This window comes from Chlamydotis macqueenii, chromosome 11 (genome assembly GCF_036417535.1).
Source record: "Chlamydotis macqueenii isolate bChlMac1 chromosome 11, bChlMac1.mat, whole genome shotgun sequence".
Taxonomy (NCBI): domain Eukaryota; kingdom Metazoa; phylum Chordata; class Aves; order Otidiformes; family Otididae; genus Chlamydotis; species Chlamydotis macqueenii.
The window spans coordinates 1,760,404-1,831,148 of record NC_141566.1 but is presented as its reverse complement, the minus strand read 5'-3'; the positions used below and the strand labels follow the sequence as shown (position 1 = coordinate 1,831,148).

General features: G+C 42.6%; 2 protein-coding genes and 1 long non-coding RNA gene across 3 annotated transcripts; 2 read left to right on the top strand and 1 right to left on the bottom strand.

Annotated features, from left to right (window-relative positions):
• Positions 1–12,075: 12,075 nt before the first annotated feature.
• LOC104475723 (protein shisa-1-like) lies at positions 12,076–13,337 on the top strand. The gene is made up of 2 exons (XM_010115283.2): positions 12,076–12,346; positions 12,853–13,337. Exons 1-2 carry the CDS (start codon positions 12,076–12,078, stop codon positions 13,335–13,337), a joined length of 756 nt encoding a protein of 251 aa, XP_010113585.2.
• A 23,390-nt stretch (positions 13,338–36,727) lies between these two features.
• Positions 36,728–67,612, top strand: C11H8orf48 (chromosome 11 C8orf48 homolog). Its single transcript, XM_086756674.1, has 8 exons — positions 36,728–36,814; positions 37,548–37,592; positions 39,056–39,395; positions 39,837–39,845; positions 45,307–45,530; positions 47,222–47,374; positions 47,976–48,060; positions 65,528–67,612. The coding sequence occupies exons 3-8, from the start codon at positions 39,068–39,070 to the stop codon at positions 65,629–65,631; spliced, it is 903 nt and encodes a 300-aa protein (XP_086612800.1). The 5' UTR covers positions 36,728–36,814; positions 37,548–37,592; positions 39,056–39,067; the 3' UTR covers positions 65,632–67,612.
• On the bottom strand, positions 52,227–60,567 carry LOC147599352 (uncharacterized). Its single transcript, XR_015259701.1, has 3 exons — positions 60,352–60,567; positions 55,561–55,605; positions 52,227–54,470 (listed from the first exon to the last, which is right to left on the bottom strand). It is a non-coding gene; the product is annotated as an uncharacterized LOC147599352 (long non-coding RNA).
• Positions 67,613–70,745: the final 3,133 nt, after the last annotated feature.

Genomic DNA, 70,745 nt, shown 5'->3' with positions numbered 1-70,745 from the left:
GAGAACTTAAATGTTTCTCATTGCAGCAAGAAATTCAGTCCAGTGAGACACGCTTTGGGAACGTTCGTAATCTGCTACCAACCACTCTGTATTTTGTAACATTAAGCAGAATACTTTGCTGAACAACAGTTTTAGTCTGTCCAGGCTATTTGTGTACAAGATTGCAAAAGAGATTCCAAATGATCTTCCTTCCTACCATTTCTCCAGCAGTGCTTGAGCAATCTGGTGGTAACAGCCTGGAGTGGGAATAAATAAATAAATAAATCTGTGTAAGAATTTACACTGAGCTCTCATTACACTGCAGATATTTGCCCAGCTGAGATCTTATTCGATCGTATTATTTGTTTTCCAAATGGAAGCCTAAAGTTTTTCTTTTGCCTACATTAATGCTGACCTAGTACAATCTTTAAAAAAATAATTATCTATATATTTCAGATGTCACTCCTTTCACCGAGAGTCTGCAAATGAAACTGTGTCTATGTAATTTAGATTTCTGTTACCATTTCTCCCGTTGAGACTATCGAGCTGGGAAATTTTGAAGCCCTTTCTCCCTTCTTAATTTTTTTTTTTAATACTCAGAAGAGTTTCTGTAATGGGCTGTATTGCTTTTCTTCTAGGCAGCTGAGTTATTTATAACCTCTTAAGGAAATAAAAGAGTTTAGTAACCAAAGTAACCAGGGTTACCTTAGGTTATCCTATTTAATCCGTTAGTCATGCCTCTATCTCCAGTTCTGCTTTAGTTCAATTATTGCTTAACAGTATGCAGGCAGACTTCTGTCTCCACTCACATCCACGCGCTGCAGGCTCTGCCCTGCCTTGAAGACACACACGCAGCGCCCGTGTTCCTCCTCATGTGTGTTTTCGGAGACACGGATACCCTGACAGAAAGCTTGGGACCGAGCTGGGCCGCCCAGCGTGTCTGCAGCCGCTCGCCGCAGGTGCCGCTCTCAGAAGCAGAGGTGCCACTGGGAGCACAGAAATGAGCACATTGCGCACACTGGGCCTGGATGAATCTTAATTAACCTCATGCACACAGCTAGTGGCACAGGCTCTGGCTGATGGCAATTAACCTGTCTGCGGCATCTCCCAGAGGTGAAAACTCCAAGCGTCTCAACTTCCAGGCCCCCGCAGGCTCAGGCAGACTGTCCTACGTTACTTCCACCCTGGTCACATTCTCAGGACTTTCAGCTTTTCTTTTAAGGTAGCAAACAAAAATGAAATCTGAGGTGTTAATGTTAATCACGTGCCTCCAGGATCTGCAGCAGTAGGTGTGTAGTCTCTGTAAGTTCAGGTGACCCTGGTGGCACCTCCCATGCAGAGGGACATAGCGTTAGCATCTGAGCTCCCAAATTCTGGTCTGTGTTTCCTGTTAATCTACTATGTGTGTAAGACATTCAGTCTCTGCACCAGTTATTCTTCTTGTAAAATAGAATAATAGGAAAAAAAAAAAAAAAAGGTTGGAAGGCACCTCTGGAGGTCATCTAGTCCAACCTCCTGCTCAAGGAAAGACTAACTTCAATTAAGGTAAGTATAATAATTACCGACATTAGAAAGTCTGGAGACATGCAAGAGGAAGGAAAGTTTATGTAAGATTATTGCTGTTGAACCTCAGAATCCTAAAGCTGATATTCCCTTTAGTAATTCTACTTCATCCATTAGTGTGAATAATTTCTTACTCTCCTCTACTCTCCTATTAAATCTTTATTTTCTAATTTGCACATTTTATCCGTTGATTGCTTTTGGCTATAAGACCTCAAACCAGAGCAATTTAAAGCCAGAGAGGAAGCACATCAGCTCTTGACAAAAGGGTACAGCAATACATCAGCGTGTTACAGTGACACTGTAATATGCATGATCAGTATGAAGCTGAGCTGCCGTCCTTTCATAAGGCCATCGGCTACGCTTCCACAGAGAGTATCAGCTTGGACAGCACCGGGTTTACCAATAACTAAGATTATATTGCAATTTGGAAGTCAATAAACATAGCTGTTGTCTTCGCTGCGGACATTCTGACAACCAGCAATCTTTCTCAGTCACTGTGCGTATCAAACGTCATCTGTCATACTTAGGATTACGAGCAGAGGACAAGGCAGCACGCCACAGGAAACAACCACGTGCTGGAAGGATGTTCTACCAGATCTCTTTTCTTTGAAGTTATTTGGGATTTTATTATGAATTCCTTTTGTTGACCCCTCTTCTCCTCTGCTATGGCCAAGGAGGGATGTGCACAGAGGATCAGCCCCTGATCCTGGGCTAGCCGTGTCTCCAGAGGCTCATGGACATATTTCAGTTACCTAAGGGGAGCCAGCCCCCAGATAAGTGCCAGCCCCACACCAACAGCTGGAGGGGGAACAGGAGCCACTCTACTGGCTCTGAAATGGATGGGATGTCTTCCTGCTTCTTGCTCCTCTGACTCCAGGGTCATATGGAGAGAATAAAGCAAACGGTTGCGGTCCACCCCGAGTTCCTGTTGTGAGACAGATTATCTATTTTATGTTTCAGTTAGTAAAACTAAAAGCCTCAAGTTCAGTTTAACCACCTGAATTGAAAGAGAAACTGTCAGAATGGAGGTTCTATACACGTGCTGTTTGTGTCAGAAATGCCATCAGTGTTTTTAGTAACGTGTTCAGAACACGCTCTGTGTCAGAGGCAGAGCGCAGGCTGCCCCCACGCAGTTCTGCAAACTCGACCCTGACTTGCAGCAGCCCTTCGTTCAGTCTGCAGGCTGCCAGGGCACTGCGGTCCTGACCCAACATGTCACCAGCCCTCGCTGGCAACATCCTCTTCTGGGGAGCGTGCCAATCACAACGTGTCGTTCCCTTCGCTGGCGCTTCTGCATTTGGGAAAATGTCACCCAGCTGAGATTAAAAAATTAATTCATCTGTAACATATGCCTCACTCGAGCAGCTGAGGCATGGCTCTTTAGTCTTACAATTCCACTTGTCTCTGCCGTGTCTTCCCGTTCCTGTCCCACCACATTGTCCATGCAGCGGGTTATTTCTGCCTAATATTACAGCAGATCTCATGAATCTGTTACAATACCAAAGTGGGACTCGACTGTGAAAAGTGACTCTGTAAAACAAACGGACAACTAAAATCTCATCCCGGAGTTCTGTCTGCATTAGGTGTCAGTAAGTCTGTACCACACTTGCCTAGGCAACAAGTCAAGGATGCACTCGCCCCACGGTTATTTCTGCACACTCAGCCCGGACACTAATAATTAACGAAGATGTGCAGACCAAACAGTGCCCTTTATTTCACACGTGCAACCTTGTTACTTTCAGCGGGACTGAATAGTCAGGGCATAATGAATGAACATATCCTGGTATTAATTAGTTCACTTGGGGCAAAAGGACCAGCAAGGAGGTATCTTACTGAAAGTGCAGTTTTGTAACCCACAACCAACTCCTGGTGCATCCTAAGGGTATTCCCTGACATAATATATGAGCCATTGCAGATCTGGCCTGGCAGCCTGAGCCCGCGCTTCAGGACAGACACCTCTCAGATGGCTGGAAAGTGAAGGGCAACAGCCCAGAACACAGGCTAAACGTCAAAGCCACACTTTAAATTGCTACCCTTTTTTTGCTCACTGATGATTTTGCATTAAAGCTGAGATCAGTCGGGAAGAAGAGAAAGACTTTGAGCGGGAGACTAAAGTAACATACGACAGAACTGTTCGATGGTTCAATGTCTGGGGGATTTAGTCCCTTATCTCTGGTGCCAGCTGGGGAGAATGAAAGACTTTTCTTGGCATTACAGGAAAATTAAAACATCACTTGTAAGAAGTAACGGTCAAGCTGAAAGAGGTTCAGAGGTTCACCGTGAGGTTTGGCTTTGATTAAGTGTCCAGAAATACCTCTTTAAATGATCTGAACCTCGTGGTAACGAATGGGGCAGGGAGGAAGGACATCTTGCTTCTCCAGCATTTTCTGTTATTCCCTGGGCATAGCAAGATAGAGAAATGTGGCCACTTTTTGCTTCCTTTTCTACTCAGAAATTATTCACAGAGGCTCTTACTTTAATGGCCATGGAGCAGAAATGTAAAATAGTAAAAATAGTAAGTGTACTGAACTTTTCTAAATTTCTAGAAAGGCTTGGGTTCTGTGAGGGCAACAGTTTGGTTTAGTGATTATCTTCTTCAAATATTTCCCCTTGCCTAAATTACAAAAAATTAGTTTACTGTACATGCCGTCACTTGTGGTTCAGTGCAATTCCCTCCCTGATCTGTCCATTACATGCAGAACTCACTGGTTTGCGTTCACATGGGTGTTGTCGGGACATTTTGGATCACCAGGGCCAAATTCGTCCTGTATGAGGGAAATGGAGAGAATGGCATCAGAAAAAGATGTGATCCCTGTTGTATCCCATGGTTTTGTATCCCGTTGAGTTCTGCTTCTATTACAGTCTGTGTGGCAGAGCTGTAATTTGAAACTGAAGCTACAAACAACACGCAGCTTCACAGGGTTTGCTCGCAGACTGTTCTGGGAGAAATCCGGACAAATACCCTGGAGGAAGGGGGGGGTCTGCAGCCTGCGCTCACAGGCATCATCACGCGGTCTTCCCTTGCTCCTCAAGGCACAGTTTCAGGGTTTACTATCTGAGACATCAGCTATCGCAGACTACCCCTGTGCTACGGCATGATGAATCTTGCCGGTGCAATCACACACACAAAAAAGAAAAGGATTAAAATGAGGGATTGTGACATGTGGTCCCCAAACCACAAGCCAGCGAAGATAAAGCCAATTCCACAGCGAACGTATGAGTGGCACACGGTCTGGCAGCAAATTCAAAGCAGCGATAAGTGACTGACGGCATATAAGGTTCCTCTCAAGTGTCAGAGCAATTGCAGAACTGCCAAGCAGATCACAACTTGTGTCTGCAGAATGTAAGAAAGTGTCAAGAGAGATGATCACAAGAGACATCAAAGTAATTTCAAGAAAGACACAAGCAGTAACCAGAAAGCACTATGAAGACTTGTACCAAGAAATAGAAGAATGAGTCTTGCAATGAACTTCTAAATCACTGCTTAATTTAATCCCCAATACAGCGCCTACAGTCTGTACGGCACTGGGACTGGCCTGTTCTAGGTCAGTCATCGTGTGCCTTAAGCGTCTTCTGAAAACCTTTAGGTGACATGGTGTTTTTCAAAGCATTGCCTCTTTGCTGGTTTGCATATTTTTGGTGTGTCTGTCTTCCTTTCTCTGGGACTGACTGAAATCTGGAACTTACAGCTATTGGGTCCCAAAACTCCATTTACTACATCATCTTGCTCCTATAGAAATGTAAAAAGGAAAGCGATTTAGAAAGGTGTCTACTTTATCCCATCTTCTTTTCTTAATATAACTGTGAAGGATGTGTTCCTGCACAAAATGATCTAGTAATTTTCTTCTCTTTATTTTCAGTGTTTCGAATGTTCTTAGGAGAAGCACTGCCAGACTTTCAACATATTGTTACGGTTATCACCTTGATAAATATAACCTTATTCTGTCTGCTCACCCCTCTCGTGGAGTCTTCCCTGCTAACTCCTTATTCTCTTTCCTATCAAGCATAAGTTTCTTTTCTTTATTTTCAGCATCTTCACAGCCTTTTCCTCAACCACTTTCCAAATGAAATTGGTATTCCACAGCCTAACAGACGCTCTGTCAGGACTTATTCCTGACCATGCTCTGATGAACCCAAATGCCTGCGAAGACCTTCAGTTAGGCTTATGAAGCACGATTCAAGCTGTCGTGATACTGCTCAGTGACTTGACTTCAGTTCAGACAGAAACGCCAAGCCTCTGATAGCAGGCTTTTGTACTTAGCTAGAAAATGCCTACTGCAGAAAAATTCAACAGAAAATAATAAGAGCCCAAGGGGTCAGATATTCATCCAGTTCAGAGCTGGAGATTTTAAGAGCAGGTTTTCCTGTGAGATTTCCAGCATTTCAGGCTTCTAATCCTTTAAACACTGAAGCAGCTGCATCTCAAAAAAAAAAAGAAAGAAAAACTTACAACTAACTAACTAAAAAAAAAAAAAAATCCAGACTTGTTTGAACTGCAAACACATTCTGATTTGAGTTGGCAATGAAAGTTTGGCTTAACTCTTACTGCGTTTGATCCTCGGGCTCCATCTGCCACAGCAGCGTTGCTCAGCACCGCCCAGGCCTCATCTTTACACAGACCGAGCTCCGGCAGCTCCTGCTGATTCCCGCGAAGGTACCAGGACTCATCCCCTCTTGAAAATCAGGCCTATTGTGTATGAACAATCAAGAGCATTCAGGCTGAGCAAGCATTCAAAAAGCATCCCTCAGTAAATCACCATCTCAGTAAGTTCTGCCATTCTCTTTTCCGGTATCCGCTTTTAATAGGTGGTTTGTCTTTTTAGGTGAGGAGGGCCACCGGACAGTCCAGCTTTCTGCTGACATCAAGAGGGGGCTCCTTGGAGAGGGAAGAGCCCAGCAGGGAACACACAAACACCTAATTTCCTCCCTCAAAAGGCTTCTCTCGTGGTAGGAAAGTGCAGAAATGAGCCTGGCTCTTCAAAAAGGAGAAAACAGACATGTAGCTGGGAGAAGGAAAGAAGGAAAATCACCAGGAGTGAAGGGGCTGTCAAAGTCTAACTCAAAGAAAATTTAAGACCTGGATTCTTCCTGAGGTCTGTTGGAAATTGCTGGTTCAGTCAAAAAATAATGTCCCAAAAAAGGACTAACAGTGTTAAATCCACTGATGTGAGCCACCTCTGCCCCATTCTCTCTGCTGAGGAGGATGAACAGTACAGACTGGTTTTCATATTTCTTGGTTTGTTTTTAAAGAGGTGGCAACCTAGAAAATGAGAATGTAAACTATAGGCTCCGTTTGGGATTTTGTGACGAGGCACGTCATTACGTGTGGGTCACTGGGACTGTGAGCATTAGGGATATGCAACGGTTGTTGTAACTGTACATACAGATCAAAGATAGAGGTGTCTTCTTGTCCCCGCACCTCTCAAAACAGAACGCTGACATGTTTGTTGTCTTTTTTTCTTTCTTTTTTTTTTTTTGCTTGTGGAAGCTTTGTGAGCATTTCTGAAATCGAAACTCAGTTAAATTTGCAGCACACTTTAAAAAGAAAAAAGCTAACCTGCCTAAAAAAAAAAGAAGAAAAAAACAAGAAGGGAATTGGAGAGCTCTTGAGTCCTGAGAGCTGGCTACTCCAGCCAGCACCCTCTGTTCCTGATGCTCCACAGCGCTGCTCTGGCATCCTTCTCACGGCACTTGTGTTGATAAAGCGAAGGCAGGCGTCAGCAGGGCACTGCGCACACAGCACTAGGCCACCCAACAGGCCTCTAATAGGCAGTAATTGTTTCTACATAAAACATGCGGAGATCGTGTCCCTTGTTAACTAATAAGCTTACAGGTCTGCTAGTCGTCTTCTGCAGAGGCAGGGTACATTTTCCCAGATACTGATGTTGATTCTCTAGTCTGTTTTTACCTAAAACCTGGCCACAGCATTTAAAGACCAGGTGAAGTCATGCAAGCCTACACTACAGAGAGGGATTTTCTGAATAACCTAAGGACAGCTGGGTACCACATCACAGAAGAAAACCTGACACCAGGCTTAAATCTGTGTCTTCAGAAAACGGTCGATACTGCAGCTTTCTCTTCTTAAATCAAAGCCTGCATTAAACACCCAAGTAATTATGAGTCTCTCCTGTAGTTTCCTCCTACAACGGCGGGGCATGGATTTTGCTCACTGTCCACAGCACGCCCCCAGGCTCAGGGGTGACACCCCTCACTAATCAACCTCCAGAAACCATGGCTGAGGAAGATGTGTGCTTGCCCATCACCTTGGCACATGGGCCTCCTGGCTCTATCCTGAATTAGTCTTATTTTCCTGCATTCTTCACTTCCTTAATTGTAACAGAATAAAGCAATGCTACCATAATTGCTAATACGGGACTCTGTTAAAGGACAGATCTTCAGGAAGCAAGCAGCTGCTGTAGGGAGCTACCTGTCTGCATCAGACAGAGTCAGAATCAGGAGACCGCTCCATGGGACCCTCGCTAGCCCCGGCCTGTGTGCCAGGAGGAGCTCCTTGCAGCTGCCTGACACTACTCCGAGTAGAGAATCAGGCCTCAGCAGCTCGGTGAGAACAGAACTGCTCGGTGATATGAGACAGCATTGTTTTTCAGTCCCATGAGGCTCACGGTTTGGGCTCAGAAATCCACCAGCAAAACTCACCTAGCAAGTCTTTGCCTCCAGCCAGTGGGCTCCCCGAGTCCGCCCCAGCTGCCCTGGGCAGCCAGTCCCCGTCTCTTCCCTTTAAATCAATCTTCCCTGAGTCTTGGCTCCTACCATGACTCTTCTGCCCTGTCAGTCCCAGTCTCCCTCTTCCCCCGAACTCCTCATCACTTGAGGGACTGCATCTGTATGGACGGCACAGGGAGAGGCAGCCAGAAGTGCAGGAGTCCCTAAATACCTTTAAAGCAGCCATGTCAGGTAGCAGTTGCTTTCTGGCTTACACTCAATTCCACGATGCTCCAGCTAGTTTTCTCTCTCTGACTCCCAGGTCTCCAGAGCAGTACTGCCCCTCCTACGTGTCTTGACTCAGCCTTCCTTACCAAGCTCCTTATTCCCACCACGATTCAGTCTCCCAACTCTGCTTCCCTGCCTACCCTTCCCCCCAAGCTTGTTCCTTGTTTCCTTGCTTAGACAAGTCTGCTTCTCTCTTTCTTCACCTTTGAGCCTCTCTCAGTTTGACATTCACACTCAACTCACTCCTTCCCTCTTGTGCTCATCTCTCCATGGGCATAAAGGCAGCAGGAGACGGAGGATGCTGTATGTTCAGTGGTTAAGCAGAACCCTTCATTCTCTGAGGCTCTCTGGCCAGCACCATCCGTCCGCACTCCACCCTCCGCGTGTGGGAACATTCCGAGGAAAACTGAGTTGCAGAGGCCCCCCCCAGCTGTGCAGCTAACAGCTGGAGGCAGGTGGCATCGATGATGCACATCAAGCATGGTAAAAATAAAGCACATGGCTATCCATCATGGAATATCTGCATGATTTCCCACAGGCAGCATTTACTCAAGAGCCACGCTCATGAAATGCAAAGAACTAAGTTACTGCGGGGCATTCTCACTGTGCCTCCCTTATTTCCTTTATTTCATTTAGGGCCAGTTCCGGCCGGTGCCAGCACCCGGCACACTGCGGGCTGACCTGATGTCAGAGGGAAGCAGCACACAGAGCACCAGGAGAGAACTGATCAGCACCTTACAGGATCTGACCATCGGACTGCAGGCTCCTGTTCGCAGAGAAGGATTAGCTCTTCCCTTGCTTCTTGTTCTGTAGTGAATGTTCACTTGGCATTAAGAAATGACAAGAATACACCTGAAATCTGGTGGCAGAGTTCAATCTTCAACATTACAGAAGACTGCAAAATACTGGTACTGAACCGTGGTACTGCAGGGAAGGCAAGGCAGCTGCAAAGCGGGAAGTTTCCAGTTTGTGTTTTCTGCTTAGAATAACAGGAATTTTTAATCATCTTGCTGCCTACATAAAATTCACAAAGGGGAATGTACGTTTCCCTAAATCAGAGAAACAACCCTCATGTGGCAAAAAAAGACTTCTCTCTAAGGGCTATTTCCATGGTAACTTGTAAATTCAAAGCTCACGCTGTTTTGGCTGCAGGGATGCTCAGAAAAGGTGACAAGGTTGTTTGTTGTTGATAATAATGGGAAACCATCATCACTGTCCTCTCATGCAAAACAGGCTGGATCGCTTTTGTTTAGAAGGTCCCCAAAGCTGGCAAAGAACAAGTATGAAAATTTCACCCTGGGAGGTGAAAGACTAAGAAAGCTGAGTGACGGAACATAAAGAATTAGAATAGAAACTTCTTCATTATTTACCCTTGTCGTTCACAACCACCGTCCCCAAATCCAAAGTGGGTCACGAGTTATGTAAGCATATCCAATTTTTATACACAATAACATTCATCCGCTGCTGCGGCGGTGAAGTGGACATCCCAGCACAGAACAGCCTATGACAAGATGAAGGCGAGTTTTTGGATCGGGAAACAAATGCCTCCTGGAACACACACAAACACACGTGCGGACCCTGAACAGGAACTCTACAGCTAGTTTCCAAGTTTATCCCTGCTAAGGGAGGTAGCGTAATCCTCTGCAGGAAAAAATAATACACGGCCGTGTTGTTAAAGATAGGGTACATGCAGAGAGAGGAAATCAAGGGCAGGCATCACCCAGCGTTAATGCAAGGAGCAACTTAAGGCATTTCTTAGCATTTGAATACCTGACTTGGCGATGCCTTTATACTCCTTTAACGAGGAAGATGATTAACTCTGCAAAGTGCTTAAAGCCTGCCTGAGGCTGCTTTTTTTCCCATAACAACAAATAATAAAGTCAGTATTTAGTCTGGCCTAATGGTGCTGAGGTTGAATGTGTGAATAAAGCCTTAAGGCCCTGGGCTTGAAGTATCCCTTCAGTGCTCTGAGAGCCCAGTCCAGGATAGCCCATCACTCGCTTCTGGCTGTCTGTAAAGGCTGCTGGGGCTGCTCGGTATTTTCTACATTGCCCAAATCATCCTCTAAAAATCTCGGTCACGCTGCCAGTCAGCCAACCTTACCCTCGCAGCAGGGCAAAGCGCACATCTCAAAGTGCTGAGCAATGTTTGGAAAGTTCTCTAGTCCTAAACGGGGATTTCATTTAACATTCCTGAATCCACAGATCTCTTTAACCACGTCTGCCAAAAAGCCAATTAAAAAATGACGCACGCAAAGTGACTGATTGGCAAAGGTGATGAGCGCTGATGTCTTTGGCAGATCGAAATATGACTTAACTGAACCGATGAAATAGTTAATAAAGCATCACTGTGCACGCTGTTATCTAATATTAAAACAAAAAAAAAAAATCAGAAAGGAGGCAATTTTGTGTAAATGTTTCTAAAAGTTTGTATCCTTGGCCAGCCTCCCTCTACAATCAATGGCAACACTCCTAAAAAACTGTGGGAAAAACCTTTTGCGTACATTCAAGAGTGCAGCTTGGAGTCTTCAAGCTGCAAATAACGCTGCACATTACCAAGATATTGACCCAAAAGACGCTGCCCTAACTCCCTGCTTTTCATACTCCTCAATTAGCAACAACTTTCCTCCTCACTGCAGTTAAGCACAGGCTGGCCACGCTTTGGACACGGATCCTGGCCATACAGCGAGTAGTTGGACTTGTAAGGGGACTAAGAAAGACCACAGAGGGTTTTATTTCTAGTTCAAAGCTGGACTAAATCATGAGCACTCCTGTGCTGCCGTGGGGTCTTTGTAACACTGGAGGATTTTCCTGGGTAGATTAAACTTCTAGAGATCTTAAAATAGGCATTTTGTCCCCTGAAACATGCTTTTTAATGCACAGATTGTACTGTGTGTAGGGAGAGCCGAAGTGCAAAAGACCCTTTACAATTTTCAGCTTCTACGTTTTCAGACACGGAGACAGAAACTGGACCAACTTAGGGCTTTCACAATTAATTTTGTACCAATTATGCGTTACAGCCACTAGAAGCTGGTCATCCATGTATTTTCTTCCTGCTCCAGAAATGTTATTTCTCACCCGTGTTGTCCCCAGCTCAGGTCCCCTCTGACACTTCAGCTGCTGACAAGTGAAATTTTGGTACCAGGGTAAGCCCTGGGTTTCTGCGTCCTGCACTCCCTGGCCTCGCTGGCGAAATGCGTACCCGGGCGCGTGAGGTGTGCCATCCCCAGCAGGAACCAGTGGCTGCTCCCAGCAGGGATGAAGGCAAGAAATGAGGGAGGTGGAGCTGGAGTAGCCGCAAATGGTTTTCAATTAGTGGGTCCTCCTTTGTTGCTGTAGAGAGGGGATTAGAGGCAGGTCACAGGCCAGGAGATAAAACCTCCTGAAACGGGAGCTCAGGCAGTGCCTTGGTGGGCAACTGGCGGACCCGGAGCACCGCGCTCTGCGGCTGCCTGCGGTGGGGTGTGCCTTGCCTTGCCTTGCCTTGCCTTGCCTTGCCTTGCCTTCAGAAAAAGAAGGGGAGGATAAAAAAAGGGCAGTGTGGGCCAAGTGGGTAGAGGTGAGGCACCCTGCCTGACTCGCCATGGCAAGGGGCTTCCTCTGCGCCCTGGCCCTGCTGCTGGCCCTGGGCTGCAGCCCTGCGCGCGCAGGGGAGTACTGCCACGGCTGGGCCGGCGGCCTGCAGCGCGGCCACCGCGGCTTCCAGTGCCCCGAGCGCTACGATGGCCCCGAGGCCACTCTGTGCTGCGGGACCTGCAGCCTGCGCTACTGCTGCTCGTCCCGAGAGGCCCGCCTGGACCAGGGCCGGTGCCCTGGCGACCACCAGCAGCCCAGCCCCAGGCCTCCAGTGCCAGGTAAGCTCCCCGTGCCCCCGGCAGACGGGAGAGGGGCGTATCAGATGTGCTTTCCTCTCTGCATCCTTCTCCAACTAATGTTACTTAACTTAAGTTGTGTAAAATGTAAAAATGCTTGTAGCCCTCGAACCCGGATTCCATCGCAACCCGACAGCAGTTTAGGTACTAGCTGTAAAACTTGGTTACAAGTGTGAATTTCTCCTTAATCACGCCCAAGTGAAGAGTGGCTGTGACGTGTGAGTACTGGACAGCTCTTGCACGGATGTTAGTGGCAGATGCTGTAGGACTGACGGGTCTGACCCTCCGTACTTTAGGCTTTTTCAAAGGAGCCTGCCATAGCAATTGCCAATTTCTAATCTTGCTGCAGTAAGAGAAGAGTCGAGAGTAAAACTACTCTGGGCTGCTCCCTGGTGTATGTGTGTCTGTGTGTCCTAAGGAATGAACAGAATGACACCTAGAACACCTCATGAATGAATGCTCGGCTAATGTCACTCTTGCATTTTCAGTGCCCGTGTACCTGCCGTTCCTTCTCGTTGGGTCCGTATTTGTGGCGTTTGTTGTTGGCGGTGCCTGTGTTGGAATTTGCTGCTGCAAATGCTTAAAATCCCAGGATGAAGAGCAGCAAAGTGGACTTGCACCTGGCCAGACTTGGCTACTAGAACATGATCTTCCTTCTCGCCTCTCCAGCTCCAGTTCAGCCACCAGAAGCTCACTGAGTAGCGGTCCTCAGACCAGCAACATCTGCATGACTCTAGCTCCATCCCTTCCTATTATTGAGTTGGCTGAAGATCCTCGGTTCTTAAGCCCTCCGCCTACCAGTGGACAACTCTTGCACCCTTCACGTGCTAACCACAGAATACCAACTGATCACACCGCAGTAATGACTCCAGCATCTTTCCTTAAAAGAACAATTTATGGACACAGGGCTAACGCATCCCCTCTTGGAGTTACACAGGGTGACCAAACGATGTACTCGGGAGTTCATGTCTGAGAAGATGACACATAAGCGTACAGCCTGAACTGGATGCTACTCCACTATTATAAAAAGTTCTTTGGGACTGAAACAGGGACTTTCAAATGTTTGGTGCTATTAGGAAGTCCTTTACAGCTCTGAAGATGATGTTTCAGAACATATTTTAGGCTACTGGCTTTTTAAACTTGTATTATTTTAATGCTATTGAAAAAGGGGAGATTCTGAGGCCTGTATACCTGTTCAAGAAATGACTGAAACTGCAGAAATGAGTTTCACCCTTCCCTGGTCCTTTCAAGCTGCTGTACCACGCTCTGGGGACGTGTTAGAGGGCTTGGTTTCAATTTCTGTGGCCGTGTCACTTCTCAGCAACTTAGGACAGGGAGGTGCCTTAGTGGAGTTATTAATTGTGGACACTTGACAGGCTGTAAAGCACAGCAAGGCTGTACTTACGCTACACACTTCTACCAGTAAACCGATGCAAAACACTGCCTGTGACCCCCCTGCCCCGATGAACTACCAGTTAAAGTGATGCTGCTACAGGAGCGACTTCTAGCCCCAATGTCAGTAAAATGTATGGCTAGTACCTAGGGGAAGGTAATAAAACAACATACATGTTGCTTCCCTCTTCTGGTGGCTTAGTGGTGTTTTTTTCTTTCTTTACGTAACTGTACAATTCAAATGGGTGAAGAATGACAGGGTAAAGTAAGAACAAAATCAGACTCCACTCAGTTTTTTGAGAAGACGCTAGAAAAGCTTGCCTGCTTTGACTCCTTGTTAAGATGCGCGCAGCCTGACTGCAGCCATCCCCTTCACAGCAGGACACTGATAGGAAGGAGTTGTCAAAATATACCGCTCGCTGCTGGAGCGTTTTAACACCTCCTCACAGCGCAGGACCTGCGTGATTATACTGTGAAGGCATGTTAAAAGGACTCCACAGGTGTTATCAGCGGGAGCAGGGGCCAAGGCTTAAAAATCTGATAAGAAGTAAATGCTAAAGCCTTTCCCAGGTTAGTACTGCCTACCAAACAGAAAATTGGTAAGAACAAGATGCTTGGAGACGTCTCTGCTAAGACAATGGACTAGTAGACTTTGTAAACAGATGTACAACCTTACACTACTTTATGTATATTTTAATTCAGAAGGCTACACCTTGATTCTGGTGAGCAGTATGTCCCACAGTAATGCTTGTATTAACCACACGTGTATCCGAGTGCCCCAGTTTGTAGGGGCAAGATGATATATTTGGATAACTTCCTCACTCGTTCATGGCTGTGAATCAGAAATTTCACAGAACTTAGCTGACCCAGGGCTGTCACTTACGTTTGCTTGGCCAGTTCCTCTTAAAACTGGAGTAAGAATATAAGCGTGAAAACAGAATACCCTAAAAATAAAAGCTTCCCCAAAATACTGAGACTCCTGTTGTACACTCATTTTAGTTCTGAAAACTAATAAGTTACGGCTTCCAGAAATGTACTAGCTTGAACTTAAAAGCGTTGTCCTTGTTAGAATCCGTGAAAGGTCACTGGGATTTATGGATAACTATGCCAATACACAGTACCGCTGCTGGAATGATGGGGTTTGAAGTTAGGTTTTAAACTTGTATTGCTGAAAGTACTTAGAAAATGGCTGCTTTTTTATAAAGTAACTTGTTTGCAGTTGGCTTAGGAAAAATCTGTAGCTAAATGGAGCAGTTTATCTGGTTACATGTCCAATTTTGAGAGTACATCATGACAAAAACTCCTGTCAGTTCGGAGACAAATGAACGAAATCCTTCCTGATGCTCTTTGTTCTGGGAAATACAGAGCAACTCGTGTCACAGGCTGTTGGGGAGACAGATTTCATACTTAGCAGATTCGGGCATTAGAAATGGAGAACAGGTGGTTCTATCAGCTACTCTGCCTTTACTAAAACATGACTGTGCTCTACTATGGATTTTCGGAACTAGAAGGGTAAAGGAATGCGTGGCCTGACAGTCAGTAAATTTAAGCCTCAATCCGTAGTGTGTATAGACCTCTTGTCAGCTTCACCAGAAATGGAGAGCTCTCCAGGAGGCAGTTTCAGGATCAGGTTTTAAATTAAATAAGAAACCAGAGAAATAGCCTTCCTGATGCCATAAAACAGAAAAAGGTCAAGAGGTTCACGTGTAACCCTGAAGAAGTCAAAGGAAAAAAGTTGATCAGAAGTGAGGAACAGAAAAGCTAAACGGTTTTGTGAATGCTGCCTTAATTGCTCTCTGGAGAGGATTAGCAGCCTCTTTGGAGTCAGCATGCCTTCTTCTGTGTGTTCCACAACTGAAAAACTCACACACACACAAAAAAAAAAGTAAAGGGGCTTAACTGAGCAGACACTCACTGGCAAAGCTAGTCAGATATCAAAAAGCCAGGTCAAATATTCCAGGGGTTCGATATTTCTTTTCAAAACTGCAAGAGAAAAGAAGTCACCAAGTTGTTGCACTCCAAGGGCTGGAGAGACGCTTTGCAAAGAACCGTTTGCTTAACATCTTCCATCAAGCACCATTGTAAACTGGGATTACCTTGGTCTCAATTAGCATCTGCATTGAAATTAGATCAACTCACGTGAGGACTAAGGAAAAGCACAGACTATTTTTTATGTAAATTCTGTCCCTTTACTAATTTGAGGGGCTTTGCTACCCAGTTTAGCACATCTTTAGAGAGATGGGATGTGTTCATGCTAAATCCCTTTTTTTTCCCCTAAACTGCTTTTCCTGGTTCCAGCTAAAGAAGTACTTAGCAGAGGCTAATGGTCTACTTACCACCTATTGTACTGGGCGCTTGGCTTTGTTTGCCTAATGATGCCCCCAACCCATTCCCCTCAACTTCCAATTAAGAAATGTTTTACAGTCTTTGCTCCTTAATCCTCAGTAATGACGCAAGTGATCGGAATTGTTCTTGGTGTATTCTTTCTGGATTTAGGAAGAAAGAACTTCATAAAAGCTAAGAATTGAAAAGGTGATGACAGCTTTAGCCCTCCAGAGCTTGTTACGAGGCTGGCAGAATGGGGTCCATGTGGTTCCTTACAGGCTTGTCTGCACATGGCATTGCCTTGGTTTGAACAGTGCTTTTAATTTACTGTAGCTTCAATCTGTTCCTAACTGATCTGAGATAAACCAAAATGTATTTTTGTCCAGATTTTTCGGACAGATTTAACCAAACCAGTTTAAAGCAGGGCATGTTTCTATGTTGCATATAACCGTGTCTCCACAATATTCCTGGTTTACTCCTTTGTTTTTTTACACTGAATCAATAGACAGGGCTGATCAATCCACTCTAGAAAATAAAACCGAAGCAACTTAAAGAGCTTTTACTTCTCATGCTATAAAGCCATGGTTTTTAAAGTACTGAATAAAAAGCAACCCCCCCTTGTGAACAGGTAAGTATCTCCAGTTTTCCCTGGGGAAAACCAAGGTACAGAGACGTTGTTCAAGGTCTTTCACCTCTTTCACTCTTTTCCTCTTCCAAGGCCACACAGTGTATGGCAGAACTGTAGAGATTCCAGCAGCCCTGGCTCCACAGCCTAGATGATTCCACTCTTGGTATTAACAGTATAACGAATTTCTTTGGCTAAGAATAATGATCTATATTTGTCTTGCATTAAGCGACAGATTTGCTTTTATTCAGCATAGCTATGGTTTTTTAATGTAAAATCAGAGTTGACTGTTACGGATGCTGTACTTTTTTTCGTGTTTACATTATGGGTTTCACAAAGATCTGCAATAATTCATTCCAATCAAGGCAATTCAACTCTGAACCGAAACAGGAACCCCTCTCTCGTTCAAACAGAACTGCTCTGATTTGCTATTCTGCTATTTCTGATTTGCTATTTGCTGAAGCACCAGGTACTCTGGCAGATGGATCAAATATTGTCAGAATGCAAAAGCCCATCAAACCGACAGTTTTCTGCGGGATCTCAAAGCAAGGAGAAGCATTGCTCATATGGGAGTTATACTATTTCATTAGGTCCTGCCTACAAGAAAGAGAAGGTAGTTACAATAAAAGCTCAAAGCCGTAGTGGGAATTGCTTGCTAGGACACTCGGAGAGCATCGCGATTTTGAATAACACAGAAATGCTAGAAAAAGTCTGGCATAAAGTAGACAGGAAAAGAGATGTATGTCCCTTTATTACTTTCAAGGGTTGGAGCTGAATTTCTTAATTTCTCTGGGCTCTTTAGTCTAAAGGATAGCTGATCCAAATGCATGCTGAGGTTCGGAGAAACTGGGATTCAATTCTGCACTGAGCAGAATATATGAGGCAGCCAACTTGCAGTGTAACGCGCACACTTGGGATTTTCCTGCATCACGTTTCATTTCAGAGGACCCCCTCTGTAAAAGCCTGTCTGGGTTCTGCTCAGTCAAACTGGTCACAAGGGCCACCTGTGTTATCCCCCTTCTAATGGAGGTCTTATTTAATTTTTTTTTTTTTTTTGCTTCTTCATGCAAGCCATTAAGGATGCAAGTTTATGATCATGTGTATGTATGAAAAATATAACAGTTCTTCTCTCCGTATAACAAAACCACTGATGAGTGGTTCTGTCAGCAGCAGAACTAACGAAGCTTGGCTTCCTCCGGAGTTGCCTCGTGTTTACATGCTCTGACGCCTAATAAGGTGAGAAATGAGTGAAGCTTTCCTAAGGCTTGGCTGTTCATCACGGCTCGCTGTCCCATGGTGGGTCATACTGGGTCAGTCCTATAAATCACCTCTCTGTGGGAGTATGGACAGGGTTTGTCTCTTCCACCTGGCTGTTTTCATGACACTTGTAGGAACTTTGAATCTTTGATATTTCAGCTCCTGTATCCCGTATGCATGATTTGATCAATGGATTCAAAATGTGCTGGGGAAGATTAGGAATGGGGATGTGACTAGTAAACAACACCTAAGTCTTGTTTCCTTGGGACGCCAGACTGTGCTGTGCGGGGTGGCGGAGCCCTCCTTTACCTGATCAGGTCTTTCCAGCAATCAGGCTCATCATTTGAAGGGTTTTTTTTTCCTTTTTTTTTTTTTTTTTCCTGCTCTCTCATCTCCTGGGTTTGAATATCACATTTCATTTAGGATCTTAAGCTGGCTATTATGTAAAAACTACATACATATTTCACTGGAAGAATGTGAGGCTCTTTGCATAAGCTCTTGGCTTAATCATTAAGAAAACTATTCCAAAATCTTTCCATCTCCCGCTACTGTGATTCTGTCACCTCAGAGGCTTGGAGACAAATGAAGATAAAAAGAAAGACTGATTTAGAAACCAACTCAGGATATTTCCAGTAAAATCTCCTTGCCTCACAGATATAAAAAGGAACCTGCCACATTTATTTCTGTATCTTTTAAAAATAATGTGTAGATAAAAGAAAAAACATTTTCTGTTTTGGGGACGGTTTTAGGAACAATTTTCAATTAACTGTGTTAAGGTTTTCTTAATTTATCTGTGCATTTCATTCACATTCTCACTGTCAAATTCATCTTTTACCTGAAGATACATCTTTCACTTCTGCCATGCAATTGCAATGATGAAAGAAGGTACAGAAGCAGCGGCCGCCTTACCAACTTGCTGTGTTTGGAGCTGGGATCTCTAATGAAATGCTAGTTGACTCTCTGCCAGCTGACAAAGATGGCAAATTTCTTACCTAGGACTTTTCAGAAGCTATGCTTTTTAACGAGCTGTAACTCCGTGATCCAGGTGCTATACTTTTTAAATGAACTTTGTATTGATAAAATCCACAAATTTAATGAACTTGTGCCACCTTGCAGACTATAATTTACACAGGAGAAGTGGAAATAGGGTACTATTACTGGAAAAAAATGTACCCATATATATTCAGGAACAGAGGAGGCACTCTGGAGGCAGCTGTCAAGGGGCAAGGGAGGAGCAGGCTGTGCAGCATCTCTCCTGTCAGACAACAGGCAGTATTTGCTATGCCAAGCAGTAGTTTTCACAGATTACAGATTCTCGTCTTAAATCTCCCCGTTCTCTATCATACAAATGGAGATATGGTTTTCAAGGTAGCCAAAATAATTTTGACATGACAGGATGTATATACACTGCTTAGTATAGCTCCTGGAACTCCAGGGGTCTTCAGATCTCGTTCTCTGAACCACTTCGCTTACAGAAACAGGCCCTGACTCTCAATATAGAAGAGAATCTGTATACACAGACTGGAAGCTATTACAATAAACAGATGGATGCTTTTGATTCCCTCCAGAAGAGAACAGATGTGGTTGCAAGCACAAACATATGCATTCACCCAAATTAATCATTACATTCGTTTGAGGTTTACCTCACAGTTTATCTCAGATAGATGAATTACGCATTCTGTTCATGTTTTCCATGCTGTAGGTCAGTGGGCTTTGGCTTTCAGACTGCCTTCTGCAATAATGAAGTTGACATAAAATAGACAGCACCTTCAAGTAGATACAATTCATTTGTCGTGCTTTTTACAAAGGCAAGTCAAACCAAAATGACCTAACAAAATTAGGACCTGGCAACAAACAGTTGCAATACAAACCATCATCAGCTATGTAACTTAGAGCAGCACTCCAGAAGGGTCACCAACAAAATCCCTGGGACTTCTTTAACACTTACATCAACCAGGATGGTACTTCATGGGCGGGTAATTTTTTTTTCCCTATATAAATAGGAAACCATAGCAAACAATCCCTTGTTAAAGAGATGTTATGCATAAAACCGGACTAATTAGTGATAATATTAATTCAGGGAAAAGTTATAATTTTCTATGCCTGTATGAAGACAGTGTAATTCAGCCAGGGATTACAAAATTCATTACCAATTAGTTTCCTGTGTGCCACTCTGTGATGAATTTTTTGTTGTTCCTGATAACTGTACGTTTTTCACTGAGGATAACAGACTCATTTCTCAGTTCGCAGACTAGCTCTTCAGCCACCCACGAACGACATACACACCTCTTTTTAAGACAATTCAGACATTGTTGCAAGAAGTTCTTGTAATTCTAAATCTCTGCCATGCTAGGTAATACGAGAAATATTAAATAACTGTATTACTACACTGTGATATTTGTCTTATGTCCTTTGGATTTCTTTATCCACCCCAGGAGATTACTGGTCTCAGCTGGGTGACATCTCTGGAGTTTTGCCTGCATTCCTCTTGCTTCTCCAACCCGACTCCCCTTGCACTCGACCTGCATGGCCTCCCTGAAGGAGCAGTGAAGAGGCGCAGCCCTGCTCCCTCACTGTTTTTTCTAGATACTGGAATGGACACACGTCGCTTTACCCTTCTGGATATCCCACCAATTTCAAAAGAGTCAGTGATGCTGCAATTCCAACTTCATGCTCAAGTGAAAAGCCATATAACACTTTAAAATGTGTGCATGCACTTGTTTTGTAGATAAACTTTAAAATAAAAGTGTCTGAAAATCATCTTCTGTTATTGAACCACAATGCACCGCAGCCAGGTTCCAACCTGTAGCTGCTGGAGGCCAACAAGAGATATTCAATAGCTTAACAACCCAACACGAGACGAATTGCAAAACCAGATCCTACAAAACTCCCTTTAAAGAAGTCACAGAACTTTCCAGATGCATTTCTGTCTCAGTGTCATAGGCAAATACCAACTAGAGACAGCCTGCCTCTATACCCACTTGTTCACTGTTCTGCATGCCTCCTTCCTGCCAAAACACTATGTGGCACATTTTTGTTTAAAATTATTTTTTAATGTCACCCTAATACAACCCTGGAAGGGCCATGATGACAATGGAGAATGACATGATTCATTTCTGCTCAGATACGATGCTGAAGGAAGTCATGGTAAAACTGAAGACAGATTATATAGAACCATCGCATCACTTGCAAAATGACGCGGATGCAGATGTAGGTAGCAGTAAGATCACATCGGTGTCTGCCTAATAATATGGGCTGCTGGTTTTATGTGGCTGTATTTGCAGCAGCTATCACAGAAGATTGTAGAGCACCTTCTGTAGACCTCACCTGGGGCTGATCACAGCTCGCATGGAAATTCCCTACGAGCTCAGTGATCATTTCCACAGGTGCTGCTGGAAATGATTTCATTTAGCCATATATTACACTTTCCCTCGAAGCTTGTTCTGGAGAAAAACGTCAATGCACTGCTAAGCTAACCAGTCAAAACAGCTAGTTGTGATGAGGAGTGCTGAAAAGATTTCAAAGGAAAGGGAAAATTCCAGCAGTACCTGTCGCAGGTACCCCACAGCTGGTGAAAGGCAGCGTCATTGCTACAGGACGCACTGATCAATTAGATGTTGGCATCTGTTATTCAGAGATAATCATACATAATTACTCTGTTTCAATCACAGAAGAGTTCAGGAGTGAACGTACCCACCCTGCAACCCTGATGTACGCAGAAGTTTCCCTAGGTGATAACAACAGAGTCGGCTGTTATAAAGGAAAACACATTTATTTCAGTATCACAACCACAAAAAATATAAGCAGAGGTCCTGTATGTACGAAAAGGATTTTGCCAAGCAGGGAGCGACATGTCTCCTGGGTTACAAGTAATTTTTTGTCATCAGTTCCCCTGCTTCTTCTGCTGAATAAACAATCCCAACTGATTTTCCTGCTGCAGATGATCTGTCCAAGCAAATAATATTTTCATTTATTTTCCCCTTGCCTAGAAGGAAATCTTTCTTTTCTATTAAAAGATGGTTGCATGGGAATATTGGCCAATGGTCTATGAAATGAGAGAACGAGTGAGAGAGAAACTCTTTGCTGATAATTTATATAAAGATTTATCTAGAGCCGTTCTTCTGGGTTTATCCTCTCAGTAACTGTCATTTCACAAAACACAGAGGGAACAATGCCATTCTCACTGGAGTGTGTATGTGCATTGCTTTTTTCTGCTGGAAAGAATCAAAATCGTTCATCTGTGTCACAAATCTTATAACGACATAATCTAATGGAAGTGTATCCCCTGCTTACCTCCCCCTTTTAGGAAGACGACGACTGTTTTTGCATTATAAGGATCTGACTAGCCTCAGCTGACACACTGCTGTCATCTGTGAAGCATCCAGGAAGCTACAAATTTGTTTCAGTATAAACCTCCACTTTGAAGAGGAAAACAGAACCGTGTGGCACCAGGCATATTTCGGTAACATCCTAAAAAGACACCGAGACATTCCAGCACGGGCCCAAAAAGAACCGGGCTGGCACAACTGAGAGGGAGAGCAGAGCAGGGCAGGAGCAGGTAGGCAGGAGAGAACGCGAACCGTTTAAGGCAGAGCCAGCAAAGCCTGTGCAGCGATGAACCACAGCTTCAGTTAGATACTCAGTCTGCTTTGCTTCTCTCTAGAGTCAGAGCAAAGACAGAGAAACCTCTAGAAGGTGATCTTAGATTTTCTAGCACATAGAATACTTGTACGGTGCTAAGACTGAGAGGGTCTGAGTTCTCTTTCCCTATGGTGCTAGGGAATGATTACTATATATATTAGGCAGAATTTGAAATGTGAGAGTGAGACCAATCTATTCTGGGCTGACATCAGTCCCAGATGATTAGCAATACACTTCTTGTCCCAAAGGAAACAGGTATTCAAAAGCATTTAGCTATTTCAGGCATCATCTCTTCACATAATAAAGGAATCTGGGTGTCAGAAAGAGCAAAACCACCACCTCCTGAAAAACAAGGGCTCTGTAAGATGTCTCTACTTAGCAACCTAGAAATACACCCAAAGTCACTGCTGCATGAGATAGCGCTGCTCATGCAGAGATCTTCTCCCTGATGGCAATGCTTAGAGATTTTTACCTTCCTTGTGTACTGGTGATGAATTTATAAGCAGATGCAGGCAACTTGATAGCCCTTCAATTTTTATCCTCCCTATTCCTATCCACATAATTGTCTAATCCTTATTTATAACTCCCTAAGCTATTTACCTCAATAATTTAAGTTTTATTCCTACTGTGGGGTTTGAAGAAACAGAGCATAGTGTCTCCTGCAAGTAAAACCCAAACGATGTTTCTTTGCGGCTGGAATTTAATCTATTCTAAGTGGTGCCTCTGTTCCCTGGTGCTTTGCTTACTGGAGGTTAGCTCTGTGGGGCGGAAAATAGAAGATATTTTAGCATTTATGTGCAAGTGTGTGCATGCAGGAATGCAAATCCGTAAAAGCTCCAGAGTTCATCTAAAATGCTAATAGAATTATAGAGCTCCCAACCTATAGAGCTTCCAGCCTGAAGAGTACCTGGTGCTCATGGCTCCTCCCCACACAAGACGTAGCTATAGGGCTACCTCTTTTTCCACTGCTCAGCAGGGAGTAGTTTAACTTTCACTGTTGTTAGGCAAAGAAAATGGCCTTGAATTTTAGTAAGGGTCTTGCTAATTCACCAGTCAGAGCACCCTTCCATATATCAAAATGAAAGAGAGAAAACCAATTAGCTCTCAGCCACACTGCAGTGAACAGAAATGAAAATGGGAGAAATCTACCACAGCTTCCAGAGAAAAGAGTATGGCCCAGCAGCAGCAAGCTCTGCTGTGAGCAGATACGCACCTAGGAGCAGGTATCTGCTAGGATACCTACGAGCCTGAGTATCACGTCCAACACATGGCACTCGTACATTAACTCTTTACCATCAAGTAATGAACTGCTTCTGTTCAAATGAAATGACTCTTCAGGCAATCTAATTTGACAGATGCCCCTCCTCCTCATACCTAAATGACATGTTCTTTATTTGCGCAGTGCCAAAATGAAGTCTGACAATCTAGTTTCTACTTCTGGCTACTACTATCTAAGTGACTCTGGGCAAGCTATTTTTTTTTCTGCATCTGCATAATTTTAAATCTCTCAGTAAGAGTTCCTGAAAGTCTTCCATAGTCAAAATTTTGAGCAGCTCTGCATTTCTTGGCTCTCTCTACAGCATGATACAAACTTCTTCAGATCCCACAAGAACAACTGCTAGCGTGTCACTGGCAGCACAACGACAAGGCCAAGATACACACAACCTGATCTTGCCACCTCTACACAGCAGACGTCCTGTTCCAACTATTACGTCATGTGGGTGAGGAAAGGAGGGAAAAACGAGGAAGCTTGTCTGGAAAAAAAATTCATCCCAAAGATCAGATTTTTCCTGAAACCTACACTGGTGAGCAGGGCCTGGGAAGGTGACACAGATCCCCGCTCACGTCTGCATAAATCATCAGCTCTCCCGGGGCCAGCAAAGCGCTGTTAAAGCACCTGAGTTCCTTTGGAGAAGGATCCTGCAAGGCAAGCTAAGAACTGGAAAGCATGTTTACCGAGGAACGGTCCGAGGTGAATTTTAGATCTCTCAAGAGGCTCCAGCCACATAATTGCAAATACTTGTTATTTTATCTGAACCTCATAACTCTGACTTGCAGTGATTAAAATTCCCATCCCAGGTCTGCAAGAACACGAGTCCTAATAGCAACTGCTAAATCTCAATATCACATTCAGCTGCCTTAGTGATCTGTTCAAAAAAGCAAACATCTGCAATCACATTATCAACCAGCCAAAGGGCTGAAACCTCCCAAGGGTCTAGGTCAGGTTAGAGAGAAATTCTGCTTAAAAAGGAAGCTTATATTATCAGGATGAAAAATCCCAACCAAAGAAAGGAACTATGTGCTGTAAAACCTAACCACCGTAACAAATAGCAAACTTTTTTTTTGTCTCTCTTCAAAGCCTGAACAATTAAAAAGCTTACAATGGATTCTCCCCCTCCTAAATGCAGGGCCAGACCATTATTTAAGAAGATTGCTTCAGGTTTGTCACAATGAGCGCAGAATTCTTTCTTTGTGGCAAGCACAACTAAGACAATAAATACACTCACATTCTTCTGTGGCACTGGTAAATAAATAAAAATAATCCCTAACACTAACACAACCCCCCCCGTATGTCCTCATGATAACAATGCTCTGGAGCATCTTATGCCTGCACACTGCCATCACTCTAACACAGCCAGCCATCTGAGTCAGCCAGGGTAGATTTTCTTCTCTAATGAATCAGAGATAGAAACCAAATGTTGAAGCTGATCTTGTTGAACGTTTTCAGGTGGCTGAACAGAACCTTCACGGTATAAAAAACCGGAGGCAGTTTCACATGGCTGACAACATTGCTTGTGCTTCAATTTCTTCTGTCAAGACAAAGTTTCTTTGGAAGGACTACAGCAAATTTCATTCATCACAATCAGTCTGTAGAGGCTACTGTTGCCAGGGGCAACTTTGGTCAGAAGAGTGGAACTTGGTGGTTTAGGGAGAAGTTTGATTCGGAGTAGATGATGCAAAGGCCTCTGACAGATGGAAAGGTGTGTGGGAAGGGAAAGGGGCTGTTAGGGCAGAAGACACAGGAGTACTGCTTTCCCCACTTCATGTCACCTAACAGTGTCACTGCTCAGCGCTGCTGCTCCAGGCAGGATGCAGTTAGGCATCCAAGACGTGATGCTCCACGGGACGCGCATCTGCCGCACGGTTTGCCCGTGGGGCCTCAACACTCCCCAGCACAGCCTGGCTGTGTAATCAGTGGCGGGGTCTCAACACTCCGATTATTTCAAGCGAGGTCTCAACATCTCATCATGCGACGAGAGGCTTGGTCCCAATTGCAGCAGGCTCAGCAAAAGCACCAAGTGACAGTAGTTTAGCAAGCTGCCACCCTTCAGCTGGGCTGGAGGCACTGTCTGTGTGTGCCTACCCAAATGTGAGGTACTGTGGCTTGGACCAAACCTAACCGGTTTAATGTACATTGGATTACTTCACCGAAGGCACCTGGTATTTAACCTTTATCCCAACCACTTTTCTGGTTTTGGTGGCTGCTGAAGTTGCAGTACACAATGGTCAATGGCCAGCTCCTGCCTAATGCTCTGTTATCTTTTTGATAAATTACACGCATTAACTCCACGGCTTCTTCTGCAATTTGAAAGGATTGAAAAGCCTTAGACAGTAAGACAGTTAACTAGGACGCAAAGCACATTTTCAAGGACTGAATTTTACATCTTCAGTTCTCTATTGTTTTTCAGTGACTGTGAAGTACAGAATGAGGGGGCTCTATGTAAAAGAAGCAATTGAAATCTTAAATGCATCCTTGATGGAGTACAATTACCCACCAACTCTTTTGAACACCCATCTACAGACAGGCAGAGATGAAGCACGGAGAGAAGGGACAACAACAGCTTTTTATGTAACAGACTTCAATGCTCTTGGTTGGGAAGCAGCACACTTAGGAACCGCTCTCTGATATGCCCCTGTTTTCCTTCACATCAGGAATGCATCAACAGTAGAAGGGATGCTTGCAATTAAACAATTGTTAGTATGTTGTAGTTAATAAATACATTCAAGTCTCAGCATTAAAATTTGGATATGACAAAATACGGGGTGGTTTAGATCAGGGTTTTACTTTAGCGTGCTGAAAAAGATCAGAACGATTCTGGCTTTCAAACACCCTCAAACGTGGAATTTCTCATGTACGCAGAGAGAAACTGTAAAAGACGGAGAGATGTCGTGTGAGCAGAGGATGGGATGAGGAGCAAAGCGGGCATCTTTGTAAATCATATTCTGTTACTGACTTTTCTTGAAGTGGGAAAATTCACTCCATCTCCCTAGCACAACCCATAGCTCTGTAAATCAGGTCACTTTGGATGTGCTGCTACTCAAGACCTTGCACTACTACATTCATCTACTCATGCTCCCGCTGGCCCCAAGCCCTAAGTCAGTTGCCTTTTTTAGCCCTAAGACTGGCCCATGTAGTCTGGTAGAGCCTGACCCGACTTCTTTCTCCTGCACCTACTTTGCAATCAGTATGCCAAGTAGGGAGTTTAAAGCTCTACTGGGTGTTTTCAGATGAGATCACACCTCTGACTGTAGCTCAGGCAAACTCAAAGTTCCTGACCCTGTGCCTCATTACTTCAGCCAAGTTACTGAGAAGTTCTAAGAGAACTTCATGGACAGCACAGTACAGAAGGATGCTCTCAAATCCCCAAATACTTGGGATAGTAACCCTTAAGTTCTGTTCATAAATAGTAATATTCCAGTTTAATGGGAGCTCATGTTTTACAATCTCTGGAGGAAATAGAGACTTTCTAAACTATGGAGGTAATCCCTTCCCTTGCTTTTGCAAAATTTGCCAAAGGCTCTCTCGTAGGAGATGTTACTTGAATGTCAAGCTTGAAATTTAACACTCTTCTCTATTCTAAATTAATAATTCCAAGGATCTACTCTGTGCTCAACCTGTGTTGACAGACTATAGCCAACATCACAAGCACCGCAAAACTGTGCAGGTGGAAAACAGCTTCGGCCTGTCCTTCAGTGGGCGATGCCGACTACATCAGTACCTCAGACAACAGATCCGCAGGCGCGCTTGGACTGTGCCAGGAAGGCAGCCAGGGATACGGATACACTTCAGCTGGCACGTCACACCAGCCAGCTAAGGAGATTTTGTCAATATTTCATTTATTTGAGGAGGGAAGAGCATAAAGTTTAAATAACAGCCTAGCTTTTAAGTTTTTAATAAAACCCCTGTAACTCCTGGGATTATATCAGCCTAGACCAAGGTCACCTTATCTAGATGATTTTGTTTTTAGACACAAGCCTGCTCTGTTTAATGTTCCCTCATGCTGCAAAAGACCAAAATGATAATAAGACCCTGCTGAAAGGACAAGCAATTTTATTCAGGCAGAGTACATTTAAACACACATAACAGCTTCTGTTACATGCTAATGGTGCCACAGTTTCACTGCCTCATCTTACTCTGTCAGCTTTGCGGCTGAATTATGGTTTTAATATCGCAGTCTCTGCTCTGACTATGATTTGTTCTCTGTTGTTTTTCTGATCTGCACTTCAGAGTGATACATCGCTAGAGACACTTCAGCTGGCTGTAAGAGCGCATTGCCAAAAGAAAATCTCTTCGCTCTTAGAAATTATGTATATCTATGGCCATACATGATCTAAACATGGAAGTTGTGAATCTTTCAGAATATTTGAGTAGAAATTCCTGATAGAACAAAAATACATCTCTACACTTCATTTTTTGATGAAAACCAGCAGCACATTCCAGTATAACACTTTTCCCAATTTACATATTTTCATCACAACCTCCATTCAAAATGCATCTTCCATCCATTCTTTACAATTATTTTGCTTTAAATATTTAATGATAAACACACAAAATACAATATTGGATGAATGTGGCCCTTATTTCATAAACAATTCCCAAGGGACTACATACATGCATACAGCTCAGCACATAAATGAGTATGCAGTGGATCAGAGTTTATGTTGTTACTCATAACTGAGGGCTATAAATGTAAATTACTTTTCAAAATTCAGGAACAATCTAGCAAAGTCTTTTAAGCTGAGCTATCACAGGAGTCAGCAGGTGTTCTACGAATGAAGAATTTGAAAGCTCAAGGCCTCATAGCTGTAAGCATTCCTTAGTTTGAAGAACTTATAAAGGTAAATAGGTGCAAGAAATAATAATGGAAAATTCCATTTAATACAGGACAAAGGAAGGCCAGATGTAGATATATTTGTAATGAATGGAATAAAGCTTGACAAAGAGCTGATAGACTAACTAAACCTTCAGTTCTTCTGGGTGGATCACTTTCCCAAGCTGAATCCATCTACAGATTGTGCAGATCACAGGGGGATACAAAACTGCCCTCAACCAAATCAAGGTAAACACTTTTTCCACCATACATCTTCAATGTCTTCCACCAGACATTGAAGCCCTGGAACGTGTCCAGAGAAGGGCAACAAAGCTGGTGAGGGGTCTGGAGCACAAGTCTTATGAGGAGCGGCTGAGAGAGTTGGGATTGTTTAGTCTGAAGAAGAGGAGGCTCAGGGGAGACCTCATTGCACTCTATAGCTTCCTGAAGGCAGGTTGTGATGAACAGGGGTTTGGCCTCTTCTTCCAGGCAACAAGCAGGACCCGAGGAAATGGCCACAAGTTGTACCAGAGGAGGTTTAGATTGGACTTGAGGAAAAACTTTTTCTCTCAAAGAGTGGTAAGGCACTGGAACGGCCTGCCCAGGGAGGTGGTGGAGTCTCCGTCCCTGGCAGTGTTCAAGAGGCGGCTTGATGAGAAGCTACAGGATATGGTTTAGTAGCTGTGGCAGCAATGGTAGTGGGAAGACGGTTGGACTAGATGATCTTATAGGTCCCATCCAACCATGTGATTCTATGATTCTATGATTCTATGATCTTCAGACTCGATACACCCTGACTTCCTTTCCATACCTCTAATCTGTGTCACAGTCCTGCCAGGTAGCCCCACTCTCTTCCTTCATGAACATATTGGTAATGAATAGGGGTTACAATAATTCAGGAGATTCATTTGCTAGCAGGATGGAATTTTCAAGCAAAGATCGCCAGGCTCTCAAGTCCTCAAAGATACCCATCTATGGTAACGTGAAGATACCTGATCCAATTCTAATCTAGCTGTGGAGAGCTAAATTCTTAGAAGTTTAAAGGGAAAATAACTACGGCTACAAGTTTTTGTAGCTCTCCAGCTTAAGTATAATTTTTGAGAGCATGTGGAGTTGAAGTAACTGAAATAGAATGATACTTTAATGACACTTCACCCATTAGGTTATTAAGGAGATCCGTCCATTTGTTTCAGTGGCTTTTAATTATCTTCTGTCGAGTCATTCTGGTTTTATACTGGTATAAACACATCATGTCCCATGCTGTTTAATTTCCTTAAAGATTTTGTTTGCCTGTTTTTCATTTTATGAGGGCTTTAACTTCCAGGTGTTTAAATCAGCAAGGAAAGAAAAATATCATCTTAGAATGAAATGGAATAAATTCAAACTATATTTTAACTTTATGAGTGTTCATTTTCTTATACTGGCAATTCCCAGTCACCAATCTCAGGCAAGATAGCCTGACACTTTTAACCATGTAAATACCATAATTTTGAAAGAACTACAGGCTTCTGCTTGTTATTGCTTAAGATTCAACAGAGGATGCATCGTAAATGGACCTTTAAGGAAACGAATTCTATTATTCCTGCTAGCTGGGGCAATGACTACCATCGTGAAAGTAAAAATACTGCCATTAAATCAAGAAACTAATTAGAATCAGATCATCAAGTTCATTTTCTGCTGGAGACTTAATCTACTAGCATGGGGTAGAATGATGTACTCAAGAGTACGTATCGGGGCTGAGCCATGTCCGTCAGCTTTTCTGATGTTCAAGCTGCCTGAAAGAAGCTCAGCAGCTCAGGAAGGTTCAGGGCACTCGTGGTAGCTAGATGTGGGCCAGCAACGCTCGCTGTGTGGAAGGCTGGGAACACACAGATCTGGAAACCTGGCTCATGCCTGCGTATGGAGGCAAAAGGAACCAGACTCTAATCTCCACAACCCCAAGCAGACATGGCGCCCTCAGATGACTGCATCAAAACCAAAGACACTATTTTTGCTTTTCCCTTCCTTTTGCATTATCAAGAGCCCTCCATCCCCAAACTCTGACAGCAAAGATTGATATGATATCAAATGGAACGGATGATGGTCTGCCTATGCTCAAGCTTCAAAAACAGAGAGAGAATAAATCTCTCTAATTCACATAACGAGACATTAACTGCATTTGACAGTATTTCTGAGATACTCCTTATACTGAAAATCCTCTTTCAGACACTGGAAATCCCCTGTGCACATCATCGTTGAACCTGTCTGCCAAACTCAGTGTCAGCTCCCTACTGTCTATCTTCTCCCTCTGTAGGTGGTTCAGCAACTCAAAAGGTGCATAATTATTACATAAATATCCATCAGTGAGCAGATGAAACTTGGGAAAAAAAACCAGAACTTTTAAAGTTCTCATCTTGTACATACTTGAGAATGCTATGATACAGCGATTCAAGCCAAATGATAACGTAAGCAATTAGACACCTTTTCATTATCAAGGGATAATAATGAAAGGGATAATGAATAAGAGGATGCATCTATTCACAGCAACAGGTGCCGCAATTAGAATCCAAGAATCTCGGCTGTTATTTGTCTGACCTTAAAGGAGTCATTTACTCTTTATGCCTCTGAGTTCCTACCTACAGTGTGGCAGCACCAATACTTATTTTACATGTCTTCTGAGAGTAATTAATGTTTTGAATGTTCTTCAAAATTATATGATGAGTCAGTGCAAAAAAGTGTTCCCATATGTATACTTTATTGGGTTTTGAGGACATTTTAGGCACCTGCATGCTTATATGCCTCATATGAACTCTTACCAGCCTGTAATAATTGGAGACCAAAAAAAGCCCACCAGAATTTACATATGAGGTCCACTCTGTTAATGACACTTCGGAGTTAACAATTTTACAACTGTGTTTTCTTTATAACCAATGCGCACTGCAGGGAATGATAAATTTACTTAATAGCTGCAGCATTACTCAAGACACAGCCTAGCAGAACATTCCGCAAAGCACTGGGTGGTTCGTCCGATCGCCTCCAGCTACTTATCCCACAGGAGCTGGAAACATCAGCTAAGTTTCAAGTAAGCTACCGTTCAGAATATGATAGCATAACCAATACAATGAAAATCACTGTTTAAGATTATAGAGGCTGTATTTATTGGCCAGACTGTCTTAGACTAGGATACTAGTTCTCAAATATCGCTGCACGCATACATACACGGGTAAGAGACACAAACTGGTTGCCGAGCTTCAGATTAGTGCCCATTTTCTAAGTTCCCAAGCAGTCCCAGAAAATTAAGAGAAAAGTCCTTTCTCCAAAAATACCCAAAACAACTCACCTCCTTACCAGTAATGAAATGCTCAGAGCAACACTGATGATTCTTCTTCCAGGACCATCAGATTTCTCAGAAATTAGCCCACCTTCAAAAGAGACTATAAAGAGATCTATAAAGATCACAAACCAGTGTCCTCTGAACAAACCAGAAAATCAGTCTACTTTCTCTACTAGAAATAATATTCCACCAATAAAGAATTAGAAGAAGAACAACATAAAGAGCCTTGCTAATATGACATACAGCAGGCATAGGACACTTCCATACAGCAACGACTAGTGTCACAAAAGGCTGCTGAAGAACAAATAAATACTGTGGTTTACAACAGATGGATGTATAATGAGTTAAACAGAGTGTCAATATGAAAAGCTGCGATCTCTAAATTAAGGCATTTTATGAAGTATCAAAACAACTCATCAGTTTGAAGTAAATTCTGAAAGATTCCCAAAAGAGTCAACCCATTACTGAAGAAAACTGCTTAGTAAGTCTAGTATCGATCTGTCGAAAGGGTATGATGACTTTGCCTTTCCCTTTGAAAGCTCTGCTCACAGCAACACACTGGGAATTCATCAAGATGGTCTGCAGGGAAATCATTAAGCAAAAGTAATAAAAGGAGAGAAGAAAATGAAGAAAATCTCAAACATTTACTCTGAGTTTCTGCATTCTCTTCTTTCTCATGAATTAATGTCATGCTCAGGAAAAAAACCCAACCGTCCATCGAAGGGAATGCATTATTCCTCAGAGGCATAACAATAAACCACTGGTCTCGAATACCCAGCCATTTAAAGTGTCTCCTTGAACGCACCTACAATGACTCTGCATGGGGAAAAAATCAAATGAACTGATGCAAACATGTGTACAAAGATGCAGACCAAGCTGACAAACAACACCTTTGTGTGTCTCTGAAAGCAAGAGGATCATGCATTGGAACATTCTTACACTCAAGTTGCTGTTGTAAGCGGCACTGAATCTATTCAGGCACAAAAAATCTAGACTATTGTGAAAGACGTGACTTAGAGATTCAGTTCCACCCCATATGATCTTGGGTTTGGCGAGTAAGAATATTTATCCAGCCGAAAGCACAAAGCAAAATTGGGAAGGTAGAGCGCAGTTATGCTAACTGGAATCCAGCCTACGCACTGAGGCTAGTACCAACCCTTGGAAATGCAACCGTGGCTCCTCCGCAATCACAAGTGGTCATTTCTGTTTTGCGTCTCATCCTAAGGACAACCTTTCCTCAGGTTACACTGGGAAAAGTGTACGAAGCTCTGCAGCAACTCACTGAAGCAAGGCTGTACAAAAGCTTGGCATAAAAAGACACTTGTCTTGCTCTTCACAATCAGGATCTTCACTGGATATTTTTCCCAAGGTGGTTACCAAGTCTGACAAAGAAGAAAGTACAGCTGCCTGTCGAGATGCTGCTGTGACCAAGGACAAGAGAGTAAGGCAGTTTATCTTTTTTTTTCACAAAAGATTTTTAGCCCTCTTTTCTCCACCATGAAGCCCAGTGAAAATGCAGCTATTCTGGTTTCCTGCTGCCAGCCGAAGCATACCAACAGCTACCTACAAGTACAGGTCTACGCTTCTTTTCTGTCTGAATCTCAGTGGACACTTCTAGCGTTTGATTTGTATGCACACTTCTGATCTGCCATGGACACCGGCCAGTCTCTAGCAACTTTAAGCAAAGATCAATCCATTTCCTAATTAGAGATGCGAATTAATGGAAACTAAAATGACCATTTTAAATACAGCAGGCCCTAATCAATGACTTCCTGAGATGCTGCACGCCCTAGAGCATTTCCTTCGTAATATTTTCAAACTGTCCACTCTCATCAGTGATTTATGGCGTCTAGGTGCTACGTGGCAGTACTTTCAATGTCTGTGCTGATAAAGAAGAAAACCTGTATTGTATCTCAAACTGTCAACAAAAGCTTTGAAATTTCATAAAAGTTCTTGCATTTGTCCTTCGTATTTCCAGAGTTTAAAAAAACCCAACCGCAAACTACCTGCCTTTTCATGTGGAATAATGCTTGTGAGCATCTCATTCATGAGTCACATTAACTTTCTCCACCATCAGAATAGCTTAATTCCATTGGCCTCACACCATAATTCTCCAGCTGGGCACTGAACCTCGTTGTGACAGCCCAGTTGGTTCTGCTGGCGAAATTAATGAGATTATGATTATCTGAGAAACATACCTAGCAAGTATGAATTCTTATGCAGCCCCCTGGTTAAAAGGGATATTACAACTTTAATGGAAGGAGACATCAAAAGCATTTACCCACACAAAAGAATTCAACAATTGTATTTAAATTCAATATAACGTATGATAAAGAGACGAGCTGGAGTAAAAGCCTGTCACTCTTCTCACACAATATTATTTATGGCTCTATATAGGACCCACTCCATGGCATTAGCAGACGGAAATCTTAATATCTTCTGACACAACTGGGTTGAGCCATCTATTGTCACCCACAAATCCTTTAAAAACAAATACTGGTTCAAATAATTAAGCTGTTCAACATATTAACTTCCTAGACACCAACAAGGGGAACCAGAGTGATAAAAATGACCTGGTTTAGGGAAGACCAGTGAAAAGAGTTATCTGTATCCTGGGCTTCAAATCAAAAGCCTTTAATATTAGGATCACACTCTCCACTGAATAAATGTCAGATAAATAAACTTGAAAGAACAATATATTTTTCATGCTCTAAAATTATGAATTTTAAGAAGGACCGAGAACACGAAACTACAAAGTCTTTAACCTCTAGGGAGTAAATTCAAATACCAACCAGGTCAGTAATAATCTAATGTCAACTGTTACCATAAAAAAATGGATGATATATTTAGTGGGAACGCTGAGGATCTGTGTTGGAATATTCTCAGTTATTCTGTGTTACTCTTCACCATCATTTGTAATCCAGAGCATGAAAACTGTCAGCCTACCTCTTAGATTCTTCCAGATAGTGATCTTATTCAGCTTGGATGCTTGCTAGCTTGTGTGCAACATTACTTTTCTGAGAAGGAAAATACAACATAGAGCAATCAATGAAAGGTGAATCTTCGGGTTGGAGACATTTAGTACATAATGCAGACTTTGCTGATCTAAATGGCATAGACTTCCTTAATTACATTATTTTTTCTCCCTCCATAGTGTTGACAGCCTAAGTCTCATTGGTATTCAGCTGACTCCCACTTCCTGCAGCATGGATAATTGCCCCTTCCATTCGCAGTCGCACACCTCTCTGATCACTACAATAATTTGTATGGATGGAAAATGTAAAAGAAATGTTTATCACGTGTAAATTATTTTAATTTCTTGTAGCAAGCTAGATGAAAATGAAAAGGGCCAGCACCAAGCAGTCCACTCCCTGCAGAAAGCAGTGGACAACTGAATCTTAAAACCTTTGAGCAGTATGTGGGCAAACCTGTTTAGTCCACTTTGCTCTACACTCCTCTGCATCAATGCATTTATTTACTCTTCTGCCACACTGTGCATCTAACTCATTGCGATGGCCAAACTTTATATTATAGGTACAGTTGCAGCACACAGAGTTCTCCCTTTCAAGAGAAACAAGATCACTTGAGCTAACCTCATATGCTGCACTTAATCAAACATGAGAGAACACAAAATCTCTCTGTCCTAGAGATCTCAGCCAAGCCGAGACCTTGGCAGGTCAGTCCAAACACGGCACGAGGTGCGCATGGCGAAACAATACCTCCGTGACTTACATGTGCCAGACAATACCCTGTGCACCCCAGAACTGAAGAATTAGCTTTTCTTGATAAAAAAAATGACTTCCCTGAAAGAAAAAAAAAAAAAAGTGGTATTAGCTAACCTGAAATAGCTATATTAACCCAAAATCCCAGTACACAGAGTAACTGCTTCTGTCCCGATGTGCCTATTGAAATTGGACCACGAGCGACAGGTAAATGTCATCCTCTGAAATATGAACTTCTTGCACCTTATTTCCGTGACAATGTCGCTGTAGCTACCCCACAGCTATCGGGCACAGGTAGGCATCGGGCTGCCCACGAAGCCCCTGGCATCCCAAGGGCCCAGCCTTGCTGTTGGGCGGAATTTCTTCCATAAGGAACACTTTTTTTTATGATGAGGACAGCAAAACACTGGCACCAGAGAGGCGGTGGATGCCCCATCCCTGGAAACATTCCAGGCCAGGTTGGCCGGGGCTCTGAGCAACCTGATCCGGCTGGAGATGTCCCTGCTCCTGGCAGGGGGTTGGGCTGGGTGGGCTTTAACGGTCCCTGCCCACCCAAACCGTTCTGTGATTCCATGATTCCATTATCAGCACCTGACCTGCCTGGCTGCAGCTCGCTGGGGTACGTCCCACCACGCCATGCTGCCTGCCTCAGCCGGCACCTCCACGGCCGCGATTTAATAGAAAAAAAGAACATTTTAGTGAAAGGCTGTGTCCATCCCTGGCTGCCTGAGGGGCAGGGAGGCCATGAGGAAGATGGCGGCAGGAGCAAGACCCTCCCCAAACGCCTTCGCCCGCTCCGTCCCCCGCCACCGCCTCAGCGGCTGCCGCCTTCCCGCCGGGACACGGGGCGGAGCCGCGCGCCAAGGGATCCGGTCCTCCCGCCCTCTTCCGCGCCGCGGGCCGGCGGCGGGGCCCGGCCTCCGCGCCCCGCTCCCCCGCGCCGGGGGAGCCTGAGGGGCCGCGCTGGTGCCCGCCCTGTGCGGGGCCGGTCCCGCTCGGGGCTCCTTAACTCAACGGCCCGGGGCACCTGTGTGTGGTGAAGCGGGCTCGGTGCGGCGGGCTGGCGGCTCCCGGTGGGCCTGGGTAAGGAGCCACGTCTGCGGCGGCGGCGGTGCGAGGAGAGGCGGGCGCCATTTGAAGAGCCCGCCTGTGCCCGCAGGGGAGGGGGAGACCTCAGGGGGAGCTGGAGGAGGCCAGACCCGGGTTCGGGTCCCCTCTGTGGGACAAGTTACCGGCTTTGCCAGCAAAACTCGGCCACGGCTGAGCAAATTCATGTGCTGGGCGGGCTCGGCCCTGGGGTCAGGCTGCTGAGGCCGCAGGAAGCCCTGGCCGGGGTGCTGGCAGCGTAGGAAAAGGCGGCCAAAGCATCTGGTGCATGTTAGGGTGTTCTAAAAGGGAATTTGTTAATTAAAGTATGTGTTAAATAGTTTTTAAAAGTTCCTGATTTCAGCCTCGAGATGCAGGATTGTGAAATTTAAAAAAAAAAACCAAACCACAAACAGAAGAAACTTTGCTTTTTGAGTTTGGGTTTTCACCCTGCCTTTGGGTTTTAACTAGAAAGTGCATGGAGAAGAGTTTCTTAATTAGCTGTTACTTGATGGAAATGCAGATTTTCTATGAGTGATGTGTTGCACATTTACTGTGAGGATAGAGCTTCATTCCCTCACGTTTTCTTCTAACGTGCTTCCCGTTTCCAGTGATGCTGTATCACAGCAACCTCTTCTCAGTGGTGAGCGAAAGTTCGGTCATCTTGTCTGTAAGAAAAAGTGATTCTTAGAAATGCAAGTCAAACAGTGTTGTGGCTTCTCTTTTTCAGAACCTATGCTGAAACACTAAGCTTGCTTTCTGCCAGTCTGTTAAGGTAGGTATTACCTCGGCCTTGTGAGGAACAAAAGGTGTGTGATAGCAGATGCAACTTCCAAGTCGTCTGTGAACATGTTTTATTTGCTTTTTTTTAAGTATACTTACAGCTTCTAAGTTATTTGTCTGCTCATCTTGTAACAAATACCTATCTTTTCACTGTGAAAATTAGCTAATATCAGTCGTATCTGATATTATGAAGCATTTCCAGTTCAGACAAGTCATGTACCCTGCTGAAATTAGTCTTCTCCTTAACCAGCCACATGGTGCTTGTGCAGCTGCAGCTTCTCAGGTCAGCTGTAGGCTGGAGAACGGACTGACTCTGTGTTTGCATTTCCTATTGTTTTTCTCCAGTAGACCACCAACCTGAATCAGTGGCGGTGTAATGAACAGAAGAATTACTTAGTGTCTATTAATATTTCAAGTTTAGATCAGAACAATTCTTTAAATGTTGGGACCACATTAAAACAAAAAGAAAACCTTTAGACCTTGACATTTGGCACTACAGATTAGTTTTGGAAGTCTAGCCTTGGGAATGAAGTCCTGAATTTGTTTTAGGGGCGCAGGATCTTTACACAGTGCACAGAAAGACTTTGGCAGTGGCACCTAAAACAGGCAGCAAAAGTAGGCAAATGGCTGATTTCACCCCCTTTAAAATGAAGTTGCCAAAACCCCACCACAAACACCAGGTACAGTGGCATACCTGAATTTCAGAAAGTGTCTTTGTCTACCTACTGTTATCACGTTGGCGTTCCCATCTTTCTGACAAATGAGCCGTGACTGCTGCAGGCATCCTTCCAGACAGATGTTGCCCATACATTTACTCTCCTCACTGCATGAAAGTAGGGAAGAAATTGAAGCAAAATTATTCAAGACAAAGTTATTTAGGTCCTTAAATTCAAAGGAAGAAGATGCATCATTCTAATAAAAAAAGGGTAAAATAAGTAACAACAAAGCTTTAAAATAAATCCATTACGTGATAGGTAACTATGTGAGGTCTGTTTTGTTCCTGGAGCTTGAATCTAGAGAACTTTATTTCTCTTTTTCACACTGGGAGCATGACTTGTCACTTGAGAGCATCAGCTGGCTGACGTTTCTTATGTTTTCTTTTTAATTTTCTAGACAAAGCAGGACAAGGCTTAGAAGTTTAATAATCTGAAGGAAAAAAAATATATTTTTCTTTTATTTTTGTTTCAATGAATGATTTTATCCAGGTGTTACTATAATTCACTTCAAATTTGGAAGGAATGCTGCTCAGCATTAATTGCTAATGTTCAGTGATAATTGTTATTGGGTGCTTACCCAGCGGATCTCGGTGTGCACGGCTTTGATCAGCAGTAGTGCTTTGAAGGGTGTTGCCATGATCCAGTGCACTGATGAAGATGTTTCGTCCGCCTGTTGTGGTCGCAGAGTTGGGTGTGAGCTGAACTATAATAGTAAATCTGCTTTTGTTTTTCTTTGCAGTGCTGCACCACGATGACTGCCTCAGCAGACAGCTCTGGTGACGGTGAACAGTGGCGGATGGAATTGAGCCAGAGTTACAGTAGCTCTGATTTGGACTACTCAGAAGATTCCTTTGAGTCCTTCAGCGAAGAGGAAGAAGCCTGCTGGCAGCGAGAGAGCGAACCATCGGAATTGTATTGTTCCACAGAGGATTTAGAGACGGCTGCTGTGTCGGATAGATTGGAAAGCATATCGCGGTTGGCAGGCCAAAATCATGCAGGTGTGCAGAGCTTACCGTGCTTGAGATCTGTCTTTCACAGCTTTAAATTGGTGCAGTGGAGACTTGAATCAGCGAAGATATAAGTGTAAGAGTTGCCTACAGTGTTCTTGCTATGCAAAGCGACAGAACCTCGGTATGCTGAGTAGATCTGTGCTTTGCGCTCTCAGGATTTGCTGACAGCTATGTGCAGAAGGATATGCTTTGGCCATGGAAACACTTCCTTAGTAATCTTGTGATGCTGAAGTTCTGTTGGCATTTAAAAAAAAAAATTCTGCAAGATATCTTGACTGAGTTACTGTGTATGAAAAGTAGCTGGGCCATAAAATATTTTTTCCAAGGGTGCAGGGGAAGTTCTAGGACTTGGAATACTTAAGAGGGCTAGATAGTCCCTTAAAGCTGCGTCACATGGGTGATGAAGACGCAGGCAGCAGGCCATAAGCTAACTGCGTTAATGTCTTGTTAGGCTTTCTTCTGTCTCTGTGGGGTTCTCTGTCATTCTTTTACATTCTTCTTTTCTCCAAGTTAGGCCTGGTAAGTATTGTGTGAACTTGAAGGGATGGATGTTTTTTAAAATCTCATTTTAGTTTGTGAGCTTGTCAGCATATATAAGCTTTATAGCTTTAAAACTTAACTACAATCAATATTGAAATTCTATTTTCAATTTGAATTATTTGTTTGCCATGTTTTAGTTCCTTTCCCAAGCTGAAGGAGGCAGCAGGGCACCAATTTTGCCAAGAACAATGGAGCAGCTTTAACCAACACAATGATGTAGTGTCTGGAGGAGGAGAGGGGAAGGGAGGAAGGAAGGGTGCTGTTTGCATGTACTTATTACGTAGGCAACTGTGAGAGCAGATGGTGGGATACAAGTCTTGCTTAAGTCTTTCTAAAAAGTGGGTCAGAGGTACTATTTTTAATTTAAAAAAGAGCAAGAAAGCTGTAGTTGAGCAAAAGATAATTGAAGCAGAAGGGGAATCTTCCTCGGTCTGTATGTATGTGAAAAGTGAACAAACTCGGAAGTTTTGTAGGTCACCTGTAAGACTGATTAACTGGGGAGATCCTCCTGCCTGGGTCCTTCATGGCATTGAATTTGCACACAAGCATCCTCGAACTGTCCATATGTCGTAGGAAAAAATCAGCCTCGTTTGTAGGCTATTCTTGATTGGAAGAGCTCATTCACAACAGTGGTGAGTCACTGTTACGAGTTCCTGACTCATCTTCAGCATTTATCTTTCTATTACTGGTTTTCCAAGATGACCGTGTAGTCAAGTGAGAAGACAGTTAATGTGGATCATCTCATCTGTAGCAGAGAGGCTTCTCCTGGTGAGCTCCTCTGAGATAGGCTTCCTAAAATACATCAGAATCTTGTGACTGATTCATAGAGAAATTGAAAAGGACCTGATGAGTTTGGATTCATTGAGTGAATGACAGACAGCAGTGTAACGTTGAGGAAGCTTCCATCTCTGCAGAGCTTTCCCTTGAAAGTTACACTTGGGAAGATTTTATTTTCTTAATCATTTCCAGATTTTTGTAGTTCTGCGCAAGGGGACATTCTGCCTTTGGTTTACGGACTTTGATGGGCAAGGAGAGTCAGAGTGGTCACTCAGTCTTGAGTAGCAAGTTCTGTTTGATCAGCACAGCACCTTTTGTATGCTGACATCTATAAATGCCTGCTTCTCTTTGACTTAATAATTCAGTATTTGGTGGCCCACACACCTCTTACTATTTTATCAACTTGGAGATACTTTTTAAAAAATGCAATAGAGGATGAGCTCATCTAGAACTAGATTGCTGCATGGTTGGTCCCCCCAGGAAGTTCAGCAGAATGAGTGATGTATGCACTGAGCATGCATGGTACTTGTGAATTTGTCTTCAAGTAAGAAAACAAAAATTATTTTTATTATCTTACTTTGACAGGGTTCAATGTGGGGGGGAGCGGAAAATCCTGGTTTGTATATAGGAATGCCTTGGAATGTGATTCTTATTTTTCATTGTTTTCTTTGTGGGTTGAAAGAATCAAAACATAGATGCTGGCCTCAAGAGAAAGGAGAAATTTTTGTCATAGTTGTCTTTCTGTCTTCCTCTTCTCTGGCCCTCTACCCCAGTGTTGTAGCGGCTAGCTGTTACTAGAGGAATGCATTACAAAATGATTGTAAGTCCCCAGTTCCATATACTTTGTTCCAAAGACTGTTAGTCATCTTTAAAATTTACTACAGGAAACTGCAGTTCTTCAACTTAGATGTATCTGAAAGTTCAATTGGGGCTTTTTAAAGCCCTGACTTGTACAGCATTGAGAAGTTTGCTCTCACCTTTGTTTGTAACGTGTCTACGTTAAATGCTTTGCTCATTTATTTTTCTGCAGTGTTACCACTGCGCTATTGCTGGCAAAAGTGAGCGAGCTTTAATTGCTAGTGTACGTTATTTAGAGCCATAGGAATGTTTGATCGGCATGGGGCAGTTCTGTGGCTGAAAGAGTTCAGTCAATATTACCAATTTAACCATTATTTCTATTATGATACTGGTGTCAATGATGGGAAATCTGAAAGTAAAAAAGGCCAGTGTAGATACAGGCAAATAAATACCTGCAGGTTGTGTTGTTAAGGTGAAAGGCGCGCTGCCACGTGTGTGCACTGAGGGAAGTATAAGTGTTTATTTTTCTGCATCAGATTCTTTTCCAGCTTGTCCGGAGTATTTCTGAGTAGATCCAGTTTATATTCACCTTCTGAACAAATTTTCCTATGTCCAAGCATTTAATTACTGACTTACCAAATAGTAGTAGTAATGTATTAAAAGTAGTTGTCTTTTTATGAGCATTGAGAAGACATCCTAGCTCTCTGTTTGGAGAAGGGAGCAGGTATCCAATAGCTTATACTGGCGCTCTGTTTCCCAGTCCTGAGCTTTTCAGCACCAAAGCTTACTGGCTTGGTAACATGCACAGCCCGTGGGATTCCTGCAGAACTGGTTAGGGCCTGAGATTCCAGACTTCTCTTCTACTTCTGTAGCAAAATAGTATTAATGTAGGCTAGATGGGGAAATTCTAGCCCATCTAAATGGAAACCACTGCTTGTAAAGAGTGTATAGAGTTCATGAATGCCTTTATGGAACTGGGAGGGAATGAGTTCCTTCTGAAAGATGTGGACTCCGCAAGGCTCTTACTGTTGTCTCTTCTCACTAATGCTGGTGGAAACTGAGGGTATCCTTCATCATGCTGGAGGAACTCTACTTGCTTTAGATTCATATTTGTTATAAATAGCTTGATATTTCAGAGTGGTTATGTCAGTTCTGTGGTATCTGCACGAATCTCCCAAACACTATGTTTGCTGCTCAGGCTGTCAGCGTGTTGATCTGGACTGCTGCACTCAGTTGTATAAATACGATTTAGAGAATTATGAAACTGTTATCTTGAGATGCACTGTTAAAATATTTATGAAGAGTAGTTATCTGTTACTGCCTTTCACAATTATCTTTCCTTTAGAAGTTGTACATTTTTTCTTCTTAAAATAGAGTATTAGCAGAGCATAGCAACAACAAAATGTCTGCCTATTTTCCTATTAAATCAGTTACACATCGAAGGAAAAGGAAACTCAATAAAGATTTTATTTATTTTTCTCCCTCCACTCATACAGATTTAAAATGTCATACTTAAAGATGTAGTTGCATACAGAAAACAAAATCTATGTAGGTCACTTAGTTATAAACCACACAGCAGGGTTTAGAGCGTAGACATAGAGATTAGCTTATCTCCACTGGTACACGCTGAGTGCTTCTGTAATCACAGCACCTTCTTGGTCCAGTTTGTTGTGGTTTGCTTTCTAAGTATTTTGTGCTTGGTGACCTTACTGCTGTATGGCTCTGACTTGAGGTCTGTTCTGGTGTCTGGTTTTGCTCTTCTTGACGCCTGTTCTTGTCTTATTCCTCTCCAACGAAGAGAATGTGGGAATGCAGGATTTGAGGCACCCAAGCATCAGTAATTGGCCCTGGCAGGGATTCTCTGTAGACGGACGTGTAGTGACATTTAAGTTTGCCACCACAAATGGAGATTGAGTGTTTGAGCGTGTCAAGCGCAAAGATGGAAAGGAGGGAATACGTGAAAGATGCAAGAAATAAAACCGACCACCAAAGCAAGCACATATGTGTGCATCTCTTGTCTTTCAGCTGAAGGACAGGTGAACCTTGTATACCTAGAAGAAAACCTGAAAATGTAGTCATTGTGCAGTTAAGACTGACTTTTTAGAATTCAACTGTGTGCTGACTTTGCTCATCACTTTTTGTTCTTGTTCAGTAAAATTATAGTCCTTGATCCTTGATAGTTTTTATTATTTTTGAGCTTATTTGCTGTTAAATATGAATTAATATTTAACAAGTAACTTTTTGAAATTGGTTGTACAGTCAGATTTAAAAATTGCTGTTCTCTTTGCTAGTGTTTCTTCTGATTTCTGTAGGTGCAAATGGGCAAGTGCATGGGTGTATGGTGGCACACCCTGAAGAGATATTCTATTTCCTTGTGAAATTCCCCAGCTGTATCTTGTATACTTGAGACTAAATTTATTGCTTCCTGTTTAGGCGAAGTTTTACATGCATACTGTTCAGTGTTTTAAGGATTTGTGTTGTGGTTATGCCAAGGTGCCCAACAGGACTGGAATGCCAACGCAGTAGTTGTCAGACAAGCACCCTGAAATATGCAGTGAAATACGCAGTGCCTGTCTAGAAAAACCAGAACTGAATTTAGTCACTGAAAATGAGTGAAAAGGACAATATGGAGGGATTGTTGAATGATATAATCTTACTTTCTGGCTAAATGGGCTGTGTAATTTGTTCCTGAATACTTTGGTTAAACCAAACTGGTCACACTTTACCAGTGTAGTCATTATTAGTTGTCTGACGTTTTTTGGCTGCCAGTGGAGTCCCGAGAAGGGAATGCTATGTTAGCATTATGTGCAGAGGTATTCAGGAGACTTCGAGTAATGCTTGCTGTCATGTTTTGTCTCCTCCTCCTTTCTCTTTTAATTACACAATTTGAAGTGTTTAGTTGGGCTCCAATAGTTCAATAAAAGTGAAATCTGTGTAATAAAGGTAGAGAGGTACTGTCCTGTTTAAATAGTTCAAAACAGTGGATATCTCTTAAGGCCACGTAGTACTACACAGCATCATTGTATGCTGATGCTCATGGAATACTGAAATTGTAAAACAATTACTCATGTTAGCTAGTCTGTGTTTAAGCCAGTGGAAAATCTCCCACTAAGCACTGAATGAAGTTGTAAATCTATCCTTACCTGGCCCTCTGAAGTGTAATCTCCCAGTTTTTATTTATTATTACATGCCACTGGGAAGGATAAGAGAAGATGAAAGAGTGAAAGTTACTGTTTAAACAAGGTCATACGAAGAATTTAAGAAATTATCATTGATATTTTAGAGGAAAGTATTTTCTAATATAATTGCATTTCCTTAAAAAAAAAGAAGGCCTAACTGTAGATTGTAGAATGTATTTGAGGTGTTGTTTCCAGAGTTACTTCAATAGACACTGCCTCTTATTTTTCAGTGTCTTATGAGTTGCTCCTACACAGTTACTAGATGAGTAGCTCTCGTTAAACGTTAATCCATTTTGGTTTAGCAAGTTGCAGTTTCAGGCAGGAAGAAGCAAAATCTGTATTAGGCAGTCATTGAAGCTCGGTTTACTTAATGTCATAGTGTTTAAGTACTTGCTTTACTAATATTTGTGCCATATTAGTAATTAGTAATTCTTTAGGGTTCTTATCCCCTCCCCTCTTTGGAGACTAATCATAGAGACATTTATTGTGCAAATTCTGACAGTTATCATCCAGATTTTTATTTAAATTCTGCACTCCTGTTATTAGTGCCATTGCCTCTAGGCTTGACATTGGGTTTGGTTTTTTTTATTAGATAATAGGAGGTTGCACAGATAGAAGACCAGTGATTCTTCTCTTTCCATGATACAGTAATTGACACTTTTGTTTTGTTGATTTATGCCTGACAGAAATATTAGAGGGAGAACTGAATGCTCTCCGGTCTTTTTGCACCATTAAGATAAATAAGATGCGGCGGCAGCTGGTCTCTAAGCAGGCAGATGGTGGCAAGTCAAGAAGGCTGCGGCATGGATTCACGGCAAAGAAACCAGAGAGAAGTGACTTGAACTGCATTGTTCCTGATCAGCTAGTGAACAGAATCCGTCTGAAAAATGTCAGAGAGACTGTTAAACAGGTACTGCAAGGAAGACAACAAATTTTGATTTTGCCTACGCTTTTGGGAGAATCACTGGGAAAAAAAGCCGTGTAATATAAGGATCAAATCAGGCAGACCTTACTGGTGCCAGGTCAGGCCTCTGGAAGAGATTTTTGCTTTATGTCTCAAGATTTACCTTTCTCATCTTTTTGTTAGACACTACTGCAGAGCTGTTGCTAGTAAATAATCAAATCATTGTAAAATATTGTCTGGTGATTAAATAATGATTTGTGTGACTGAGAGAGGCTGGGATGGTCAGCTATTGCAGTCCACAATGAGCCCTGGATCAACTGAAGAAAAAAGCCTTGTTTTCTGGTTGCCTTTGCAACTGTTATTTTTAGAAGTATTCTCCAGATTATTTGATTATGGAGTCTTTGTGACTCCAATATTAAAAGCATTCCAAAGGGAAAACTGCCCCTCTGCTCCTAGCTTTCTTAGACATTAGGTAATACTAAGAATTAAAGCATGTCCAATAGAATTTTGGGGACATCAGTTCCTCTATTAAGAAGCATCTCTATTATCTTTACACAGTTCAAAGTGCTTTTGTTTTTCACCAGACCAGTGTGTGTTTGTTTGTTTGTTTGTTTTTCCCACCATAGGACTGGCATTCTTATACAGCTCCTCCCTTCAGCTCAGCTTTTGAGTCTGAAGACTTGTTATTTTTTTGGCCGGTGATACTTGCGTTCTTGCTTTGTGCTTGCAGGTGGATTAGGATGTGTGGTTATGTGGGTTTGAGTTACTGTTACCTACAGATGCCTTTGCCCATAAATCTGGGCCTTGGCAAATGTCTGTAGTTTGAAATTGGTACAGAATGTCTGCATCTGGGAAAGTACTTCTGATAAAACAAAAAATGAGCTTTGAATAGTAATTGCAGTCATTTGTTTTGTTTTATCTCTATCACATTTGCTGGCTTTAATTTATTGCCATGTAGCATGGTAAAAGTGATAACATTCTCTGCAAAGCCTGTGCCAGGTGAGCGGGGAGTAATACTTTTAAAGTCAGTTCTGGCGTCATGATTATTTCAGCCTTCCTGTTTGAATTGTTTCGAGATTTCAGTGATCTATGTTCTTTCATTGTATTAATGTTAACCAACCCACCATCAATTTTTTTTTTAGAATTTTTACAGCCTCTTTATTTGTTTTACAGTGTGGTGTTACATTTTCTAAGAAAAGTAACTTTGCTATGTCTATTTGCTGCTGTCTTTACCTCCACATAATAACACTTTCATGCAGAGGGGAAGAAATCAAGGAAGGAGAAGGCAGAGAGGCTTGAGAAATGACTATCTACGATTGATTCCACTGCTTTGGTAGCAACTTACTGCATTTATAGTTTCTCTGGAAGAAGTCAGTAATGTCCATGCACCCTCAAACGTCAGGGAAATTTTGCCTATTACAAGAAGAAATAGTATGTTACAGATCAGTGCTATAGTTCTGAGATACAGTTAGATAATTGTAATGAAACTAAGTTACGAGTGCTGGAAGGGGTAATACCTGGGGAAAAGCAAATATATTTAGTGTGAAAACATTCAGACAGGCTCATCAAGATGATACTGTGACAAAGATTATGAAATAATTTACAGCTGCCTATAAAAGCAAACTTGATTGTTCTTAACGGAGTGGTCATCTTGCTAGGACAGACATTGCTCAGTGCATCAAAGTCTCATCTTTCAGGTGACAGAAGCTCAAATCCACGACTCCTCAGTGTGCCCTGACTGTCAGAAGAAGGAAGCAGAGCTAGCCAAGATTACCTTTCTCAGACAGAAGAAGATTCTAATGGAACATGCTTTAATCCAAGAGAAATTGGAAGAACAGATTTACTCCAGGGTAAGCAAATGTTAGGAAAAAAGTTGTGGTACATTTTATACACACTGTAACTAAGGAACCTGTAAGCCAGATTTCCCTTTGATTTATGGCAATGAGATCAGGTTGACCTGAATGCAGTGCAAGTCTAAGTAGAATTTGGCTCTGTATCATTAATAAAATGCTTGGGACTAACGTACTGATCAAGTCATTTGAGCTTGCCTGATTTATATAAACTGAGTCTTTTCCAGGATGTCCTTGTTTTGGGTACATCTTGATTATTTCTCCACAGTTTGTTTTCTGATGGAGTGTCCAAGACAAAATGGTAAATAACAAAATGATGTGATAGTAGTAACTATGCCCATGCTAGCCTTCCTTTGGTCAGCTGCATTTTCCTTCTTAGGAAAGAAACCTGCTTTGTAGGGCAGATCACTGACCACGCTGTTCAACAAAGTTTTTAAACAGCATGCTTTAAAAATCCAGCAAAATTGTGCTGGTGAGTGCTGCCTGCCTAGTTGCTTTTGAGGGACTGGATCTAGCTGCCAATGGTAGGCCTGTGATACAGGACATGAGAAAGGGCAGGAATACAAAATGAAGTAATTTTAATGTTTCCTTTTTATTTCAGGATGTGCTTACACATATAGGAGAAGCACTCAGAAGCTTTCCCAAACCTTCAGAGGATCCCAGGAACTTATGGGAAAGGCTGAAAGGTCAGAAAATTTAAGGCTCTGAAAGTAGTGAATGTAACTCAAGGACATAAAGAACTGGGAGAGTCTTCTGCGAGCAGTCATGTACCGAGTGGCAACGATTGTGGATATAACCTGTTTTGTCAGTGATGAATTGGGTGGTGGTTTAATATCCTTGCAGGTGGAACCAGATATTCCCGGGATGCTGGTGCCTGGGTTGTGATTCAGCTCTTCATTCTTCCTAAATGCAAACGTTGCAATTACAATGTATTGTAATCCAACTATATACGTTTTTCAAATTATGGAAGCCAACGCTTTCTATTATTAATCTGACAAGTAATAAGTATTGTTTTTTGTGGGATTGCTTGTGGGATTTCAGAGCAGCTCACAGCTGCTTCCATTTGTAAGAAAAATAAATGATTCTGTTTTTTAGGATAGGGAGGTATAATTACTACATTTTAGCTCAGTCTTTGCCCACTGTCTCATGTTAAATTGAAACTGAGAGCCCCAGGTGGAGGAGAAAAAGAAGGTTGAAAAGTAACTATAGAAAGGAGTAAAATGAAATGGGGTATTTATAGAACTGAAATAATGAGACTATAACAGAAATTAATCAGCGAGACTGAGGATGCCAACAGGACAAGAAATGATAATAAATTAGTCATAGAACCTATATAGAATAGGTGTCTAGGAAGAGAAAAACAACATAGATTAAAATTGGAATAAGATGCCAAATAATATTTTTTACCATTTTTTTTGGAATTTGTTGTAATTTTTTTGTGATTTTTCAAGATAGTAAAATCATTATCTTTGACAGAATCTGTCTGGGTGAGAGGTTGGTGTTCAGTACACATCCAAATAGAATGGCTTTATGCTGGGAATCTCAGTGGGTTAGACAATGAAATTATTTTCGTTGTAGCCTCAAAAGATGTATGCTGATCTGTGGGCACAAACGCAGCCCACCTTTCTGATTACTGCTGACAGGAAGAGCTCAGTGCATGGCTCTTGCAGGGACATTGTGGCCGTTGGACTTCTGTGAGGCATAAAGTTACTGACTCTCATCAGTCTCCAGTTTCCTGACTCTGGGCATTTACATCTCTGAAGGCTGTGGAAATCTTGAAGGAATATCCTTATCTATGGGCTCTTACTGAGTTTTTGTTTCAAAGCAAATAGGTTTAGATCTTACTGTTGCATTTTATTTTCCTGTTTTGAGACAAGAGTATGTGGTGTTGAGGTTGGTTTTGTATTCTATACCCATGTAGTTCTCTTCTTTTGTATGCTGTATGTTGTTTATAAGAGTGTTTGAGGGCTATTTAGTTGGTTTTCACGTGCCACAAATCAATGGAAAACCTGGAAAGAAATGCTGGGATATAGAGGTAGATAGGCCTGCCTGTGTTAGCACGCATCTGCCTTCTGGTGCTTAAAAACACCTACCGTGAGTGATTTCACTGCGAGCTGATCCTGAATAGGTCAAGTGAAAACATAATGCAGCCCTGAGTTGTTCAAATCTAGTTTTCCTCACTGCTTCATTGGCAGTTTATTCTGGTTTCTTGTAAAAAAACCAAAAAAAAAACAAAACCAAAAAAAAACCCCCAAAATTTCCCCAAGCTTGGCTTTGACTTTTGAATTGTCGCTGCAGATTACATAGCTACCTGTATAACGAATAAGTTGCTGTTTGTTTCTTCCCATTACTCCGTAATCCTTAGAAATGTTTAAATCCCTGAAACCTCCTACCTCCAATCTTATAAACCTTTTCTCTCTTCCTTATTTGCTTTGTACTACACTCCCTGTTTCTCTAGAGTCTTTCTTGTAAAGTCTCTAGCAATCGCGTAACGCTAGGCAAAGGGTGCCTGTTGTTCCACATGAAGTCTCGTAAGGGCTGTCAGCTGTAGAAGTGGTGATCAGGAATTGGATTCTTTGAAAATGTTATTTTGTTGTTACAGCCAATGAACACAGATTTCAGCCCTAAAAAACCACAGAGAGTGAGTTCCAGGACTCTAACTATAGATTGGTTATTTTTATAAGTAAAAAGACATTTTGCTATTTTTACTTTCAGTACATAGATGCTTTCTAGAGATACTGAAACATTTCTTTGCAGCTCTTGTTAAGCTTGTATGTAAATACATTGAACTCTGAGCTATTTGGGTTAGGCATCTGACAATATTTATCTGTAAAATAGTATTCATACTTGCACAGCACAGTGGCTGTACAGTTCTAGTTTGCGTAAATGTTACAAACACAATTCTGATAGCTTGTCTGAAAAATCAAAGCGTATTTTGCTTATGTCTGTTGCATGTGTTTTCCTACTGCTCACTACAGTTCTTTCATTTTTTATCAAGAATGACATCTGAGCGTTTGTCTTCTGTTTTCTTGTAGCAGCTATTAGGTATGTATGATGGAATGAATGATCTGAGTCTCTAAATAATTTATTTTATAACCCTGCAGTGTTTGAGAGTAGAGGTGCAAAAATTCTGACATGGAGGACGTACAGGGGGAAGAAAAAAGTAGATCATGTACCTTCCTTTTTCCCTCACAGGAGCTCCCCCCTCTCCTTCCTCAGCAGGAGATTTTTCTTTTGATCCAAAGAAACACTCTAAAACTATGATCAAGAAATATTTATTCATCTGCTCCCTTGTTTGTGCTTTTTGGGGCATAAAAGTAGTGAGGTGGATCAAGGGCGACGCGTATGGTAAGCAGCTGTAGTGCTGAAACAAATCAGTCGGCCCATTAAAAGTACTTTGGAGCTTTTGCTTTCTGGCTTTCATTCTACACATAGTTGCATTATTTAATCTTCTGAATGATTTGTGACGTAGCAGAGTTTATTGCTCTGAACTTGGTACAAATACAGAAGGGTTCATATATACGTTGTTGTAGATTATGTGTATGCTGTAACTGCTTTCGTGATGTTACACTTTATAACTGACCCTTTGGATAAAACTGTATTCCTCAGATTATCATTGAAATCAGTTTCCTGTGGACTGCAGCAATGTAATTTCCACTTTCATTTGCCCTAGCTTTCTCTAGGAAAAAAATTAACCTGGCTTCCAGTCTCAGTCATTCCTTACTCTTGTTTCTAACCATCTGTTGCGCCTCTATATTCGTTTCCTCTCTAGGATGAACTTCCATCCCATTCACGATAGGCTGCTAACGTGTTTGAAGGGGAATCAAGGTTTAGTGCAATTAACTTGCCTGGATGTGAACTGGGAACAAAGGTAAAGATGTTTGAATACTGATTTCCAGCTGCTTGTGAAATACATAATCACAGAATGGTGGAGGTTGGAAGGGACCTCCAGAAATCATGTGGAGCCAGGTGGGACCTGCTCCCCCAGGTCCAGTAGTCTTTAGGTTAATCGCAAATCGTTTCTCTGAAGCTGTACTGAAGACTGAAATGCTTCAGGCCCCCTTGGGACCACTGCCATTTCGTAAGTCCACCTCCCACTCATGGTTTTGTTGTGTGGCAAGAGTCAATTTTTTTGTGGTGTGTGTTTGTTGGTTTGTTTGTTTGTTTTTTTTTTTACCATAGCAAGTCTGATGAGCATTTATTCATATTGGGAGCTTGACAAAAGTTTTAAACTGGTGGCACTGAGGTCAAGGTTTTGCTCCTGGAAGGGATCATGTTCCCCTGCTAAATTGTTAGCTGACACAGTGCCCGGATTCTTCTTCAGTGAAAACCTGCACTGTAGCTTTCAGTGCAGTTATTCCAAATCATACATACGTACTCCAGCAAGAGCTGGAGTGCCTCCAGCTGTGTATTTTTAAAGCATTTTGAAATATACTTGCATTCTTCAGATTGTAATTTTATTACCATTCAGTATGAGTTTCAGAGAATGACTTCTTATTGTCTCCCCTCAGTAAGAGCGAACCTAGACATTATGTGCAGGTCCTTACTGCCAGCAACAGAGTTGGTGTTCTAAATGCCACTGTATTTAAAAAAGGTTTTTAAAATTTGTGAATACGTACATTAATCTTATGAATACTACACTTGCATTGTTTTTATGCAAGTAGCTAACACTTCCTTTTTCTGCCACAACGGATTCTGAAGATCTTTGCCTGCGCTGGCAGCAGCATGATTTGTAAGGGAGAGGCTGGGACATGATGGGGAGCATATACCTTTGTCAGTAAGGCACTGGGTCCTCTGTCTTTCAAATTACCTATAGAATTGATCAGAGTACCTTAAAAAAACATTTTCCAGCTTCTGGGCATGGATAGTCACTGCTTATTTATTCATTTACTTGTTTTGTAATAAAATAGTACTGTTTGTTCTCACATAGACCAGTGTGTATGATCCATAAATACGTTTGTAAAATATATCTGTAGCATGTAACAGAATCCTTTAGAATATCCTGCGAAAATTCATGGTTTTAGTTGATAGCACTTTAAGAACATTTACATCCTTCATCTTGACATTTTTAAATAGAACATTTTTTGCCTACAGAAGTAAGTTTACAGCATCATCACAGTATTATAGCTTGTTTAAAAATACATACAGCATTAATGATAATTGCAAGCAAGCTATATACTTGAGCAGGGTTTTTGTTTGTAATTTTACCTGTTTTCTACTTTTAAAAACAATTACATATATTAATATTACATCCATCACTTTGTTAGAAAATATTCTTCTATATGCTACTCACAATAGATCTGTCATTTTCCTGTGACATAACGTTACAGGCTATGAAAGTAGAAACACACCATTGTATGATTGATTTAAAAATAATCACAAGCCTGGTTTAAAAAGTGCATTAGGCTTGCTTTGTCCTTGGTAAGTTAGGTTCCACTAACGCTGGGCGTCCTTAATCCACTTGTGGTTGGACTGCCGCTAGCACCTCTCGGCACCAGACCTTGCGTGAAAGAAACGCTGACTTCCCATCAGCTGACAGGCTCGGGGCTTGGTCCTGCATGCTTTCTGCTGAAGACGTGAAGAGTTCTTCAGCTACAGGCTGTCAGGACCAGGCTGCCACTGCTGAGTATCTGTGACTTTGATTTACTTAAGACTCCAATTAGACTTCAAAATCTTCAGCCAGATGATGAGATCAGTGCAAGACAACACAACTCCACTGATTTTTGTCAGCTGTGTTGGTTTGTATGAACCAAAATCTGGCCCTTTGCCTTCCATGGGCCAGAGAATTTTTGAAGGAGTGTGAGCAACAGGTTTAAATTTACTGTTTTAGTAATACATGTGAGATTAGAAATACGTGATTGTGTTAGTTTTGCTTTGCACAAATGAGACTAAATATATAAATATATATATATGTATAATAAAGCTGTAGGAAATCTCCAGACTGCTAACAACTCTTATAAATGAGATAAAACAAGGATATATTTATTTGGAAATTTCATAGTTGCTTCTTTTACTGTTTTAATTTTCAGTTAATGCAAGAGTATTTCATGGTGGATCCTTTTTTTTTTTTTTTTTTTTTTTTATGAAACAAGTCCAGCCGTGCTTTGAAAAATGCTCTTTTCGTGGTCTTTCTGATACTCCTCTTGTGCTTTCTGCAGTTTTTTATCTCTCAGTTTCCACTTGTGAAAACAGTAGGTTACTAGGGATGTCATTATCAGAGAGAAAATAATAACCAGCACTATTATCAGTGCAATAGTGGATGAGAGGGACCCCTCTAGCTGCTTAGTTTCAGTGTCTCTTGTTGTGTTTAGTTTAGCAAAGTTTTCATAGTCTGTTGAGGCCCAAAGTGCAGGTACAGGAACTTCTTTGAAGTTGGGCCTCATTGGGATTCAGTAGTTGTTCTCACTCAGTTAAAATTTCTGGAGAGGCAAGAACTATGACTTCCTCGTCACCTGTGTCATTCGTAAGACAGTTTTCTCCTTGGGCTCTGCAGGCATAGATGAGGCTCAGAAGCTTTGTTTACGAAGCCAGGGAGCGTAGCAGGAACAGCGTGTGTCACAGAGTTTACAGCACAGGTCATCTATATCCAGAGTTGTGTGAGTCAGAAACGTGTGTGCGCTGTTGTCTTCTTTATCAAGGAGTGGGGGAAAGCTGCTTATCTGCCTGCCGGTTTGTGGTTCTTCTTGAGCAGATAATTGAAGAAAAATGAATCAGTTCTCCAGTAACATTGTGGTGGCAGGGCTTATCCTCCAGCGCAGAAGAAAAACAGCCACTGCAACAAGCGTAGTTGATACCTTACGAATTTGTTCAGTGAGAGGTTTTGTTTTTCTTCCCCCAAATATTCCCAAAAGAGAGTGAAATCAAAGGCATATTTTTTTTGCTGAGATGCAGGCTTGATTTTGGTAACACAGGCATTAACAAAATGAGCTCCAAAACAGGAGCTGTCATACTAACGAAGAATTTTTATTTCCCCCTCTTCTTTAATCTCAGACTTGGCTTGTCTGGAGAGGATTTTGATTTGGGGGTTTTGTCCTTGTTATACTGGAGTTTAGGAGGTGTCCTCACTGATTTCAAATCTGGAATCTGGAAAAATGACCTGGGTGAAAAACGATACAGGATTATTTAAGAGGTGAGCTCCCCTAAAAGCAGTGAGCTGTAATCTAGAATTTAAAAACTTGACTGTTTCATAATTCTGATAGCATTTAAAATACATAAGTTATTTGGCTTTGTTACATGCTGTGTGTGACAAATCCTAAAAAATGTACTTATCTGAGCGGTTCTGCAGTTAAAAGAGCTGATCGGGAGAAGGTGAGGAGCTGGCTGCCCTGCCCCTCTCCTCCCCTGGTACAGATCTCATCTTAGAGTTAAATCTGGTGAGGAACAAGGCTGGGCTGTTCTTACTGATCTCTCTTTCCACTCAGGACAGTAGTATTTGGCCCCAGGATGTTTTAATTTGAGGAGCTGTAAGCACTTTCAGAGCTGTTTATTTCAAATAACAGATTGCTCTAAACCCCCTCCACCCTACTCCCAAATGCTTTGAGGCCAAAATTAGGTTTAAGAGATCTTTCAGCATAACTGTTTGCTCAGAGATGCTCTGTTTGATAGGATGCAATGGTAATTCATTCTCTTTATAGAAATGTGTGGTTCATCCCACTCAGGCTAGCAGAGAACTGAGGGTCTCTCTTACTAATTAACAGCACGTTCTTGTTTGTAATAATGACTGTTTACTATAGATTAGCATTCTGTTGATGTTAAAAGATGTAAATGAGCAGTTCTTGCCAGTTTGGAACAATATGTTCACATAGTCAAAAATAAATGTTGATTTTAAAGTTTAAAAACCAGATTTTACTGTAGTTTAGGACAAAAGAAAAATGTGTTGTAAAGCTGAAAGTTCATTTTGCGTAAGGGAGCAAGTGCAGCATACAACATCTTTGAGTGCCTATACATCGCACTACTGGCAAGACGTATATCAGGAGGTTATGACAGTGGAATAGCTTAGTGCTACCTGGCTGCGTATTCCACATCTCTCTCAAGTAGCCTAGAGAAAGAAACTGCAATAAAAGAATTTAAGAAACTGAGAAATGCCCTTCTGATTTATGGAGTAGCTAAGTGTCCACCACCCACGCCAAAGTCCGGGAGGGTGGAATGTCTCAGCACTAACGAAAATCAGATTTTGTCATACTTGCCTGAACCTGTATCTCATCTCATCTGTATCCACAGCTATCAGATTCCTATGGGGAATATAAAATATAGAAAATCATTAGGCATCTGGTACTGTATGGTACTGTTCCCAGAAGGGGAGTGGATGTTATTTGTAACTCCATTTCCCCCTCAGTTCAGGTATGTGTATTTTCAAACACAAAACAGGAATGCTTTTAAAATCTTAAGTCTCCAAAGTGTTTCAGCTGCATTTTGGGAGAAGGAGACTGCTTTTATAGACAAATCCCTGCCCCTCAAAACAGTGTCTGAGGATTCTCTTTGCGGCTCTGCTGCGCTCGAGTGACTGTGACTGAACCATGCCATGTCTGCGGGTAATATGGCAATGCTACCACCAGTTTCTACTCTGCCTTGCTTCTAAGCTTTTTGAGGGCAAAGAGTGCTTCTTCCTGTTGCTTGTGGATGAGTTGGTGAACTAGGTTAGCAAGCAAAGGGTACAGGGGGATGAGAAAAACCTCAAAAACTGCAAAACACAGCTCAGGGGGGCCCATCTCAAATGTCTGCACAGAAATAAGCAAGTGCTAAGAAGAAAATTTTATGGGAGAAGTAAGGTAAATGTCTTAGCATCAGCTTGTATTGCAACATCCTACTGAGATTTCAGTTTCTGAGAAAAGCTGGACCGCTAGTACTCTGCTTAAATTTCAAGACAACTGTTCATATTACCTGCAGTCACTGCATTAAGTACACACTCGTACACGCGCACAAAGCACACGTTTCCAGTTGAGTCAGATTCTGTCTGCTGAAGTTTCAATGTCAACACTTTCTCATGAGGAAACTTTCCATTAAAAAACCCCAAAACATTCTTCATTGTCCATGCTCTAATTTAATTCAGACGGTAGAGAATAAATTATTCTTACATTGTTTAGGTGGTTTTGTGTGAGTCATAAGTCTTCAGTGTATTTTGCCTGAGCATTATGAAATACAAACTAGGATCTCAGGGCTGCATGCACTTCATTCCCAGTAGCATTTAATAAAATACATTAGAAAGGTTCAGGTATTTGCAAAAATAATTTGAGTGCGTTTTTTGGTCTGAAAATACTCATTTGTGGGAAGAAGTGTTTCGTGAATGCATATTAAAGTGCCTGTAAGCTGAATGCATTTCTAAACCTTTCAATGAAATAGTAGTGTTTTACTTTGATAGGCTACTGCTGTAGTGCATGTCCTCACCTAGACATGGCCTTTGCTACCATGGCTCCTGTTTCACATCTTTCTGGTTTAGCAAGCTAATGTTTAAAATAAAGTACAATTCAGTATAAGATGGGGAGGAACCTGATACTATCTTACCTCTGCATTGAGAGACGCTGAGCAGAACAGCTTCTGTTGGTTCAGGTAGAAGTTGCAGGCTGTGTGGCTGCTCAGGACATCTGCTTTTGGGTTCCAGAAGAACTCAAGTGGGCAGGTGTCTGTGCTTAGTGCGGACCGTAAATGTAACATACTGTTTTCCTGGGCATTCAGTTTATAGAGAACCCATATGGAGCTAATTCTGGTTTTTAAGGTTTTAATTTGAATTAAGTAGTTCCTGAAGCGTAAAGCAATTGAAGCAACAGACCTGTTGTGTTGTAGATTTAGACTCTCTGAAATTCATATTCATTCCACTGACTTTATTGGTGACTTTTTTCATTATAGTATAGCATGTTGATTCAGTATAACTGATTTGATAAACACCAGGAGCTTTTTAGGTGTGATTACACCTAATTGGAAGTTGCTGGTGCCTGTTACCAGGAGCAAACTACGAGTAAGTCATGTTGTAGACTGAACACTTGACGAATTCCCTCCTTGAATTAATATTGCTAAAATGTATGTGTGATACATATGGTAGGCTTCTTTTCTAGGTAGTGGTGTGAGGAAAGTTTATCATCCTGATCAATGAAATCCTTGTGTGACATTTCTAGGGTAGCGTTGACACTATATTAAATGCTCCCAAGAGGTGTGCTGGCTGAGACTTAGGCACACTGAAATGAAACGTGCTGGGAAGAGACAGTCTTATTCCTTTCATGTGCTTGTATTTGGGGAAGGGCTTGGATTTTTTTCTGGTTTTTTTTTTAAGCTTGGAAAAGAGTGTTGTATTAAATCATGTTCTCTAAACAGTTGAACAGATCTGTTCCTTCATCATGTTCACTTCGAAACAAGTTTCGCTGCATTTTAAGAGCTATGTTGAGATTGTTGTTCTCAAAACAGCACCCAATATTCCTCTTTTCGGAGGGTGGTTTTTCCTGATAAGTCATTCTTTGTTTTTCCTACTGAAGGAACAATCTTATAGCATCAGCTGAAAAAGTACCCTGTAAAATGTGGAGTCTTTTTTCCCTTTGAAATTGTCTTTCGTGGTTAACTTCTTGCTAATTTAGTTCATACTAATTTCTTTTGCACAACATTCTATGCTGTTCTTCCCACACACCTTTCGAAGTCAGGGGCAATTACATCTTGTGATTATAGAGGCAGCCTGTGAATTTTTCCATTAGTCCGTATTTTAAATGTTATTCTGTGAAAACAAATCCTGGAGTGCAAACAATCCCCTAGCTTACACTGATGCTTAAACTTGCTCAGCATTTTTTTCCATTTGCCTGTTTGTAGGATCACTTTGTCCTAATGCTCTGTGTTACATGATTTTTGGAGTCAGAACAAGTACTTACCGGTCCAGGTACAAGTGGATGTTTAATTGTTCTCTTGAGTTATAGGATAAACCAAAACTGAAAGCTGTTTAGAGCTGGATTCAAATGAACAAAGGCAAAACCTAAGAAGCTTCATAAAATAAGATCTTAAGACAATCGGTGGCCTTTTCATTAGATTCTCATTTTCTTTGCAGGTGAAGGAGGGTTCTGATTCTGGGCTAATTGGTTGCAAACGGGAGATGAACAAATAAGATCTGTTTTTGTATCACTCTCCCTTTTTTAATCTCTCCTCTCCTTTTTTCTCCTTCCCTACTGCTAGCAAGGAATGTAATTAGAGATGGGACGCTTTGCAGCCTTTCTCTTGGATCTAAAATCTGCCAAGACTGAAACTCCCGCAGGGATAACATTTTTTTTTTTTTTAAATGTACCAAAGAGCAAAAAATTGTTTGAACATTCGAGTATTCATCCAACTAATTTAAAAGAAAACTCTTCTCCTTCCAGCCAGTGTGCCTGTTCTTGATGAATAGTTACAGCCTAGGACTACAATACATTTAATACTTGGGGAATTTCAGCTTTAAAATTGTGCAAGAAAAATAGTAAGTTAAAGGGTGGGAGAGAGCAGGGGGCTGAGAGAGGGAGTGATGCATGTAATTTTAGATGCAGCTACTTTGTGTCTGTCCATTTCTGGAATAAGATCACATTTCTTTCCCCACAGCATGAACTGGGGACAGCCTCTGTGTAATTTGAGAGTCCTAGGTAAGCAGAAAGCACCCTTGCTTCCTCCCCACTGCCCTTCTCTCCCAGTCTTAGAGCCCAGGCAGCTTGTCTCTGGGATGAGTAGAGCTGGTGTGCGGTAAGGTGGTCCCAGCACTGAGGCTGAAGGAGTAAGCAAGGGGAGAGAAGGGAATAAAGACTTGCTTTAAGCATTCAGTGCTTACTGGTGAGTGATGACTTTCCTTTTAGCTCCAAATCATGTTCTAAAAGGGAAAAGTTAAGTGAAATGCATTTGGGGTTAGTTAATGTGTTAAGAGATCAGTGGGTTACATGGTAGGAGCCTGTGCTCCGCTTTAGCCGTGCGTGGAAGGGGATGAGGGGCCTGCCACCTTTCTCCTTTTGTGGGCTGAGGGGTTCAGCCTTCGTGCACAGGTAGCAAGATGTGTGACCAGGTGTGGAGAGGGAGGAGAGGATGTGCTGCTTCTGCGGGGGAGCAAAGGGGACGGGTAACATGGGTAACTGAGGGGGGAGCTTATATGCATGTGGAGAAGCGGGTGCGTGATGAATGGAAAGGGTGAGGGGTCCCTGGGGCCGTGGTGAGGATGGAGAGGAAGATGCACATTGCACGAGAGGGGCAGGATGTGTTTACAGGGGCGTTCGGTGCACCTTTGTGCCATCAGGGAGCTTCTTGCGTACGCCTTTGTGAAGGGTGGGCGTGTGGTGGGTACGCGCGTGGGAAGCTGCTGGTACCCTGGGGAGGATGCTCATGGCTCTGACCGGAGCTGGACAGCCCTGGTGAGGGGCACGAGTGGCCCTGGGCCAGGCTGGGGGGCAGCAGGTGGAGCAGTGCAGCCGTGGGTGCTGTGCCGTGCCAGTCCCGGACGCTGGTACCGCGTTGTGCGGTGCTGTGCCGTGCCAGCCTCGCACGCCGGGTGCCAGCTCTGCACGCGGGATATTGCGGTGCCGTGCCACGCCAACCCTGCGCACCGGGTGCCAGCCATGCCGTGCCAGGTCCCGCACACCTGGCGCTGCAACGCCCAGTGCCGTGCCAGCCCCGCACGCCGGGTACCGCACTGTGCTGTGCTCCCAGTTGGGAAGCTGCGGAGGGCTGGAACAGCATGCAGCGGGAGCAGCCCTCCGAGCACCCGCCTGCCCAGCCGGACAAACGGCACCTCTGCAGCAGGCGGTTTCTGATGCTTGGGTTTTTGCTGCTGCGCTCTGCGCCCTACGCCGGGAAAATGAGCTTTGTTGGGAAATCAGCTCGTTAGGTTGATCTCCTTTGAAAGGGGCACACGCGCCCTTCGCATAATGGGGAAGGAAAGGAGGCTTTTGACTGTGTCCATTTAAAAAATTGCAACCGCTGCCCCCTCCCTCCTCCACTTTCTAAAGAGCCTCCGGTTCCGCACAAAGGATTTATCATAGCCATGCAGTACTCACCTTCTCCGGCCACATCCTCCTCGGCTCGCTGGGCTACTTTCAGAAGGGGAGAGTGATCAGGGGGTGGCACGGCTGGGAGCCCGGGCTGAAGCCTGACCATGGAGACCCTGCGAACCGGCCAGTCTTGTCCCCCCTTGGTCTTTGAAAGGAGAGGCAGATAGTGCTGAACAGGCGCGTTATCCGTGCTGCAGATGCAGGGAGGGTGGAACAGCTCCACACGCCCGCTACCTCAGCAGCACTCGCTGATCCCAGCCAAATTTTTCAACTTTATTTAGGGGGAAGAACAGATCACATGGGGAGCTTCACCAAACTGGGAGGAGCGTGTTAGTGCAGAATCAGGTCACTAAGAGAAAAACCCAGGAGTTAGTCACAGGCACGAAGATTAATAGTGTTAGCATAATCCAGGCGTAAAAGGCAGACTGAGACAAAGGCGAGAGGTGCTTAAGGGAATTAAATGCTTCTGTCTTGCTCCCTTATCTGTGTCATTAAGCAGGGTAATTTTGTGCTCCTTTTATCAGGTGAGTTTTCCTGATTGAGTAAGAAATGGAGTAGAATGTAAAAGAAATGTTTTCAGCTTCCAAGTGCTTTTGAGCACATTCTTTTTGGCTGTCAATCTAGCATTTCTACAGGCATATTTTTTTTTTTTCCCTACACTTCTGGAATGCTGTCTGTCTCTGTCCTGCCGTGTTGAATCTATCCAGTCCCAGGGAAATAGATGCTACAGATTCATTCCAAAACATACACATGCCCACATCAAATAGAATAACTGCCTCTGACTCCAATCTTTTAATTTGCATCTCTTGCTCAGACAAAGGCAAGAAGGCTGCTGGCCGATCCCTTATTGTCCCCCTGGCTGAGAAATCATTGCGGGATTAAGCTTCTACAGCACCCTTTTCTGATCTCTGTCTTTCATTCATCAATAGATGGCAAAGCTCCCAACAGGAGCGTAGGTAATGCAAAACTGTCCCCGAAGAGCTGGTTGCTGCCAGGACCGCAGCATGATTCTCGGGACTTTAATATTTTTGTTTGTTTAATCGGCTGCACATTCCAAACCTGTGATGGATTTAGGTTATTTAGAGGCCAAAACTCAAATGTGAAAGCCTAAATATGGATACCTAAAAACATACATATCTTGTGAAGAAGTGGGCCTGACTTTTATAGGTGCTAAGCAACTGTTCTTCTGCATTTCCATCTGCTTTTAAGTCACATCCCACCCTCTGCCACTCTCCTCATGTCCACACTTTTAAAAAGAAATTGGCTTTGAAAAGTAGGCTATCTTGTTCCTCCGCTTACAGAAGCATCCTGCCCAAAAGAAGCTCCATTCTGAGAATATGATGCTAGATGAAGGGGAAATTGGTAACCGAACGGATTGCCACAGCAAAGCCAAGAGGCCTGATGTGTCCAGTGAGTATAAAACTGCAGGAGAGCTTGTCTGCTGCGCACGCAAAAGTCGCTCAAACAGTCATCCAACAGTTGCACCTGCCTACAGAGTGACTGCCCTTCCTTCAGTTTGCAGAAAAATTAACCAGCTTTGGCAGTCGAAGGCTGAAACAGTCAAAATGTTGATTCTTGGCAGCTTCTTAATGAAGTGCCTCTGGATTAGAGATGCTATCAATCAGGATATCGCATCAGGAAAAGCAACCTTCACATGAGTGTAGACTGAAATCTGTCACTCTGAGTCCTTTGGTGTGCAATCCAGTTCTCTGCTACATTATCTGTGGAGTATTTACCCTCTTTGCTTTCATTTCCCCAGCCCGGGGTGCAGAGCGGTAACCTGTGCCTGTTCCAGGCTCCGCGCTTCCTGCGAGTCTCTTGAAGGAATCAGGGGAGTGCAGCTGCTTGGAGGGGAGGAGAACTGCAACTGCAATTGGTTCTTTTTATAGGGCAAATCAATGGAGTGGAGAAAAAGCACTTTACATCTTCACTGTAATACAGACGTGCTGAAAACACAGCTAGAACCTGTGCCTGTGTGGTGTATTTCTGAGCTAATCTCGAAGAAAACCTGGGTTTTATTACCTGGAGACTGACTTTTATGTGTAACTTCCTTTTCAAGAGTGCTGAGGCCTGATTTTCAACAGAGATGCGGTCCATTCCTTTGTAGGTATAGCTTGGGATATTTTCTTTTGTTTTATCTTTTAATAATTCCTCTGTATTCCCAGCTGGCAACGGAAGGTAAGATAACAAGCCTAGCAAAGTCTTTTACAGGTCTGGTTAGCGCTTATTTGTATTTTCACCCCCAAGTTCTTTATTTCTTACCAACTGAAGTTTTCCCTCTTATGCATTTCATAACATTTTCTTCTATGTTTCTTTTTATACACAGCTTCTCACTGAAGTATCTTACGTCAACTGAAAAAGCTATATATAATGTGTGTGTATACATGCATATTTATATATATGCATACATACACATATGCAAAGACCTGTGAATACAAATTTCTACCAGTTTGTATTAGTGCGAGGGTTGTTTTTCCTCCGTTTTTATTAATATTTAACTCTCCCCAACATTTTGCCTTTGAACTCGTAAGCAAGCCAATAAGGAATGTCTGAAAATGTTCTAATATGTTTTTATGCTACATTGGATCTTTTTTTCAAGTACTTGTTCTTAATCCGGTATGACTAATACACTAAAATTTCTCATGCTCTCAAATTTGCCACTTCCTGAATTTTCTCTATTTCAAGGCTTTTAACTGGTCGGAAATGGTATCAGTTGGTTTGAAGATTATGGCTGTGCCAGCGGACTGTTGACCAACTACGGGAACACTGTTTGTATGGTATAGCCCTATCACCTCCAGGAAAAGTTACGGTTCCCAGAAAATGAGTGGTTCAAGAAATACTTGATAGCATGGTTCAGCCCCAGATCCAAATCAGCAGTGTGTAAATGTCTGACTCCCATTGATTTCCGTAGGACTCAGACCAAAGTATCTCTGTGCTTATGATCTCTTGAGGATGAAAGCTGTTCAAAGTTCATGGGATCTATTAGAAAGACCACAGTACTTTCTGACAGTAACTGAAGACATAGAAGAAAAATGAATGTTTCTAACTCCTTGAGAAGTTCTTCAAGCTTTGAAAAATGGCCCAAAGCTTCTCTCCCAGTCTGCAGGGAAATGTTCCTTATTCATCACTGCAAAAACCTCTGATGTCCCGGTCAGATTGTTGACGTTTCCATTGCTTCTTCTATCTTAAATGTTATAATTAGTAATTTTTCACGCTTCCAGATTGTCCTATCTCTTAGAAACTACAAACAGTGACAAATTAAAGCACACCAGATACTGCTGTAATGTAGGTACGCGATACAAGGAGATTACACCCAAGGTAATGTTTTCTCCTCTTCTACCTTCAGCGCCTCTGTTGTCGTCAAGGTGCCGTTCTCATTACGTAGAGATTGAAACAAGTCCATTACGTGTAATGGGTCACCATTTCACCTTGGCACGGTGCGAAAGGAATATAGTGTTCCTTATTTAGAGCTGCACAGGCGCGCGTGAAAAAAAGAATTATTGAAAGCAAAGTTTCTCATCAAAGCTAGGCCATCAAATTCCTCTTCATTTGATAAAGTTATAAATATTGACTGCAGGGGAAGAGTAAAATTTATAGCCAAGCATAATGAAATGAAATCACATTATGCAAAAAGTTTCAGTGCTTATGTGTTGTTCTTCTCTTCAATCCTAACCAGAAGGTTTGATTTTATTAGGAGAGATAAAATTTCCTTAATCAAAAAATCAGTTAACAGTCTATTTCTGGATGAGTACATAATGTAAGAATGGCTTACCCTCGAACTGCTGCTACATCTTCAGTATCACTGATTTTAATGGAATGCAGCCTGCTCATAAAACATGGAATGAGTTTTGAGATTTCAGAGGCATTGTTGGTGGGAATTATCAGACTGTCCCGCTGGCATTGCATGTGGGTATCTGTGAAATGGCTCCTGAGGACTGACAGTCCCTGAATCCTTCATTCCAGAAGTAAGGCAGGCAAGAGCGGGGTATGGTAAGGAGTATATAACATAGATAAAACTGAGGAAGTCAGAAATTCCTAATTAATCTCTGCTATTTCTTGAGAATAAGGAGAAATTCAGTGAAATTGAAAGGCATTACATATAATACTAATGGAAGGAAATGCTTCTGTACATAGCACATTATTCTCCTGTAGAATTCGTTGCAGCAAGCGTGCTCTGAAGTTGAAAGCCTTGAAGGATTTCAGTAAAGGTGTCAATGCTCATGTGGGAATGAGAGCATCTGTAATTATAGACCGTACATTTTTATTGTGGCCTCTGGTTGTAAGACACACACTACTTAGCACCTGTAAAGAGAAAATGCCCTTTTGGGCAGATTTCTTGTATTAATTTTTCTCTGTAAAAGTATTTTTAAAAGCATCTGGGACCGACCAGTGTCAGAATACTGGACTACATAATGTGTAACATCATGTTTGATCTTGTATAGCAACTTGTTTTCTTACCATAAACCAGTTCTGGTTTCATGTCTGTGTCGTAGTTCAGCCCCGATCGGACCAGACTACGCAGTCTCTCTCTCACTCCCCCCACCTGTGAGGTGAGGATAAATTCTCATTCAGCAACAGTGATAAATCTAGATTTTTTCCTCTGAGGTCAACTCCTTTTGTCTTTATGTACATAAATTTCTAGTCCAAGCACTAGTGGCTTGAGAGCCAATGTGTTTCTTTTAGAGATCAAAAATCTCAAACCAGCTTGAATCAAATAATGAACATTCTGGAAGCACAAAATATAGTAGGAGCATTCTAATGCAGGTAGGGTAGGTACATCTTGTTTTACACTGCGGTATTGCAAAGGTCAGAACTGTTAAAGAAGCTGACATGTTCTTTGAAATGACCCCGAGTAGTCCCAGAATAGATCTCTGCCAGCACCAACCTTGTAATTTCTTGGATTTTCTTTTGTTGCCTCTCTTGCCTCACATAGAGTGCTGGTTAAATTTAACGACAATCGTGTCTCTGGACAATATCTCCCATTCATGAAACAGCGGCGTACTCTTGTCAGTGGACTTCCATGTGCTGTACATACCCTCCTGGGTTTTGTTTCTGAGGTTCTCTCTTCCCAACTCTGATTTTCTTCTAAAATGGAAATACAGCAGCTTTTGGAGCATGAGAAGGCCCTATTCAACAGCTGGCAGACCTAAGATTAACAGTCTCTCTCATTTTCTTTCAACAGGGAAACTGCAGCCGCTGCCCCCCTTCCTGCAGAAGGAAGCCTGGAAGCCCAGCCAAGAGGCACTGGAGCTGGGCTCTTCCGCAGAGAGCTGCTTTCTGGGATAGGACTGCCAGAAAAGGGTGTAAACTGGTTGCTACGAACTCCACTATCCCGTCTTTTTATCTTGCTTCTGCCATCACATCACTGTATTGGGACACAGAACGGGGTTAACAGGAGAAGCTTGTTGAATCACAGCCAGTCTCCAGTGTAAGGTGCTGCGTGCTTTAGTGGTCGCGCTGGTTGCGCTAGCCCGAGGAGTCCAGATTTAAAAACGTGCAAAGAGGGCAGAAACTACCTTGATTCTCTTAGGTTTCTGGAGGGCAGCTGTGTGCTTGTTTTCCAGTCACTTGCATCATTTCTTTTGAAGCCTGAACTAGCTGTTCCTGCTGGATGCTTCTGCCCACAGTAATCTGTGTGCTACCTTCCCATCCCGTTCTCTCTTCTTATGCTTCAGGGACAGTCTGCAACCAGAATCCCTGTGTTCTCCGCTTTCCTGTGCATCCGTCTCTGCTCTCTCTTCCCGTGCCAGAAGATCTGTATTCCTCCTCTTCTCCGTTACCTCTCATTCCCCCTAAATCAACGTCCCTTATTCTTCTGTGCCACACCATGGTGGAACTAAAAGCTGATGGAGTGATGAAATTTGTCACCATTAGTAGTTTATTTTCCCCTCTTTATTAAAGTTTACTCAAATTTGGCCAAGTTGTAAGTGCAGTACAGACTATGAGTTGCTCAGAAAAGTTAACATGAGCCTGTGAGGATAAACGTGCTAATCTTCTGCAAATCATGGCAGACAGAGTCTGCATCAGAGGGCAGTTGAAGGGAAAACCTGAATTTAGTAATTGAGGAATCCTGCCTCTTGCCAGTTTAGCGATGAACTGGAAACCTAGCAGGCTGTGCTGTGAAAAAGTCTCTGACTCTCCTACACAGCTTCAATGGTTGCAGCAGTTTGGAAATACATACCAAACAAGGATTTAAAGTGCAGGAAAACAGAAGGTGATCTCAACAGGGTAGATGACATACAAGAATATGTCTGACATTGGTTTTGGTGAAAGGAGAGCAATGAGTCCTCTCATCCTGGCAACAGTTGGTGCTGCTCCCTCTCTTCCCCCATCTTTCTGGTGTGGCACTTGAGTCGCTCGTGTTCATGGATCTGGGTACGTTGGCACTGCGTACTCTGTTGGTAACCACATCACTAGGTCTCAATGCAGCTAAATGCAGCGTTGGAAAACTTGATTTAATTTCTGCCTTTGCTGCTGAGATTCTAATGCTGAGTTGCTGCGAATGAAACCTTTTCGAAGTGTTCATTAACTGAATGTTCCTCATTTTCTGGATACTCAGTCTGAAGCGATATCTGATGTGCAGCAGCACTGTATACTGCAGCTGGACCTGAGTTTTTAGCACTTAAAGCACCATGTAATGCTAAGCACTCTACAAAAAGCATGTTCTCCTTTTCCAAATTGGGTATCCCAAATGAATGAATACTTTTACAACACAGAAACTTTCTAATCATTTTTTCACCAGTCAGTCCAGATAAAATGGAAGAGTTGGAACAATAAATTAAGCAAAAATATGTTAGTAATGTGAACCTTAGAAAAGCCATGAATAAATTAATCATATGCTCTCAGAGTGGAGTTAGAGTTTGGTGAGGTAAGGTGGGGTAAACTAAGCAGAGCTGAAATGTTCTTGTTCTGTAATAAAGCATTAAATCAGGGAGTTGTTCAACTGTTTCTGAGTAACCCCCTGTGGAGGCAAGCCATCAGAAATGGGCTGCATGCAACGAGAAGAAAACAAATATTGAGTAGCTGCTCATTAATTGAGAATCATCCACCCTCTACACTGAATGAGGCAAGGGTCCTGCGGAAAAAATAATATGTGATTACGTGACTGAAGGCAGTAGCATACTGCGTAACAGCACAGGTTCAGATTGAGATTGCATAGGCGATCTTAATTCTGGAATTTCTTAACTTCTGAATTAGGATTTTCAGTCATGTTCTTTTAACTTGGAATATTGTGTGTAATATATATAAATGTTGCTTTTAAATAAAACTGGTTTGTCTCCAAGTCATGTCATTTTCACACTGCCTGCTGTCACCATTTCTGAAGGAGAAGCAGCTGGTGTGCTAAAAGAAGTTATGGACTTTGAAATCCTGCAAGGTTAGGAACTGAGTGGTTGGAGGTAGATATTTACACAAAAGTCATCTTTTTTGGCCTGCCAGATTCCTCCCACTTTTCCCCACTGTATTTTATGGAGCAAAGTGTAAACCCTGGCTTTGAAGTGTTTTGTGGCTCTAGACTCCGAGTGATACTTCTGGGAAGAGCCAGGAGGAACGCTTTGCCCGGTACACAGCACCGTCCATCCAGCTAAATTTGTTGGGTTGAAGGTTTATCTTCCTCTAGTATGGGTTTCTTCATCTGTGATAACATATCCTGGAAACCTAACTGTCTTTTAGACAGGTCAAGGTTATGGTGATGTCATTGAGACAATCTGTGCTAGGACAGGATGAGAACTGAGCGATCGTTACATGACTTGCTCCGTTAGGTGTGACAAATAGTGCATACATGCGGTTTTTAAGGTGTTCTTTGAGCAGCGTGTGTTTCCTGTGCTTTTGGCAAAGTGAATCTCTTGCCTTTGGAACTGGGATTCTGGAAGTCACTGCTTGGTTGCTGCAGAAAACTCAGTGCTGGGGTCACCCTGGGGCAGGAACTGTAGCTGGAGGGAAGGGAAAATACGGTCAGAGAGAAACAGATTTAACGTACGCGACGAGATCATACTGCTGTTTTATCAGATTCTGTTAGCAGTGCTGTGTTTGCACTCGAGGTTGTTTAAGCCACAATATAATCTTACACCACATTTCTGAGGATAGTTTTTTAAGACAAGGGGTGCATTTTCATCCCCCTCTCGCCTGAGTCATCAGGTGTATCGCAAATAAGCTGACACTGGTTTCGTTCTCTTAGTCAAAAAACTCTTTGCTGTAAGGAGATTTGCTGTTTCTTTGCTCTATCCAGCCTCTTTTTCTCATGAAATATGATTTTGTCCGAGCCTTTCTGAAATAGGATTTGAATTGGCCCATGGCTTCAGAAGTTGGGACAGTTCTGGATGGACACGTGCAGGTGATCACCTAAGGAACCAGGATACAAATACAGAACGCTTGGACTAAAGCCTGGGTATTTGTAAGAGGGTGATGGTAGGAGGTCTGAATCCTGCATTCCAGTTTGATCTCCACTCCGAATCTGCGTGCTCTTTCTGCTGTGTCACAAATGAACACAGTTAAAGCAGAATTGCTGGCCAGTTGCCTTGAGGTCTGCTACATGGTGTGCAGAGTGTGGCGGCAGTGCCTTTCCAGTCTTCCTTCCACAGCGGTACCTGTCACCCTGGGAAACATAGCGAGCGCGACAAGTTTTGATCAATTTCTAGTTTGGTTGGTTGGTTGTATTTTTTTTTTTCCCAACAGTTGGTCTAAAACTTCTGTGTTGCTATTTAGATGCGGAGCTTTAACGGGTTTTTATTCCCAAGTGCTAGGTGTACATACCTTACATCTGCATAAGCCTTTGGGTTTACGTGTTTGCTTGTGCCGCAGTCTGCGTGTTCACAATTCCGTTTCCTCATGCCTGGGAAAAAGCCAGTAACCTCACACCTGTACTAGTGCTGTAACGCGGGCAAAGTTTTGTTGGCTCATTTGTGCATCCATCACTTGTTCTGTTTCACAGACCCTAGCTTTTCTCCCCCTTTCAGTTTTATTCTGAAAAGCTTTGTTCCTGCTGATCCACACACCAGATGCTCCTGTATTTTCTGGATGCCTGAACTCTCCACTCAAAACCTGTCAGTGGCATTTGTGTAGCTATTCCATGTAGCTAACTTGGAAGCGGTATCTGCGTATCACGTCACTCCATGGCGTGATTTTTTTATTCTTTTCGTTTTGCCGGTAGAAACTTACGCAGTTGCATTTGTGCTGGGAAAATAATGGTTTTACTGGTGTAGCTAAAGCCAGGTTTGGCACAGTCGATTTCTGATAACTGTCATTCAAGAATGGGAGAAGATGCGTGATGCCAAAGCCCGTATGTCAGCAAATCTCATCTTTTTGTGGTGCGCGGTTTCCTCAAGCAGGTAGCTTTATTATATTTGTACGAAGTGCAGTGTCGTTCGCCTTGGAGCTCTTTGCCGGCAAGGGAGCCTGTAATCCTGTCTCAGCGAAGCGGTGCTGGTGCAGGGCCGACCTTATGAGGATTCCTTAGTGGATGCATTTTTAAACCCGAAAAATGAGTCTATACCTGAGAGTTTTGCTGACTTTAGTATCGCCAAGCTGCATGGTTCTACCAAAGGCAGAATTGGTACCGGCGAAAGGAGCCTTTGGACAGTTGGGAAGTTGAGTTAAGATTACCAGAAAATGACACAATTGGCTGAAATAACTGTCAGCTTCCTGAAAGGGTGTTGGGTAGAACTAGTAGCTGTTAATATGCAGTATATTACATTATTATTAATTATTACTTCTACTGATAATAACTAAAAATATATATTAATATAATAAGATCTAGCTAAGACTGGGGTAAGCCTTTCCAAGGGCTTTATCTGTTAAATGCCAGGAGAACGTACCTAGAGTAGACATGTCTGGATACCTACTTTTTCCGAATATTTTGGAAATAATAAGTGACACAGAAATTGTCTATAAAACTACAGTGCGTTGGGATGCAAATCCAGTACTTTGCAAGGAAAGCTCCAGCAAACAAAAGTTAACGGTTTCAAAAAATCCTGTCAAAATGCCACTTCTCTGAAGGCTGTTTTTGAAACCTTCTGTTGGAGTGGTTTTACGTTTTATTAGAAGCTAAGGCAGGCTGCATCATGACAGAGCTGCTTAAGCTGGTATTTGACATGCGCGGTTCATGTCTCAGCATCTGCTGAACACCTAAAATAAAGGATTCAGAAGGACACCTCTTTGAACCTACATCAGCAGGCTTTCTGAGCAGATCCTCCTGTTTCTCAGCGGCAAGAGGTACGAGCCTTTAAGCGGTTTAAACTGCCACTTCCTACTGCCCCCCTCAAAATTCAGTCATTTGACACAGTAATTGGCACGTCCTCATTGCCTGGAGCCTTAATACTCCTAGTGATGTCCAAACAAATTAACTGTTAACGAACGTAGGAAGCAGCTCAGTGGGAACTGACTTGTGGGAGCAGAGGATCAAA

Excerpts from the sequence above, each read along its gene's own strand:
- LOC104475723 (XM_010115283.2), top strand. The coding sequence starts at position 12,076 with ATGGCAAGGGGCTTCCTCTGCGCCCTGGCCCTGCTGCTGGCCCTGGGC. Across the intron at positions 12,347-12,852 it reads CCCCAGGCCTCCAGTGCCAG|TGCCCGTGTACCTGCCGTTC; the intron begins GTAAGCTCCCCG and ends TTGCATTTTCAG.
- C11H8orf48 (XM_086756674.1), top strand. The coding sequence starts at position 39,068 with ATGACTGCCTCAGCAGACAGCTCTGGTGACGGTGAACAGTGGCGGATG. Across the intron at positions 45,531-47,221 it reads TCAGAGAGACTGTTAAACAG|GTGACAGAAGCTCAAATCCA; the intron begins GTACTGCAAGGA and ends CTCATCTTTCAG. Across the intron at positions 47,375-47,975 it reads AAGAACAGATTTACTCCAGG|GATGTGCTTACACATATAGG; the intron begins GTAAGCAAATGT and ends TTTTTATTTCAG.